Genomic DNA, 72,089 nt, shown 5'->3' on the forward strand with positions numbered 1-72,089 from the left:
AAGCAGTAATAAGAGCAAAGTGTGGCTATTTTGAAGAAACTAGAATATAAAACATGTTTTCAGTTATTTCCCCTTTTTTTGTTTAGTACATAACTCCAATCATAGTTGTGATGCCTTCAGTGACAATCTATGATGTAAATAGTCATGAAAATAAAGAAAACACATTGAATGAGAAGGTGTGTTTAAACTTTTGGCCTTTACTGAATATATATATATACATATATATATATATATATATATATATATATATATATATATATATATATATATATATATATATATATATATATATATATATATATATATATATATATATATACATGTATATTGTATATATATATATATATATATATATATATATATATATATATATATATATATATATATATATATATATATATATATATATGTATATATACATAGGTTGATTGGCAACACTAAACTGTTACCGAGTTTGCATTGGTGTACAAATAATGGGGGTATAATAATAATAAGTATAATATGCAAAGTAAAGTATGGAAAGTATAGTATGGAAAGTATTTTACATTAAGAACAGTATCAATCAATCAATCAATCAATGTTTATTTATATAGCCCTAAATCACAAGTGTCTCAAAGGGCTGCACAAGCCACAACGACATCCTCGGTACAGAGCCGACATAAGGGCAAGGAAAACTCACCCCAGTGGAACGTCGGTGTGAATGACTATGAGAAACCTTGTAGAGGACCACATATGTGTTTTTGTTGAAATTATCCGTAGTAGCAATATTAATAATGTTGCGTTTATTATGCGTAGTGCACTTTAAATAGTTTCGAACATATCTAGGAATTGATATCACGGGAATTTTCAGATTGTTTGCTTGGTGCTGCAATAAATTGAACGCATCATAATTTGCCACCTCAGTAGAATGCATGTCTACCTCTGACACAGTCACAACAGAAAACACATTATGTGAGTTGTGTATTATTCTAAGGGAATTGCTATGTGTGCATGGATTATCCAGCCTGGCGCTGGCTAGTTCTAGTTTAACTGACTCCTCACCCGGATTAGCAGACTCTGTAATTGCCTGTGACCGGGCTTGCTCTAGTGTAGTTAGTCAAGTGTGACTCAAACAGTAGTCTATGTTCCTAGTCAGGATGATGGCGCCTTCCTGGTTAGGGTGAAGGCCGTCTCTCATCAGCAAGCCTCTCGTTTTATTGAGAATATAAACACATTACAAATGGCGCTCAAAAATCTGTCAAAATGTTTTAGTATGACTTTGGTAAGCTACGAAGCCACACCGGTTGATGGAACGCGGAGCAATATGGCTACCGTAGTCAGACATAGTGTGCTTCAACATATGGGTATAATTGTGGTGTGTGTGTAAGGACCCTGAAATGGCACCTATTAGAAGACATATTATCTGGTGTTTTGTTTCAAAATATTATGTAAAACCGACTTTTCTTACCTATTGGTACCTGCTGTTATGTAAATGGGATGGGCACATGTTCCCAAAAATGTGCGCTAATCAACCATTGTAGTCCGCGCCAATGCCATTGACAATACGTATTCGTCCTCTGCTGCTGCCATTTTTAATATAAAGTAACGCACAGTTCTAACTTATATCAATCAATCAATCAATAGCCCTTAATCACAAATGTCTCAAAAGGCTGCACAAGTCACAACAACATCATTGGCTCAGATCCCACATCAGGGCAAGAAACAACCCAACACAATGGGAACAATTAGAAACCCTGTGTCACAAACCCGCATGGCTGCCGTAGTAGTGACCACAAGATGCAGGAACCGGGGGCACGAAGAGCAGGTAAGATGATTTTAGTATAATTCGAACAGAGGAGATGAAGCAGTCGTGCATAAAGGTCCAAACATAAATCAGTCCTCGAGCACTGAGGAGTGCGCGAGACAGGCATAAATAGGAACATGCTGATTGGCAGCAGGTGTGGACCGGCTGCCAATCAACAGCAGGTTAGGGGAAAAACACAGCGCTCAGCAGGAATAGCAGGAAATGAAAACAAAATAAGAGCACTGATGGGAAGTAAATACAAAACAAAGAAGCACAAACAGAAATGAAGTGACAGATCGTCACACCCTGGAAGGGACTGCAGATGTGGGGATCACCCCTGGGTGACCGGTGCAATGGATGCCGAGTGGATACGGTTAATAATGTGAGAGTCCAGTCCATAGTGTGGGGCCAGCAGGTGATCTTTTTGCATGTAGACACGTCGGGGCGCAGAGCCATCACCGACTAATGCATAAGGAGTGGTCACCCTGAGTCCCGACTTCATGTGAAAATCCAGTCCATTGGGAAACCAGTCAAGAAGTCAACAGCGCAGAGACGTCACCAACTGATGCAAAGAGGAGTGGTCCATCATGGATCCCGACTTGGAACATCGAGCGCCTCCTCTGTGGAGGCTTATCCGTGGTTACCTGTTAACTGGAAAGTGGGGTAGAGCAGAAAAGAGAGACGGCAGATCAACTGGTCTAAAAAGGGGTGTATTTAAAGCCTAGAGTATACAAATGAGTTTAAGATGGGACTTAAATGCTTCTACTGAGGTAGCATGTGTGAGAGCATTCCAGAGTACCGGAGCCGAATAAAAAACGCTCTATTCCCGCAGACTTTTTTTGGGCTCTGGGAATCACTAATAAGCCAGGGTTCTTATAACGCAGATTTCTGGCCGGGACATATGGTACAATACAATCAGCAAGATAGGATGGAGCTAGACCGTGTAGTATTTCATACGTAAGTAGTAAAACCTTAAAGTCGCATCTTAAGTGCACAGGAAGCCAGTACACGTGAGCCAGTATAGGCGTAATATGATCAAACTTTTTTGTTCTTGTCAAAAGTCCAGCAGCCCCATTTTGTACCAACTGTAATCTTTTAATGCTAGACATAAGGAGACCCGAAAATAATATGTTACAGTGATCGAGACGAGACGTAACGAACGCATGAATAATAATCTCAGCGTCGGCGGTGGATATCAACACATTTGCATTTTTGTATAATCATATATTGTGTCTAACTGGAGTTGTCGAGATTACCCCCTTCCCTCAGCGACAGCTTCAGTGATGTAACCAGGGACCTTCCAAATAAATAGAGGAAGCATGCGGGCTGGACTTTTAGAACGTAGTTTGGATCTGTAACTAGAATACAGCCCAAAACACGTGTCTCCTCATTGAGCCAAATTGAACTCTGTCTCTGCATGATTCCTTGCTTCTCATCTGTTTAATAGATGTCATCAGTGTATAAACCTGACACAGAGTTGGGTTGAAGACAATACCGAGATTCTTTATCTGTCAGTAGACTCGCTATGGAAGCGCTAAAAACCACTGGTCCAACAAAGATGACGTCCACATCAATAAGACAGCCCACAAAACGGCGCAACCTGAAGAGACAGTCAGAAAGCGACTTGAAAATGGCCTGTAAAACATAAACTATGCAACAATTTGACAAAATAAACACCATTACATGTTAGGTAGACCACAAGAAAAAGTGTTTAAAATGTAGAAAAGCCCTGTAATGCGCTTTATAATCCCTTGTGCTTTTTCTATGAAAATAAGCCTGAATAGACCCGCTCATCGGCAGGGCACTTTATAATCCTATGGTCCGAAAAATACAGTATATGTAATGCATAGTATGTATAATATGATATGTAAAGTATAAGACATAGTGTATAACATATATATATATAATATGTAATGTACAATTGATAATGTATAATATGTAAATCATAGTATTCAATGTGTAATATGTAAAGTATAATATGCTACATTAATGTATAATATATAAAGTATAATATGTTACATTAATGTATAATATATAACGTTTTATATGTAAAATACAATATGTAAATTATAATACTTAAATGATAAATAAAATAAATGATAAATGGGTTATACTTGTATAGCGCTTTTCTACCTTCAAGGTACTCAAAGCGCTTTGACACTATTTCCACATCCACCCATTCACACACACATTCACACACTGATGGCGGGAGCTGGCCATCAGGAGCAAGGGTGAAGTGTCTTGCTCAAGGACACAACGGACGTGACGAGGTTGGTAGAAGGTGGGGATTGAACCAGGAACCCTAAGGTTGCTGGCACGGCCACTCTCCCAACTAGCCTTAATATGTTAAGGCTATGTAATGTATAATATGTAAAATATCATACTTAAGATATAGTATGTGAAGTATTTGAAGTATGATATGTAAAGTATAATATAACATATGTATATCTAAAGTGTAATATGTAAATATATACTCAAAACATAATGTGTAAAGTAAAGTGTGTAAAGTATGTTAAGTATAGTATGTAAACCATATGTAATGTATAATATGTAATTTATTGAGTAAAACGAAAAGCACAGTATGTAATGCACAGTATGTAAAGTATAATACGTAAAGTATATTATGTAATGTATACAGTAATATGTAAAGTATAACATTTAAAGTATGGTATCACAATATGCAACGTCTAGTATGTTAAATAAAGTATACAGGTTATAATATATAACATGTAAAGTATGGTATGTAAGGTATGAACATGCTGTTAATGATATTTTATTCCAGCTTGTTTTTCTGGTCGGCCATCCTAAAGTAAACATGAAACTTTTCCGTTCTCTGTCATTGATGGAGCAGAACAATTTATGAGGCATTGTGACAGTTTCCTGTTCAGGGAAACGTACAAGTATGCAGATAACTACACGCTACACAATACCCATTGTGTGTACTTACATACTTTTACTGTGTTGTTCCACACACGTGTGGGTTTCCTCACCAATGACTAATCACTTCTTCAAAAATGCTCAATTGGTTGGAAAGAAAAGGAAAAAACATCAAATTCCAGAATGAAGTGGTAGAACTTCCAACAATGACTGGCCACTACATTAGTTACACTCCAATTGACAGAAGAAATATTCCAAGATTACAAGACAAATACTTTTCACACATACTGTAGATGTATGTACTGTAGTTGTAGTCCAAAAAGTATATACTGTCTCAATGAGTTACAGTATGAAATAAAGTGTACTACTCATAAAAAGTAATAGTTAGATGTGAAGGATAATCTACTGTGTGTACTGTAGTGCAGTGTTTTTCAACCACTGTGCCACGGCACACTAGTCTGGTGTGCCGTGTGAGATTATGTAATTTCACCTATTTGGGTTAAAAATATTTTTTTGCAAACCGCAGATGTGCCGTTGTTGAGGGTCTGTGCTGTCTAGAGCTCGGCAGAGTAACCATGTAATACTCTTCCATATCAGTAGGTGGCAGCAGGTAGCTAATTGCTTTGTAGATGTTTGTCGTGATCACAATATGCAGACGACAGTGGGAGGCAGTGTGCAGGTAAAACGGTGTCTAATGCTTAAACCAAAAATAACAAAAGATGAGTGCAGCTAAGAAAAGGCATTGAAGCTTAGGGAAGGCTATGGAAAACGAAACTAAAACTGAACTGGCTGCAAAGTAAACAAAAACAGTTACAGCATGTGGAGCAAAGACGCCGTCCACAAAGTACATCCGTACATGACATGACAATCAACAATGTCCCCACAAAGAAGGATAAAAACAACTTAGATAGGCTTGATTGCTAAAACAAATCAGGTGAAGGGAATAGCGTTCAAGGAAAACATGAAACCGCAACAGGAAAATACCAACAAAACAGGAAAAGCCACCAAAATAGGAGCGCAAGACCAGAACTAAAACACTACACACAGGAAAACACCAAAAACCTCAAAATAAGTCACGCCATGATGTGACAGGTCGTGACAGTACACCTACTTTGAGACAGGAGCTATATTGATGCATGCTTGGTTGTGGTTTGAATTCATATCCAACACTTGCGAGAACGACTTTTTACCGTCAATATCGGCTGCTGAGTTTAATTTTTTTTTTTACATTTTCTGCTCGTGGTGTGCCTCTGGATTTTTTCAATGAAAAAAATGTGCCTTGTCTCAGAAAAGGTTGAAAAACACTGCTGTAGTGTGTGTACCTTCACCAACACTTCTCTAAGTTACTGTATTACATGCTCAAGAAGATGCACATATCAATAATTCCATTTCAATAATTCCATTTTCAGTGATGTATCCTCACTAACGTGCAGTCATAATAACTTCTTACCTCTAACAAAGCCACAAAATGGCGTCAAGTTAGGACTGGTTGTCATGATTTGGCTGCTCTGCTGCCGCCTGTCTGCGTTTTCTTGCAGTGCCTGGTTTTTGGGTCACAGGGCAGAGCAGCCTTTGCGCACACCTGACACCCAGTCCATTCACTCGGCCCCAGTAGATGCGTTAAGGTTCACTCTTCCAGTCGTGTTCATCTCCTCTGCTTTGGCTCCACTCACGCTTCTCATTCCTGTGGGTTTGCCATGGCTGCACTGCAGTGTTAACTGTTTTTTCTCCACACCTTTTGTGTGCGATTTCTGTTTTTCCCACGCCTTATGTGTGCATCCTTAGTTACTTTTGATTGCCTGTTGGGGTCCTACTCTGGCAAAGCCGATTATGATACTGATATTGAAGGTCAATCAAACATATTCTATATGTTGATTTTTGTATATACAGTACTCGGCTAAGAGTGCCTCACCTTACAAAATTTGTGAAATATTAGTCGGCTCTCTTCTTTTTTTGTTGTTGTTTTTTGTTGTTGTTAAAAAGCCACATTCATATACTTTCACACCACGAGTTGGTGTAATAAATGTCGCGGTAATGTCCCTGTAAGTCCAACCAAAACATCCAATCTTACTCACTAACATTAGTTTGAGATGGACATAACTTTGTTTTTCCAAGCTTGGGAAGGAAGAAAATGAGAGCGAATGACAGTACTGAGAAGAAAAAGTGGATGATATTCATTGAATTAAAGAAAGAAATAATCAAAAACATGATTGAGTGTTTAGCTGGCTAACTTGATGAAGCAGTCGGGGCGTAACACTGCTAGTCTGCACCATACTGAAGCAGAATGAGTCGATATATATATATATATATATATATATATATATATATATATATATATATATATATATATATATATATATATATATATATATATATATATATATATATATATATATATATATATATATATATCTCCTCTCTGAGCTGCCACCTTACCGTGGTAGAGGAGTTTGCGTGTCCCAATGATCCTAGGAGCTATGTTGTCCAGGGGCTTTATGCCCCCGACTAGACATAGTCGGACTCACTTCGACGCACAGCAAGGGCTCTGGAACCAGTTCTCTCGAGAGGGGCTGGACTCTCTTCTACTCTGGCGTTGCCGGCAGTGAGAGGCGACGGGCTGGGGTGGCAATTCTTGTTGCCCCCCGGCTCAGAGCCTGCATGTTGGAGTTCAACCCGGTGGACGAGAGGGTAGCTTCCCTCCGCCTTCGGGTGGGGGAACGGGTCCTGACTGTGGTTTGCGCTTATGCGCCAAACTGCAGCTCAGAGTACCCACCCTTTTTGGATTCACTCGAGGGAGTACTTGAGAGTGCTCCCCCAGGTGATTCCCTCGTTCTACTGGGGGACTTCAATGCTCATGTTGGCAGCGACAGTGAAACCTGGAGAGGCGTGATTGGGAAGAATGGTTGCCCGGATCTGAACCCGAGCGGTGTTTTGTTATTGGACTTTTGTGCCCGTCACAGATTGTCCATAACGAACACCATGTTCAAACATAAGGGTGTCCATATGTGCACTTGGCACCAGGACACCCTAGGCCGCAGTTCCATGATCGACTTTGTAGTTGTGTCGTCGGATTTGCGGCCTCATGTTTTGGACACTCGGGTGAAGAGAGGGGCGGAGCTTTCTACCGATCAACACCCGGTGGTGAGTTGGCTGCGATGGTGGGGGAGGATGCCGGACAGACCTGGCAGGCCCAAACGCATTGTGAGGGTTTGCTGGGAACGTCTGGCAGAGTCTCCTGTCAGAGAGAGTTTCAATTCCCACCTCCGGAAGAACTTTGAACATGTCACGAGGGAGGTGCTGGACATTGAGTCCGAATGGACCATGTCCGCACCTCTATTGTCGAGGCGGCTGATTGGAGCTGTGGCCGCAAGGTAGTTGGTGCCTGTCGTGGTGGTAATCCTAGAACCCGTTGGTGGACACCGGCGGTGAGGGATGCCGTCAAGCTGAAGAAGGAGTCCTATCGGGTTCTTTTGGCTCATAGGACTCCTGAGGCAGCGGACAGGTACCGACAGGCCAAGCGGTGTGCGGCTTCGGCGGTCGCGGAGGCAAAAACTCGGACATGGGAGGAGTTCGGGGAAGCCATGGAAAACGACTTCCGGACGGCTTCGAAGCGATTCTGGACCACCATCCGCCGCCTCAGGAAGGGGAAGCAGTGCACTATCAACACCGTGTACGGTGAGGATGGTGTTCTGCTGACCTCGACTGCGGATGTTGTGGATCGGTGGAGGGAATACTTCGAAGACCTCCTCAATCCCACCAACACGTCTTCCTATGAGGAAGCAGTGCCTGGGGAATCTGTGGTGGGCTCTCCTATTTCTGGGGCTGAGGTTGCTGAGGTAGTTAAAAAGCTCCTCGGTGGCAAGGCCCCGGGGGTGGATGAGATCCGCCCGGAGTTCCTTAAGGCTCTGGATGCTGTGGGGCTGTCTTGGTTGACAAGACTCTGCAGCATCGTGTGGACATCGGGGGCGGTACCTCTGGATTGGCAGACCGGGGTGGTGGTTCCTCTCTTTAAGAAGGGGAACCGGAGGGTGTGTTCAAACTATCGTGGGATCACACTCCTCAGCCTTCCCGGTAAGGTCTATTCAGGTGTGCTGGAGAGGAGGCTACACCGGATAGTCGAACCTCGGATTCAGGAGGAACAGTGTGGTTTTCGTCCTGGTCGTGGAACTGTGGACCAGCTCTATACTCTCGGCAGGGTCCTTGAGGGTGCATGGGAGTTTTCCCAACCAGTCTACATGTGTTTTGTGGACTTGGAGAAGGCATTCGACCGTGTCCCTCGGGAAGTCCTGTGGGGAGTGCTCAGAGAGTATGGGGTATCGGACTGTCTGATTGTGGCGGTCCGCTCCCTGTATGATCAGTGCCAGAGTTTGGTCCGCATTGCGGGCAGTAAGTCGGACACGTTTCCAGTGAGAGTTGGACTCCGCCAAGGCTGCTCTCTGTCACCGATTCTGTTCATAACTTTTATGGACAGAATTTCTAGGCGCAGTCAAGGCGTTGAGGGGATCTGGTTTGGTGGCTGCAGGATTAGGTCTCTGCTTTTTGCAGATGATGTGGTCCTGATGGCTTCACCTGGCCAGGATCTTCAGCTCTCGCTGGATCGGTTCGCAGCTGAGTGTGAAGCGACTGGGATGAGAATCAGCACCTCCAAGTCCGAATCCATGGTTCTCGCCCGGAAAAGGGTGGAGTGCCATCTCCGGGTTGCGGAGGAGACCCTGCCCCAAGTGGAGGGGTTCAAGTACCTCGGAGTCTTGTTCACGAGTGAGGGAAGAGTGGATCGTGAGATCGACAGGCGGATCGGTGCGGCGTCTTCAGTAATGCGAACGCTGTATCGATCCGTTGTGGTGAAGAAGGAGCTGAGCCGGAAGGCAAAGCTCTCAATTTACCGGTCGATCTACGTTCCCATCCTCACCTATGGTCATGAGCTTTGGGTTATGACCGAAAGGACAAGATCACGGGTACAAGAGGCCGAAATGAGTTTCCTCCGCCGGGTGGCGGGGCTCTCCCTTAGAGATAGGGTGAGAAGCTCTGCCATCCGGGGGGAGCTCAAAGTAAAGTCGCTGCTCCTCCACATCGAGAGGAGCCAGATGAGGTGGTTCGGGCATCTGGTCAGGATGCCACCCGAACGCCTCCCTAGGGAGGTGTTTAGGGCACGTCCGACCGGTAGGAGGCCACGAGGAAGACCCAGGACACGTTGGGAAGACTATGTCTCCCGGCTGGTCTGGGAACGCCTCGGGATCCCCCGGGAGGTGCTGGACGAAGTGGCTGGGGAGAGGGAAGTCTGGGCTTCCCTGCTTAAGCTGCTGCCGCGACCCGACCTCAGATAAGCGGAAGAAGATGGATGGATGGATGGATATATATATATATATATATATATATATATATATATATATATATATATATATATATATATATATATATATATATATATATATATATATATATATATATATATATATATATATATATATATATATATATATATATATATATATGTATATACAGTATGCATATATGTATATGTATATATGTATATGTATTTGTATATATATATACGGAGAGGTTGGCTCTGCTAGAGGGCCGTGTCCGCCAGTTAGAGCAGAGTAATGTCGTAACTTTAGATGTTGCGGACACATCTGCTAGCGTTAGCTGTAGCGAGCTAACTAGCCCAGCTTGTAGCAGTCCTAAGCGGCCTACAAGCTACGGTGTACCGGTTGAGACGCATAATAGATTTAGCTCTTTAGCTAGTCCTACACCCCAGTCTACCGGGCACCACACCTTAGTCATAGGGGACTCCATCACCCGAAACATAAAGCTTAGCAAACCAGCCACAGTAAAGTGTATCCCCGGGGCCAGAGCACCTGACATTGAAGCTAATCTTAGGGAGCTAACTCGCAACAGGCCTAGTAAACACGTACGACAGGCTAATCGCACCACTAATTATGCGAATATAGTTGTACACGTTGGCTCCACTGACACTAGAATGAGACAGTCAGAGATTACAAAGAAAAACATAGCCAGGACTTGTGATCTCGCCAGAAAGATGTCCAGGCATCGAGTAATTGTCTCTGGCCCCCTGCCTGCGAGAGGCAATGATGAGAGATATAGCAGATTAGTCTCGCTTAACAAGTGGCTGGCTAGATACTGTAGGCAACAGGGGCTAACGTTTATTGATAACTGGCCCTCTTTCTGGGGCAAACCAGGCTTGCTGATGAGAGACGGCCTTCACCCTAACCAGGAAGGCGCCATCATCCTGTCTAGAAACATAGACTACTATTTAAGTCTCACTTGACTGACTACACTAGAGCAAGCCCAGTCACAGGCAATTACAATGTCTGTTAGTCTGGGTGAGGAGTCAGTTAAGCTAGAACTAGCCAGCGCCAGGCTGGATAATCCATGTACGCATAGCAATTCTCTTAGAATAATACACAATTCACATAATGTTTTTTCTGTTGTGTCTGTGTCAGAGGTGGACATGCATTCTACTGAGGTGGCAAATTATGATATGTCCAGTCTATTGCAGCACCAAGCAAACAATCAGAAAATTCCCGTCATATCAATTCCTAGATATGGTCGAAACTATTTAAAGTGCACTACGCATAATAAACGCAACATTGTTAATATTGCCACTACGGATAATCTTAACAAAAACTCGTCAAAACAGCCCAATACCTATAATATGGGCTTTTTAAACATAAGATCATTGTCTCCCAAAGGCGTTATTAGTTAATGAGGTCATTAGAGACAACAATCTTAACGTCATTGGTCTTAGCGAAACCTGGCTCAAACCAGACGAATTTTTTGCGCTCAATGAGGCATCTCCTCCTAACTATACGAATGCGCATGTTGCCCGTCCTCTTAAAAGGGGAGGGGGTGTCGCACTAATATACAATGAAAATTTCAACCTTACCCCTAACCTAAATAATAAATATAAATCGTTTGAGGTGCTTACTATGAGGTCTGTCACACCGCTACCTCTCGACCTGGCTGTTATCTACCGCCCCCCTGGGCCCTATTCGGACTTTATCAGTGAATTCTCAGAGTTCGTTGCTGATCTAGTGACGCACGCCGACAATATAATCATAATGGGGGACTTTAATATCCATATGAATACCCCATCGGACCCTCAGTGCGTGGCGCTCCAAACCATAATTGATAGCTGTGGTCTTACACAAATAATACATGAACCCACGCATCGCAACGGTAATACAATAGATCTAGTGCTTGTCAGGGGTGTCACCACCTCCAAAGTTATGATACTTCCATATACTAAAGTAATGTCCGATCATTACCTTATAAAATTTGAAGTTTTGACTCATTGTCAACAAGCTAATAATAATAATAACTGCTATAGCGGCCGCAACATTAATGCTACCACAACGATGACTCTTGCTGACCTACTGCCTTCGGTAATGGCACCATTCCCAAATTATGTGGGCTCTATTGATAACCTCACTAACAACTTTGACGATGCCTTGCGCGAAATTATTGATAGTATAGCACCGCTAAAGCAAAAAAGGGCCCCTAAAAGGCGCACCTCGTGGTTTACAGAAGAAATTAGAGCTCATAAATTATCATGTAGAAAACTGGAATGCAAATGGCGCGCGACTAAACTTGAGGTTTTCCATCAAGCATGGAGTGATAGTTTAATAACTTATAAACGCATGCTTACCTTAGCTAAAGCTAAATACTACTCAAATCTCATCCGCCTCAACAAAAACGATCCTAAATTTCTGTTAGTGCAGTAGCATCGCTAACCCAACAAGGGACTCCTCCCAGTAGCTCCACCCACTCGGCAGATGATTTTATGAATTTCTTTAATAAGAAAATTGAACTCATTAGAAAGGAGATTAAAGACAACGCATCCCAGCTACAACTGGGTTCTATTAACACAAATACGACTGTATATACGACGGACACTGCCCTCCAAAATAGTCTCTCTATTTTTGATGAAATAACATTAGAGGAATTATTACAGCGTGTAAGTGGGATAAAACAAACAACATGTTTACTTGACCCACTTCCTGGGAAACTTATCAAGGAACTGTTTGTATTATTAGGTCCATCAGTGTTAAATATTATAAACTTATCACTTTCTTCCGGCACTGTTCCCCTAGCATTCAAAAAAGCGGTTATTCATCCTCTGCTCAAAAGACCTAACCTCGATCCTGACCCCATGGTAAACTACCGACCGGTCTCCCACCTTCCGTTTATTTCCAAAATTCTCGAAAAAATTGTTGCGCAGCAGCTAAATGAACACTTAGTGACTAACAATCTCTGTGAACCTTTTCAATCCGGTTTCAGGGCAAATCACTCTACGGAGACAGCCCTCGCAAAAATGACTAATGATCTATTGCTAACGATGGATTCTGATGCGTCATCTATGTTGCTGCTTCTTGATCTTAGCGCCGCTTTCGATACCGTCGATCATAATATTTTATTAGAGCGTATCAAAACACGTATTGGTATGTCAGACTTAGCCTTGTCTTGGTTTAACTCTTATCTTACTGACAGGATGCAGTGCGTCTCCCATAACAATGTGACCTCGGACTATGTCAAGGTAACGTGCGGAGTTCCCCAGGGTTCGGTTCTTGGCCCTGCACTCTTTAGTATTTACATGCTGCCGCTGGGTGACATCATACGCAAGTACGGTGTTAGCTTTCACTGTTATGCAGATGACACTCAACTCTACATGCCCCTAAAGCTGACCAACACGCCGGATTGTAGTCAGCTGGAGGCGTGTCTTAATGAAATTAAACAATGGATGTCCGCTAACTTTTTGCAACTCAACGCTAAGAAAACGGAAATGCTGATTATCGGTCCTGCTAGACACCAACATCTATTTAATAATACCACCTTAACATTTGACAACCAAACAATTACACAAGGCGACTCGGTAAAGAATCTGGGTATTATCTTCGACCCAACTCTCTCGTTTGAGTCACACATTAAGAGTGTTACTAAAACGGCCTTCTTTCATCTCCGTAATATCGCTAAAATTCGTTCCATCTTGTCCACTAGCGACGCTGAGATCATTATTCATGCGTTCGTTAAGTCTCGTCTCGATTACTGTAACGTTTTATTTTCGGGTCTCCCTATGTTTAGCATTAAAAGATTACAGTTGGTACAAAATGCGGCTGCAAGGCTTTTGACAAAAACAAGAAAGTTTGATCATATTACGCCTATACTGGCTCACTTGCACTGGCTTCCTGTGCACTTAAGATGCGACTTTAAGGTTTTACTACTTACGTATAAAATACTACACGGTTTAGCTCCAGCCTATCTCGCCGATTGTATTGTACCATATGTCCCGACAAGAAATCTGCGTTCAAAGAACTCTGGCTTATTAGTGATTCCCAGAGCCAAAAAAAAGTCTGCGGGCTATAGAGCGTTTTCTATTCGGGCTCCAGTACTCTGGAATGCCCTCCCGGTAACAGTTAGAGATGCTACCTCAGTAGAAGCATTTAAGTCCCATCTTAAAACTCATTTGTATAATCTAGCCTTTAAATAGACCCCCCCTTTTTTTAGACCAGTTGATCTGCCGTTTCTTTTCTTCTCTCCTCTTCTCCCCTGTCCCTTGCGAGGGGGAGTTGCATAGGTCCGGTGGCCATGGATGAAGTGCTGGCTGTCCAGAGTCGGGACCCCGGGTGGACCACTAGCCTGTGCATCGGTTGGGGACATCTCTGCGCTGCTGACCCGTCCCCGCTCGGGATGGTTTCCTGTTGGCCCCGCTGTGGACTGGACTCCCGCTGATGTGTTGGATCCACTGTGGACTGGACTTTCACAATGTTATGTCAGACCCACTCGACATCCATTGCTTTCGGTCTCCCCTAGAGTGGGGGGGGGTTACCCACATATGCGGTCCTCTCCAAGGTTTCTCATAGTCATTCACCGACGTCCCACTGGGGTGAGTTTTTCCTTGCCTGTATGTGGGCTCCGTACCGAGGATGTCGTTGTGGCTTGTACAGCCCTTTGAGACACTTGTGATTTAGGGCTATATAAATAAACATTGATTGATTGATTGATATATATATATATATATATATATATATATATATATATATATATATATATATATATATATATATATATAAACATGTAGAATTTGGAGAAAGAGATATCGTAGAAGTCCACTCTCAAAAGTAAATTTTGTACACTATTATTGCATTACTTTATACAACTACTCTACTTGTTTGTACTACATTGTATTGTATTGTATTGTTGTTATCCAACCTTTATAATCTAAACGTTTGTTTTTATTTTTAAAAGCATGTGAAAAACGTATTCCTTTTCTTCTGGAACAAAACAACAGTGTACAAAGTGACACATTTTTTTTGTTAAGATTTGTGCACCACTGGAAATGATTGATACGCGGCAGTCATAATGCGGAATGTAAAAATGTTTGTGTCTTAAAATATTCTTATGCTTGAGTCTTATTTCAGTTAACTCAGCAGAGATCACATTCTTACACACAGTGTGGTTTAAACATCATGTGACGTAATATTTTCTAAAGTGTTAATGTTGTGTTATTGATTACCTGATATATTAAAGATATACTATTCTCTGAAATGTGTAAGTTTGTGCAGATTTTTTGATAGATCGAATACATGTTACAGATTAATAATGAGAAATATCCATTTCGCTCACTGGCCTTGTGGTTAGAGTGTCCGCCCTGAGACTGGAAGGTCGTGAGTTCAAAACCCAGCCGAGTCATACCAAAGACTATAAAAATGGGACCCATTGCCTCCCTGCTTGGCACTCAGCATCAAGGGTTGGAATTGGGGGTTAAATCACTAAATGATTCCCAATCCTGCCACCACTGCTGCTCACTGCTCCCCTCACCTCCCAAGGGGTGAACAAGGGGATGGGTCAAATACAGAGGATAATTTTACCACACCTAGTGTGTGTGTGACTATCAGTGGTACTTTAACTTTAACTTTTTAACTTTAAGTTATCCCTTAAAAACAAAAACATATAAACTGTTATATCCATCCATCCATTTTCTACCACTTAAAATGTGTTTTGTATTTAGTAAGCTACGAGAAAGTCTTGATCATCATGTTTTCATGAAGCTAATACAAACATGTATTGTGCATGAATACAAAAACATGAGCCAGCTGAGTTTAGCTGAACACGTTCAAATATTCACTTTCATTTTCAAAAACAATGCAGCAGCGCCGCCTGGTGGAATTTTGAAGATCAAGCCTTTATGTAGTTGTATGTGAATGACAGCACTTTTGAACACACATTTTAATCAACGAGTAGGGAAGAAAAACAACAATAACACACACAAAAAAATCTGGATCTGCCTCTTATTGACGCGTCTATGCTGCCTTTTATTACTTATTTCTTGACGCTCAGCATTTCATAGCAATAATTACAATCATCAAAAAAATGATCTGCAACATATGATCAAAGACAGCAGAAATGCAGGAAAATCATTAAGATAAAACAAAATGTGATTAGGAAGGAAGGAAGTGAGTGTGAAGGACAGTGCTGAAAAGAAGGAGTGGATGATATTCATTGAATTAAAGAAATAAATCATCAAAGTCCTGACTAGGTGAAGCAGTCGGAGCGTAGCACTGCTAGTCTGCTCCATATCTGAAGCACAATGAGTCCCCTCTCTCAGGGACAACCTCTGACAAGCCCGCACCTCGATGACGACATTATACAGGGCGCGAAGGGAGACGCAGCAGAGTCCAATTCTTAAGGATGTTTTTCTTGGAGATGCTTAATGCCTTAAGACAGTGGTTCTCAAATGGGGGTACGTGTACCCCTGGGGGTACTTGAAGGTATGCCAAGGGGTACGTGAGATTTTTTTTTAAATATTCTAAAAATAGCAACAATTCAAAAATCCTTTATAAATATATTTATTGAATAATACTTCAACAAAATATGAACGTAAGTTCATAAACTGAACATCAAATCAAGTAGGCTATTCCATTCATTACCATAAACCCAGAGTTTCCCCCATGCCATGATGGTTTGACCCTCACTAAAATGTCTGTCAAAAAGAACTGTGAAAAGAAATGCAACAATGCAATATTCAATGTTGTTTTTTTGGACATGTTCCATAAATATTGATGTTAAAGATGTATTTTTTTGTGAAGAAATGTTTAGAATTAAGTTCATGAATCCAGATGGATCTCTATTACAATCCCAAAAGAGGGCACTTTAAGTTGATGATTACTTCTATGTGTACAATTATTTATTTATAATTGAATCACTTGTTTATTTTTCAACAAGTTTTTAGTTATTTTTATATATTTTTTTCCAAATAGTTCAAGAAAGACCACTACAAATGAGCAATATTTTGCACTGTTATACAATTTAATTAATCAGAAACTGATGACATAATGCTGTATTTTACTTCTTTATCTCTTTTTTTCAACCAAAAATGCTTTGCTCTGATTAGGGGGTACTTGAATTAAAAAACATTTCACAGGGAGTACATCTCTGAAAAAAGGTTGAGAACCACTGCCTTAAGAGATATGTTTTGTTTGTTTAAAAGTCAGCTGTGGAGAGATCACCCAACAGCCAGAGTGAAGGGAGGGTGGGAATAGGAATCTTTAAGGCTAGTGATAGGTGCCTGCACACTTCGCACCAGAAATTATTAACAGGAGCACAGACTTAGAATAACTTAGATTTAGACAAACTTTATTGATCCGCAAGGGAAATTGTTCCACACAGTAGCTCAGTTTTAAAAGATGGAAAGGGTAAGGATGGAAAGGATAATGCCGGTATTAAGTACACTAAAATGTACCACAGTAGCAATATAAAATATAACATATATGTAATATACATATATCACATATAATCACACAGGACCACATTGAGTAAAAGTAGTTATCAATCTTATTTTCTGAGCAGTATACACAAATATTAGAGTCAGTTAAACCCATTTTAAACAGCCTTTGGCCTATGTAATGTATTCTATTAAGAGATTTGCACTGAATCAGTCGTAGATTAGGATTCTTTAAGTAAGCAAACATAGGCTCCTAATTTAGCTGCTGACGTATGCAGTAACATATTTTGTAATTTCTCATTCCGTTATTTTGTCAAAATTACGAGGGACAAGCGGTAGAAAATTTATTATAAATTTACTTGTTCATTTACTGTTAATATCTGGTTATTTGTTTTAATATTTTCCATCCACACTTCTATTAAAATGTAATAAGCACTTAGTCTTTTGTTGTTTGGATGCTTCACATCAGTTTTGGATGATACCAAAAATGTGGGTATTAATCTGATACCAAGTAGTTACATGGTCATCCATTGGTCGTATTTAAAGTCCTCATGTGTCCAGGGACATATATATATCCTGGTTTATAGATAGGCTCCAGCACCCCCCGCGACCCCGAGAGGGACAAGCGGTAAAAAATGGATGGATGGATAAACATAATAAACATTTCAAAACAGGAAAAAAAGATTTTGGGATGATAAAAAAAAATCTCGATGTAATCATTGTAGTATCGACTAGATACGGCTCTTGTACTTAGTTGTTGTGACCTGTTACGCCAGATCATTCCTTGTTTTGTTTTGTGGGTGTTTCTCAGTTTGTGGTTCACTTTCTGTCCTGTGTTTTTATTATGGTGGCTTATTCAATTTTCCTGGAACAGCTCCATGCCCATATACATCTTATAAGTAGACGCAGCATTGGCTGCTGTGACTCGAGTAATTCGGCCGCCATCTTGAAGTGGTGATCGATGAGGAGCCGGAGAGCAGCCTAAACTGACAGTTTACAGGTAGAAAACAAAGATGGTGTTCAGCGTTTTCCTGCTCAAATGAGCGGACTGTTGAAAATAGGAATCGGGGGATTACTTTTCACAAGTAAGATTTAACATTAACGTACTATTGGTTGTATTTTGTGAAAAGAATATTACCACAGAGTTGAGAAGATCTTCAATAGCACTGAAATCATAGCCGCTAGCAAACAAGAGTATGACCATAATAGAATTGCTTGTCAATTAAATTAATTAAATTTAATTCATTAATTCATTATTTTGTCAGAATGCACCAGAATGCTTCATTTGTATGTGAAAATCACAAAGAAATCTTCTGGAGGAGGATGACCTTTCAGCCCCACCTAAAACAAAATTTACCAGCCGCCACTGATTAAGATGCAGTCTCATTTTAGGCAAAGTATAAGACAATACTTTCTTAACAGTATAATTGTAACCAGGTATAAGTCTTCAAGTAACAATATTCAAATACTAACATTGTTGGGTAAAACAGAATTTGGTTTTATTCTGAATCCAGTGAAACAGATTGGTGGTTTTAGCTGATATAAAGACTTTCAGGTGTTTATGTTTAAGTATTTGGCAGATGCTTTTATCCAAAGTGACATACATAAAAAATAGATATAAAACAATCACTGTAAACATGATCATTTAGGGGAAGAATGTAATACAAAATATCAATACAAAGTGTCAAGACAGAATAAACTCTCTGCTGCTGCAGCAACAGAGATACAGTCTATAAGATATATAGATATCTAATGTATTCATACATTGTTTATGTAGGATATACACATGTATATATAACCTAATCATATTGTTTCTTCAATTTAAAAATAGCTGGCCGCTCAGGCAAATCATATTGTCTAAAAATGAATTTTCCCATCGATAACGTGAAAATGTTAAATGTTGATGAACATCAATGTTAATTGATGTTAAATGACAAAACGGATTATAAAGACAATGTATATATATATATATATATATATATATATATATATATATATATATATATATATATATATATATATATATATATATATATATATATATATATACAGCCTGGCCCCCGGCCACATTTTTTTAACCCAATGCGGCCCCCGAGTCAAAAAGTTTGGGGACCCCTGTGTTAGAGTATACAGATACACGGACACAACTTTGTTCTGCTTACGTCTGTAATGACTGCCAGTAATAAATCAAATACCAAACATGTACAAGTACACAGTATGGCAACAAATATTCATAAAATGCACTTCAGTATTATACAAATATACATTCAAACAACAATCAACAAAGTTTTCCTTTTCTTTGCACTAATAGACTTTAACTTTGTGTAACAGTAGTGGAAGATGTCTCAATAAGTAAATACAGAAATTCACCCAATACAGTAGGCCTATACTGCTTTAGTAACAAATGTCACTTATCCTTCCTTAAAGGTGCCATTTGTAATAATTTAATGTCAAGTCATTAAATAGCCCTGATATGTCAAAAGGCAGTAATGAACTGAGATCGGTAGGTTGTGAGTTCAAACCCCGGCCGGGTCATACCAAAGACTATAAAAATGGGACCCATTACCTCCCTGCTTGGCACTCAGCATCAAGGGTTGGAATTGGGGGCTAAATCACCAAAAATGATTCCCGGGCGCGGCTACGCTGCTGCCCACTGCTCCCCTCACCTCCCAGGGGGTGATCAAGGGGATGGGTCAAATGCAGAGGACAAATTTCACCACACCTAGTGTGTGTGTGACAATCATTGGTACTTTAACTTTAACTTTTAACTTAACTTTAAATAATGTTATTTTCGTTCACCTTTATTACTGATAACGGTAGTTAAGCCGTAATATGCTCATTACAAAATAGATTTACAGCCCCGAAATCTTGTTATTGTTTTAATTTCGATGTCCCGTCCTCCACCGTTTTACCAATTAGAAAGTCTGTGAGTCTGTCACATCCAGGTTGTCATTTACGCACCGCCAACTTCGTCTGGGTACTGCCACTGGTAAAGTTACTAAACATGTCAGACCTTAGTAAATCTAAAAGGCGTCGTTACGATTCTCAACTTATTCATGACAAAACAAGGATTTGTATCAGTGATGCCTTTGAAAGATGGAGACCATTGAAGGCGGAGAAGATTTTTTCATCTGATGCCAAACTTGCTAATTTTCTCCTTGATAAGTAAGTAAGGCATTTACGTTTTCTTATTACTTGTAATAAATGGAAATGGACATTTGGTATGTAAACTATATTGTCCAATACAGTCTATGATCTTGTCTAACAAAGCTAGTATATTCGTGCAACGAATGCTTAGCATGCTCGCCCGGTCAATGATTAAGATTAAAGATTAAAGTACCAATGATTGTCACACACACACCACATGACACATCGACATATAGGCTAACGGGGAAATATATGCCTGTTAGCATGTATGCCGATGTGTCATCCAACTGACAGGGCAAAATATATTTTCGAGAAATAAAACCTATGTGGATATGGGTAGTGTCAGTGCCTATTTCGTTCTCAATATGCTGATACGCTGAGGAAATGTGTTCCAACATTAGCACGGCTAATAGCGGTTTCTGGTACTGTATGTACATCAGGCAAATATGGGGTGGTATTTGCTTGGCACAATATAATGCATTACAAGTAATGATTTTCTACTTTGAGTATTGACATGGTAGTAGGCTATATGATTTAAGTGTAACGTAGTTTATGCATAATGTGGGTTGTCTCATAGAATTGCACTCTGCACTGAAAGAGAATGCAGTGCGTCAGGTTGGATGCAACATGGAGTTATGCTGAACGAAATGTGGCAGTAATTTTACTGTTGGCCTTGGCTTTCCATCAAAGCAGGAATATGCGATATATATTATATATTATTATATATAATTATTTCGATGGTGGTCCGTGTGGTCAAACTAGACATTTTAGCAGGGTAATGCCAACAATCTGTCCCGACTCCCGACGAAAATATTGCTTTGTAAATATACAAATACATGTGGCAAATCGACATTAGTAAAATGTGGCATAATTACTTAATAATAATAAACAAGAGAAACTGTCGTAGAATTTCTGACCTTTTGACCTATATTTCTTGTCTTTTAAGAATGTCAGCTCATTTTCAATTCTCTTCTATTTTGTGCCATTGAATGGACCAGTTGTGGGACAAAGGTGAATATGGAGTTATGCCAACCTGTCTACAGAATGTTTAGAATTTCCAAATATGACTAAGAGATACCAGGTTTTTTTGGAACAGACAAAACCAAAACAAAACAATCATGACGCACTAGATAAAAAACAGTGATGCACAAGAGACATATAAAAAATGGCAGAAGACCGGAACTCGACAGTGATTTTGGCTTGTGTGTGTCTTGTGTGCTCTGGAGTACATTGTGTCTGCTTGCACGGACAACTTAATTCAACCTGCACTTCTGATAATGGGTAAATAAATTTGTTGTACTAAACTACTTTTGTTGCCTTCTTAAGTTTCGGACAATCCACTACACAAATTGGCGTCACGAACAGGATGGTTTAGAAGCTACAGGTCGACAGCCGCTCCCGCTCTCTCTGTCAGGCAGACAGTGTGTTGCACGCGCGCATCACAAGGTAAGCAGTTTGCTTTAAAGTGTAAACATTTTCTGCCTGGAGAGAGCCGGATCGATAAGACTAATTACTGAATCTATTTTTGATAAAAGATAGGTTTAGGCAGGTTCTCCAAAAACAACCTGGAATGGGGTAAATTATGGTTGGATTGAGTTGTTTTATATGTGATCATTTGTCTGCGTGTTTGTTGAAAACTTGTGATTTCTTGTTTTTAACATAAGGGGATTGTTGATAGAATTTTGGTGATTTGGAATGTTTTTGAAGCATAGACGAAAATTTCTTTTAACCTCTTCATCCTCTGTCGTTGTTGGCAGAGGATGCTTCTTGCTGCAAGTGCATCAGATTAGTCAGAGTTGGATACAGCTAAATTATAGGCAAGATTTTCTAACTGGTGTGACATTTGGCCCATACAAATTGATGACATCTATGAAGGTGCGACATATCTGTTTATGTGGAAACTGCAGCGGTGGGAAAAGCCTCTTATAGGTGACCGCTCATTGACTCCGGTAAAGGAGATCAACTGAGCGGATAGCTGTCACGACGAATTTGGAAATTTGCTGCAAATAGACAGGTATTGATCGGGCTGCATATGGTAGAGCTTTGGTGAAACTTAGTGAAACTGTATGGACTGACCAGACACGAGTCTGTAGGATTGTTGGGTGATTCCCCGTGGTCCTACTGGGCGTTAGGCCAGGTTTTTCCGTGTTGGTCAGGGAGGAAACGCAGGTGCTGCTCCAATGAAACGGGTTAATCGCCGTTGTATGAGCAATGATGGAACCTGGTTTTTGTGATTTGAGACGGCCGATTCCACAAAAGCACGCGTGCATTAGTTTATATTTGTCCGGACATGGGGTGGTATTGTAATTTATAAATGTGTGTGTATAATGATGAATGCTGAAATGTGTGTGTATTGAGTGAGTCAGTTTATGTTGGTACATTTAGATATATGCGTAATTTAATAACTTTTGTGTAGCACCTGGTTTCTTATCTGGTTTATTTCCCCCCCTTACTTCCCCCCCCCCCTCCCCTCCCCTCCCTTCACGCTTTTTCTCACAGCCCCGCTATCTGTAAAAGTTGGGAAATTGTCTAAAATGTGTGTGCTTGTGAGAAAGTAGACAAAGTTTATGTACAGAAAACATATGAGTGAATGATCTATCCATTTAATTATCTTATTCCGCTCTCGGAGGTTGGATCGCGGGGGCAGCAGCCTAAGCAGGGAAGTCCAGAATACCCTCCTTAAACTTGACTATTTGTCCATCTAAGAGTGAATGATAAATGTTGTTCTTATTATTAAGGTTCTGATATGATACAGCTGTGCTTCTGGATGAGAAAAATAGTTGTCTGTTGCATTTATTTTTAACTGTGCTGGTGATTGTAACTGTGTGACACTGTGGTTTGCAAGAAGGCTCTCGCTTTTTTTGGGAAAGATGTGTGTGCATGTGACTCAGTAAAAAAAAAAAAAATAAGAAAAAAAAAGGAGGCCCTGCTGGAAGACATTTTAAGATAAGGGATGTGTGCGTGTGACGAGGCTGTGTGAGGCGTGGGCCGAAGAGGTGTGACACTGTTAGCATAGTATTGAGCTAGGTTAGCATTGAGTTAGCATATCATTGAGCTAGGTTAGCATTGAGTTAGCATAGCATTGGATTAGATTAGCATTGAGCTAGTTTTAAAAAAAAAAAAAAAATATATATATATATATATATATATATATATATATATATATATATATATATATATATATATATATATATATATATATATATATATATGTATATATATATATATATATATATATATATATATATATATGTATATATATATATATATATATATATATATATATATATATATATATATATATATATATATATATATATATATATATATATATATATATATATATATATATATATATATATATATATATATATAGTGGACAGCTGTACTCAATCTGAAGAGAAGGCTGACAGGTTGGTTTTGATAATAGGAAAAATAAAATATACTGTATATGAATAAATAAACATTTAAATATCAATACATACATTTGGACTGGGACATTTAAGCATTGTTAAATTCATTAGTCATTAATTATATGTGTAATATACTGTATTGAACAGCCTTGCTGCTTATCTGATCCATCCAGTTCCTGTGTGGAAATTGAGACAAACACACACGCACGCACATCATAGATTAGAACACATTGTAGCTTTGAATTAATAATGATATAGCAAACACATTAAATAAAATTTAATTAAATTTAATAAAGGTAAAATGATTATTTAATTATATTGACATTTTAATTATTTCAAGAATAATCACGATGAAGTAAAATTTAAATTTATATTCTAAAACATCTAAAAACATCTGTGAATCATAGAGTCTGAGGAAGTACAGATAAGAATCGCCAACACTCAGCGCCATAGTCAAAACAAAAGGTAGAGAAGCGTTAAACAAATTCTAATCAGAAGGAAGACAGACCAAAATATGAGAACTTAAGTAAACAGACAGCAAGTAAACCAGAAATAATAATGTAAATAAATAACAAAGAAAGCAAATTTCTATGTGACATTGGTGCATGTAGAATTACAAATAGTAATAATACATGTAAAGAATAAAACTAAATGGAAACAACTGTCTGCAAGATAAACATGACGTCATGAATTGTGCTCGGGTTAGTAATAGATAGATAGATAGACAGATAAAACGTTATTGATTCCTTCAGGAGAGTTCCCTCAGGAAGAAGAAGTAAAAAGTAAACAGTAACTAATAAGGGTATAAATGGACACAAAATAGAAAAATATTACAAGGAGAATAAAAATAGAACAGTAAAATAAGAGAAACTAGGCATTAACGACCATGATATAAAAAAGTATTGCACTGTTATTGTTTTGCATTCCCTGTCATCCTAGCCCCATATTGAGATCTATTACTCAAAACAACTACTTAACCACTATTGTGAAACACCTTTCTAATTTATGGGAGTATTGGGATAGGATTGAGGAAGATGTCTGCTGTGGTGGTGGTTAGTTTGGAAATCAATTTAATAAATGTACGTTTAAGTCAGGTAACTTTAAAGTGCAGTCTGACATTTTAATTTGGAGTAATTTATATTTTTAATTAGATATTGCATTCCACCATACATCTGGGAGGTGGCCTTGTGAGGTGTTTGTGCTGCGATATCAGGACAGCTAGCACAAAACAATAAGTGTGTGTGCATGTTGTGACTAGTGTGAAAGAAAAGATAAGGAGAAACGTGAATAAAAACATTCTTTTGTTTAGGAGAATATCACGCACAGCGGGAGGTCAGAGTGCAAGCATGACAGCTTGCTCGCGCCTACTGATAGACAAATGATAGTTTAAATTAATTTATAGATAATCTTTAAGTGAATTAAAAGGGTACTTAAATACACATGAAGTAGTACGTATAATCTTTGATTTAGGGTTAGTGATTAACATTTAATGGGATAGTTAAGACTGTGATTTTAAAACGTGATATGCAAAATTGAACTAACCGAGAGGATATGAAAACGATGGGTGTACATGTTTTGAGTTCCAAATTCTGGAGGAAAAAAAACCTCAACAAAACGTAAAACCATACAGACGGACTTGGGTGGTAGCCGCCGTTGCCCTAGGTCAAGCGAGGGTGGAAAGGATATGCAGTCGGGGGACTGCCAACTTCTCTGAACAAGACAAGCTCCAAAGTGTAGCCAGAACATGCTCACAAAAAATACAGGTGTGACAGAGGACGCCCACAGCAGGACGAACAGCAGGATACAAACAGAACCCTGCTGGACATAAGTGTCAACGGACAATGTTCAACACAATCTTTGAAGCATTCCTTTGGGGTCAACCTGCACACACTTTGTAATGACCGGCTTACGAACTGTGCCCTGACAATTTAATACCGCACAGAAGGAACTTCCTGATGTTGCCTGACAGCACGACATCAGCTGACAACTACTGGGGACGCCTCCCAGGAACGAATGGAGGATGGGGACTGCTCCAACTGTCCTAGCACTGGCTGACGGAGGTGCGTCCGTGTGTCCTGCCACCCAAAGTGTATGATCACCAATTAGACGACTCATAATAGGAGCCTTTTGACTCTTATATATGGTGGGACTCAAGGTATGGCCGCTCATGTGAACTATCCTTACAACAATTAGAATGGTGTAAGATGGACAACTAATGACCCACATTGTTCCCTCTGTCCTGCCTACGAAACCAAAAATTTAGGTCAAATGATAAAACAGGGCGTAGTTGCCGCTGATTGAACCGATACGCTAATACCACATTTTTAATTATTTCGGTTGTCTGTTAAAAACAAAGCTATTGGGTGCAATTTGGACACTCCTGCTGTAGGCTACAAGGAGCTATCAGCTACACAACAGCTGAGCTCAAATAAAATTTAAACATATCAAAAAATTGTAGTTGCTTATTACATACACAAAGTTGCTTAGAGACAGAAGTCTGTAGAAAGTATTCAGTAACAAACGTGTCCGCATTATTAAACTTTCTACCACAGGAAACATACTGAACAAATACAGCAGTTACTGTCAGACTCTAATCCGGATTACCTTGTCTATCAGAGACATGGTTAAAACCCACAACACCTTTCGTTGTAATTAATGTCCCGGGGGACAAGATTACAGAAAAGACAGATCGAGTGACAAAGGGGGGAGGAATTATGATTTATGAAAGGGAAAACATTAAAAGTAGATCAATTTGAGTATGTTGAAATTAAAATCACATTTTCCTCAGAAATGTATTTCAAGGTAATTGTAGTATACCGACCGACCACAGACATTTTTCTTGATTCATTTTCAGACATCCTCAAACAGCATAATATGAAAGAAGTAACGTCATGGGGGACGTTAATCTGGACTGGTTAAATAAGACGCGTAGAAAGAAACTTAAGGATATTATAAACGGTTCTACAATGATACAAAGGATAAGCAGCCCTACTAGAATTACAATTGGATGACAAAAATCAAAGAGATCATCTGTAAAGACACTAATAAAAAACCAGAAAGAAGAGTGCTAAAATAAAAATACCTTGGATTAATAAAACAATTTGGATTCTAATAAAGACATCGGGACTCAGCTCTCAAAAGACCAATTATAACAGGTCTAAATACAGATCGTATGATTTTAAAAGTTTGGAGGAACAAAGTTACAATGTTTATGCGGAAGTCTAAGGCTGACTTTCATTTAGAATTAATCAAAGCTGCAAAAGGGAACATTAGAACAGTTATGGAAAACCAGATACAAACTTACGGAAAGAGAGCAAACAAGAAACAACACTATAACATTAAATATCAATGGCGCTACTATCGCAGACAGTCTGGACATAAGTAATAATTTTAATGAACATTTCATCCAGTCTGTACAAACCCTGAATAAAAAATCCCTCAAAATCAGTGCAAATAATTGTCATTTATTCAGGATGGACTAATTTTAGAATTAACAAATGAAACAAAGTTAAACAAAATCTTCACTGCATTAGCAGACTCACGATCTAGAGATATATATATATGGGTTGGACACTATCTTCCTAAAAACATATAAGGATTGGATTATTGCTCGTATAACAACAATTGATAAATAAATCAATAACGGAAAACACTTTCCCTACCACGTCGAGAAACTGCTACTATAATTAAATCCATAAAGCAGGAAATAAAGAAGACCAGAACATGTACAGACCAATTAGCCTTCTCCACGTTATAACAAAAGGAATAGAAAATTTGAAGTTAAAAAGTGGCTTTGGAGCAATCAAGGCTGCTCAGATGGTCACTAAGAGGGGCATTATGTTGACACATCAATTTAAAGAGTATTATATTTATCTATGAGAGCATTTTTGTTGTAGATTGTGAGGTATGGCTGTTAAAATCTTGGTTGTTGTTACGAATGATGACAGATGTGAACAAGAGCATGTATTGTCTTTGTGTGATGATGTAAATAAGGTGTGGTTGTATTGTATATTAAGAATATGTCCATGAAGGGGCATTTTATGACTTTTCTTAATTTGATTACATGCTACAGTATGATTATTTTTTGATTAATTATGAATGTATATATTTATTATGATTAATTAGTGTCATAATTCTATTGCTTGATTTGTGGATCCTTTTAATTTAGGTAGCCAGGGACTGCAGATGGAAAGTAGCTATTTAGATATAATCTGATACAGAACATATCTGTTTCTGGACTTAATGTTTCTGTGCATTGTCCCATCATAGATAGACTAAATTAAATACAACTATTTAGTGAATTATTGAGGCCACAATAATTCACTAGGTGTTGTAAAATATCAAAGTACTATTGCAAAAGCGAACAGTGACCTCAAACATGACCTGTCCTCCGCCTCTGTTCTTGCTGCACTTGACTATCAGCTGTCTTTTCTTTTTCTTGGATGTTTCTGAAACTACTAATACTACTACTACTATTACTATTACTATTACTACGACTAACACTGTCCCTGTTTCAGGGACAGAGGGGGGAGGTGAGTTTGGATTGGGTCAAGTTTGAGCGTGTTGAGGTTTTATTTAATCGATATGATCAATCTGGTACAAGGATAAAGGAACGTAATGATTTAGATTGACAATTGCAGTGGTTGGCGGAAGCAACCCCAACCTCAAAGGAGGGTGCCAATTCAGTAATTAAATGTTTTGTGAATTATCTAATATCCCGACATGGTTTCCCGAAAAAGATTAGGTCAAACAACGGCACCCATTTTAAGAAAACAGGTTATCACCTTCAGTCACAAGATCAGCACTTCTCAGGACCAGCAGCTTCCTAGGAAGGTGGAAAGACCATGAGACCAAAATGGTAAGTTTGCAAAATGTAGAATTTGTGTGCCAGTTCCTCTGTGCAGATTTGAGGATGAAAGCAGCCACCCCAGATTCCCTTGCACTCGCTAAGAGGGGCACGGTCAAAGCCAATCCAGGACCAACACCCGATACCTGACTGGAAGGAACCGAGAGGAGAGACAACACCTTGCCAGCAATGACGAGAACGACTAAGGTTGCCAGCCAATATGTGTCCGTCGGGACTCCAGCAGCTGTGGAAGGAGGCCCTGAAGCAAGCCGAGGGCCTGGACCAAAGCCCCACGACCCATACTCAGCCCCAGCCTTCCCCAAAGCCCCGACAGCTCCAACTCTACCTGAGTTTTCCCCAAAGCGGCCAGCGTACACATGCCATTGCACAGTCTGCCCAATGGACTGAACCACACCCCAAGAAGAGACAGAGACAGACTGTTTGAGTGGATCTCTTTCTTCACCAAGGCAGCCAAAAGCCCAACGAGGTGTCGGCAGGCCACCAGCCTGAGGCACCACCGAGCCATCTATACGAGCACTAATCGAACATGGACTCATACGAAATTCAGTTGTGTGTTCAAAATCAATTGGTATTTAACAATATTGGTAACTACATTCATTGCAAATGCTGGAAAAAATATTTTTGCAAATGTCTTACAGTCATAAGTCTATATACATTCATCTATTTATGTTCAATGATGTTCATGATCAAAGTATTTGTTATTCCTTTACTAAATCAAAGGGTAGGCCACTAATTGTGTTCTGTGAGATGGTTTTACTGCAGGCTGGTAACAGCGATCGCTCTGAAGGAGGGTCATAGACGGAATTTTTGCCTCGTATAAAAACATTGAGGTTTTCGCCTCTATCTGTGGTAGAGATTTAACTTAGTGGTCTACATCAGAAATTGTTTTGGTCCAGGGTCTTAGGACCCTGGAAGGAGGGTATGTCGTAGAATTTCTGACCTTTTGACCTATATTACTTGTCTATTAAGAATGTCCGCTCATTTTCAATTCCCTTCTATTTTGTGCCATTAAATGGACCAGTTGTGGGACAAAGTTGAATATGGAGTTATGCCAACCTGTCTACAGAATGTTTAGATTTTCCAAATATGACTAAGAGATACAAGGTTGTTTTGGAACAGACAAACCAAAACAAAATAATCATGATGCACTAGATAAAAAAACAGTGACGCACAAGAGACATATAAAAAATGGCAGAAGACCGGAACTCGACAGTGATTTTGGCTTGTGTGTGTCTTGTGTGCTCTGGGGTACATTGTGTCTGCTTGCACGGACAACTTAATTCAACATGCACTTCTGATAATGGGTAAATAAATGTGTTGTACTAAACTACTTTTGTTGCCTGCTTAAGCTTCAGACAATCCACTACACTTCCCTTCAGTAGGATGCACGCATCGATGGTGTTATCAATATCAACATCCTTTGATTGATAAACATTGACCACTTGTTGCTCTGTTGAAGCAGCATCCATTTCATCTATTGCATTGATTCTCAAGCTGTGTTATGTGTACCACTATTGGTACACCAACAAATCACTTAATTAAATATTCAAACACAGTGTTACTGTTCAAACTCTGTATAATGTTAGTGACCAAAAATATTAAATATTCTTGTTAAATAAAACCTCTGCCTTGTTGTTATTGACTACTTAGGCCTACTTTGCTACTGTGCTAATTGTGGTCTATTTGGTGGTACACAGAGAGCCAAGTGTTTTCTGTGGTGGTACTTGGTGAAAAAAGTTTGAGAACCACTGATCTAATTCATTTTGGGGTTTTTTGTACAATATTTATTCTTTAAAAATGTGTTTTTATTTTTAAAAGGCATGTTACATATTGAAGTTGTGCTGTTTTGGGGCAAAGCACCAATTAAATACATGTTCATTCATTTCAATGGAGAATATTGATTTGAGATACAAATAATTTTAGGTACTGAGATATTCTACCAAACAATCAAATGACAGCAGCAAAACACATTAAAGAAAGTAAAGACAAAAAAAACGCATGAATGGATCTTACAACATCTATACTTTCATACAAGCTGTGTGTGTGTGTGTGTGTGTGTGTGTGTGTGTGTGTGTGTGTGTGTGTGTGTGTGTGTGTGTGTGTGTGTGTGTGTGTGTGTGTGTGTGTGTGTGTGTGTGTGTGTGTGTGTGTGTGTGTGTGTGTGTGTGTGTGTGTGTGTGTGTGTGTGTGTGTGTGTGCAAAACACTTCTTCTCATCAACCATAATCCATAACCAGACTAATAGTTTTGTTCTTTAAATGAACACATATTTCATACACACAGCGGCTTTGGTTCAGTGTTACATATTTGATAAATGCCTTATGTTAATACATATTTTATGTATGTGGTGTATTTCGTGCATTGTTGAGCTCCACAGAGTCATGCGGTGCAGGACCTTGCTGGGGAGGATCTCCTGGTAACAAGAAATACAAATAATTAAATCTGTGTCACACAATAAACAATCAATTTGATTGGAATGTTATCAATGCTGCTTTAATAAGCTGACAATGTTAACTCTATCAGCTTTAGACAATCCTCAATTGAACGTAAATGAACTTAATTGACAGTTGCTGCGTTCACGAGGAAGAAATGTTCTCTGCTGTCAGTTGAATAAAAGTTTGTGCTCAGCAACAACTGTCTTCAGAGTTTTTATCATTTTTATACATGCATCACAATGCATTTGTGTCTAGTTTCATTTAAGAGTATTTATAACAATATGGCATTTCAACTTTTTGTATTTGTTTATCTTTTAAACCTAAAAAAATGGTGGATTCAGAGTCATAAAACATTGTGTTTTGGAACAAAATGTAAGCTTTTGTGTTCTGTTCTTTCAATTGGGTTGATCTTCTCTCTCATTTTGGAGACTGAAGCATTGTTTTGTTTAGAAAATCTTTATGAATCTTTTTACACATATGCATCGCCTCACAGAGCTGTGGGGAAGCTACAGTCTGACGTATCGATACTTTGACCAACACGCAAAAATATAATGATACCTGCTTTTTTCAGTATCATCAGCACCAAATACTGCCGCTACTCTCCTCTGTGATATCGAAACTGAACATAAAGACGTTTCCCCTGTCTATCATGATCTCTGAAACGTGTTTGGTAAGGATCATAGAATATCCCTTCCGCCATACAGATTATATGATGAGTATTGACCTCCTCCAGTGTGCTGCATTGCCAGCTCCACACCTTTATAACATCTCCCTCCCTGAGCGTGAAGCACTCAAGCAATATATTTCCGCATCCCTCCTGTCAGGCTTCCTCTTCTCCGTGAGATGCAGGATTTTTTATAGAGCTGAAAGACGGGTTTCTTTGACCCTGTATCGACTACCGTCTACTGCAGAGCTGGGCAAATATTTTTACTCTGGAGGCCACATTGAGAGAAAAGATGTGTCTGGGGGGCCAATGTGTATGTGTGTATAAATGATATATACACATTTAGCTGTAAAAATCTGCTGTGCAGTTTGTGTGTTTGGGTCCCTTTTTTTTTTCAGGAACACTAATACCAAAAGTCACAATGTCCGATAGAATCCTAAAAAAGTTATGAAAGACCACATCAAAAAAACGGAATGGAATTTTGCGTTTTGTTTTTTTTACTGAATGGGACACCTAAAATGTACATTAAAATAAAGAAAGTGGGATTTACAATATTATGTATGAACAATAAAACACTGAATATTAACAACATTTGAACGTCGCTCCTCTTTTACTTCTCAGGCCAACTCGTCCATAGACATCTTTTACAATCAAGCAAAACACAACAAAAATGTAACAAACAGCAAAATATGAATGCAACGTGTAATAAACACCTACAATATGATATACTATCACTTTTATGCAGAAATTTGTTGTAAAAATTAGCTTCCGCATCTGTTCCTGACACATGCAATTGGGACTGGCTGCTCTGAAAACAAAACCCGCCCACTCTGCTTTGTTCCTCATCTGAGCTGCTGTGACGTAGATTACCGTAATAACTCCTATAACACCCAAAAGCGCAGATTTCGACCATTGAAATACTTTCTGTAGTTCAAGACTTACAGTAATTATTTAAAAACAGCACTGCACATCATAATGGCGGCTACAGTTTATATGTAAAAGGTCCAAAAAAAATTATGTAGAACGTCCGGCGGGCCGGATTGAAAATCTAAATGGGCCGCATGTGGCCCGCGGGCCGTATTTTGCACAGGTCTGGCCTACTGTAACAATATCAATATCAATATCGGTCAAAATAAGTATCTGCTACCCTTGCTAGACTCTGCTTTTAAATACCTTCAGTAAGCGAAGTATTTCACTAAATTAGACCTTCATAACACCTATCATCTTGTTCGCATCTGGGAGAGGGGTGAATGAAAGATGGCGTTTAACACTCTCATGAGGCATTTCGAATATTTGGTAATGTCTTTTGGATTAACTAATTCTACTGCCGTCTTCCAGGGCTTCATTAATGATGTACTTAAGGATATGCACAGCACCTCTTTTGCCATTGTTTTTTGTATTATCCAGAGTTCTGGACTAAACTAAACTGCTTCTCCTCTCTGCTCCTTGGGTTCCACTTGGACGAACCCTCACATTTATTTGATTACAAATGAAATGATGACATTACACTACCACCGTATTGAAAGAATGTTAATAACAATATTGTTTGTTTTATATATTCGAAGGCTCAACACCACTGCTGTTCTTTTTAGAACGTAAAATAGTAGAGTATTGTTGTCATTTATGATCATATTTCTAAGCACATTATTGATTGTTTTGATATACTGGGAGGTTATAGAACACAGCTGTTCTTTTTTTAATGTATAGTTACCTCTTGGCAGCTCATACTGATATTTAAATTATGTTATCGCACAGTGATCTTAAATACTTGGCACTTTGAAACACCTTTTCGTAAAGTAATTCATTTAAAAGTACATGGGTTAAATGTTGTAAAGTTTTATCATGGTATCAAATAAGTATGGTGAATCGTAGAAATTCATAGGTATCGATTACTGAAATTCTGATATGTTTGATACTAGGAGTGTCCCAGTCTGATATTTATATCATATATCGGTCCGATATCATAAAAAAAAATAAGTATGTGATTGTGATGATGTGTGCTTGCTTGTAAAATGTATGATATAATGTCCGATACAAGCAGTGTGTTTACTTTTGCAAAGCTGGATAGCCAATCAACATCGAAATGTCCTCCAATAAACAGAAGTTTGGTTGTTTCTTGTATTTTAGTCAAGTCATTTACAAAAGATAAACATGGTGGGCTGTAGGTTACTAGGAGCTAGCAGCTAAAAAGATCTAAGCACGCAATAGCACACAAGCTAGACATAGGTAATAATTGTCCATTGAACAATATTGCAGTCTAAATAGCAAATTTGTCAATATTAACAAGTACCAAATAATTATAGTTAGATATTACTCCAAGGCAGAAGTGTACTTGAAAGTATCCAGTAACAAACGTGTCCGCATGATTTCATCTTTCTGCGCATAAACTTTAAGGTAGAACCTTTATTTAACCAGATAAGAAAACCCATTGAGATCAAGATCTCTTTCACAAGGGTGACCTGGCCAAGAGGTCAACAGCACATGTCACAGAGCAGTTTAAAAAATAATACATTAAGACATACATTTTAAAATACATAAGAGAACCGTAAAACAACAGAGATTTACATCTTTAAAAACACAGGCACTGTGCAAACGTCTCTCGCTGTTTGTCCCTCAGGACAGAACGGAAGTCTCCAAATGGAAGTAGTTCTGTAAGTTTCAGTTTCGTCTGCAATTCATTCCATGCCATAGGGGCAGCAATGCCAAAAGCTCTTTTGCCAAATTCAGTCCGTACATGAGGAACAGTTAAAACATACAAATTGTTAGAACGTAATGCATAAGAGCTGCTTTTTCTTTGTAACAGAGTACACAAGTATGGAGGTATTAAACCTAAAAGAGCCTTATAAATTATAGTCAGCCAATGTGTGTATCTGCGTGCACTCAATGAAGATAAGTTTGACTTCATATACAGTTGACAATGGTGGGTGAGACTACGACAGCCAGTAACAAATCTTAGTGCTGAATGAAAAACAGTGTCCAAGGACTGGAGGCATTTACATGAAGTACTAAAATAAAGCACGTCTCCATAATCAATTACAGGCAAGATAGTTGCTGTCACCAATTTCTTTCTGACTTTAAGAGAGAAGCAGTTTTTATTTCTAAAAAAGAAACCAAGCTTTACCCTAAGCTTAGAGACCAAGTTGTTAATATGGGCTTTAAATGAAAGCTCCTGATCAAGAGTAAAACCCAAGTACTTGTAATTTAAGACCTGCTCTATAGGGTTTCCATTTGATGTTACAATATTTGGAATATTTTCCAGTAGCACCCTTGAATGAGAGAAAACCATTACCTTGCTTTTATCTGTATTTAAAACCAATTTAAGATCAAATAAGCGAGCCTGGATGACATCAAAAGCAGCTTGTAAAAACTCAAAAGCCTGAGTGATGGAGGTTGAACAGCAATAAATAATGGTGTCGTCTGCATAAAAATGGTACATTGCATTTGACAAATTATTACAAAGATTATTTATGTAGATAGAAAATAAAATGGGCCCCAGCACTGAGCCTTGTGGAACGCCTTTGGTAATGTCCAGTAATGAAGAGGTGGTCCCAGCCACCTGTACACGTTGTGTTCTGCTGGAGAGATAGTCTGTGAACCAAGCAGCTGCATTTTTAGATAATCCAACGTGATGAAGGGCTTGAATTAACAGACTGTGGTCTACTGTGTCAAATGCTTTTGACAAATCAATAAATAGGGCGACACAATATTTCTTGCCGTCTACAGCCTCGATTAAATCATTCAGGACCTTAAGAGCAGCTGTAATAGTGCTATGCTGTTTTCTAAAACCAGATTGAAATGGAGATAAAATATTGTTTGATTCTAAAAAATCCTCTAGCTGGTTACTGATGATCTTCTCAAACAATTTTGCTAAAATGCATAATTTAGAAATTGGTCTGTAATTATTTATATTTGTGGGTTCACCCCCTTTTAGCAGGGGAAGAACAAAGGCCGATTTCCAGATTTTTGGAATGCTTTTACTTGTTAGACTTAGGTTAAAAATATGCGAGAGAGGCTCAGCAACAAAATCAGCAGCCAATTTTAAGAAAAAGGGTTCCATTTGGTCAGGTCCTGCTGCTTTAGTTGTGTCCAGGCTCTTTAGTGCACTGTTTACCTCGGATATTGATACAGGTGTGAACTCAAAAGTGCAGGTGCTGCGTCTATTTACAGCCTGTGGTGTATTTGGTATATTAACATTAGTTAAACCAACATTTGACAATTGAGGATTCAACGACTCAAACAAGGATCCGGCAGAAACAAAATACTCATTAAAACAATTTGATATAGTTGTCTTATCAGACAAAGTACCAGATTGAGTAATTAAAGGACTTGGAAAGTCATTTGTTGTCACATGATTTAAAGAAGCTTTTATGGTTTGCCAAAACTTTTTGGGATCATTTATATGTTTTTTGCATTCATGCAGGTAAAAATCAGACTTGGCCCTCTTAACAAGCGAAGTACATTTATTTCTAAGCTGGCGAAAGCTAAGCCAGTCAGCCTCTGTCTTTGTTTTTCGAGCCCTGGCCCAAGCAACGTCTCTCTCTTTGAGAAGGTTTCCAATTGCAGAGGAAAACCAGGGATTATTTCGACCTTTAACTCTAAGTTTTCGAAAGGGAGCATGTTTATTGACTATACGTTGAAATTCATTATAAAAGTATTTCAACGCTATCTCAATATCATCAATTAAAGCAACTCTGTTCCACTGAAAGGCAGCTAAATCGTATATAAAAGCTGGGAGGCAAAGGTTTTTAATATTTCTTTTGCATGTAATAGTGGGTTTTGATTTTGGTAGCTTGCAGTTTCTTACAGCTGCAATTGTACAATGGTCACTCAAGTCATTGGCAAACACCCCAGTGCCAGTGTACTTATGGGGAGCGTTGGTTAGAATTAGATCAAGTAAAGATGATTTTGAGGACTTTTAGTATTGGGTCGAGTTGGGGAAGTGATTAATTGAGTTAAGTTTAGTGAGTTTCATACAGCTTTAATGTTATCAGAAGAGGAAGTCAACCAGTCAAAATTTAAATCACCAACCAAGAGAAGTTCACTAGCTTTTAACCCACTCATAAAGGATTCAAGCGAGGCAAGGGCTTCAGTGGAGGCAGAGGGAGGTCTATAACACCCTACAATTGCGAGAGGTTGGCCATGTGAGAATTCAAGCTGCAGGGCAAGGAGTTCAAATTGTTTAGTGATTGATAGTGATGATAATAAGGTAACATTAAATTTGTTTTTTATATACATAGCCACTCCTCCACCTTTTCGAGGACGATCGCATCGGAAGACATTATATCCATTTATAGCAATGTCCTTGTCAGAGACTGCTTTGGTTAGCCAGGTTTCTGATAAGATAAATATGTCTGCATTGGTTGTTTGAATCCAGATTTTGACTAAGTCTAATTTTGGCAGTAGACTTCTAATATTTGAATGAATTAAACCAAGACCTGACCTAGCTCTAAATTCATCAGGAGTACTGATGTTGTACAAAGCTGGGCCTGGATTTGGTTGCACATTAAGAATTATTGTGGCCACTAGGTGTCGCCAAAACACAAATCAACAACATAACTCTGTCATAAGGTTAATGTTTTTAATATCTACCATTGTTTTGTGACTAATTTCACTTCCTCAAACCTTTTCTAACATTCCACACTACAAATAATAAAGTTACGTTCTATGATTCCTGCTGATATCGTATCGGATTAATATCAGAAGACTGCAATCACATGTTGATGACATATTCTAAGTCTGCACAGAGCAAAGATCATTCCAACTAAAAATACCTTCAGGCATTTGCAGCGCTGCCCTTCTGTCATTATTGATGTAAAGAGCCGTCATCAGGAAGAACATTCCTCCAAGGATGCCAACAAAAGGGCACAGCAGGAAGCTGTACTGCAAACTGGGGAAGCTCCAGTCACTGGGTGACTGCTTGGATCTGCTAATGGCGTCAGAAATCTAAGGGGCAATTGTGAATAACCATTTGTTCCCATGAAACACATTTAGAGAAAAGGAAATGTTAGCCTCACCGTTCCGATGAGGTACGGACTCCCGGCATCGCCTAGAAGGTGGCAGAATGTAATCTGGAGAGCCTCTGCTGTGGCTCGTCTGGTCGGCACAACAACATACTGATGCCAATAAGAAAACAAGGTGAACATGTGACTTGTTGTTGTTGTTACTGGCAGTCTTACCAGGAGTATATCAGCCAGGAGAGACCAGTTGAGTGACAACAACACTTCCGCTGTGAAGGTGAAGACCTAAAAGACGTCAATGAAGATGAGGGAATAGAAGGAAACATAACATCAAATCAATGCTAAAATCCATCCATCCATTTTGTACTGCTTGTCCCCTTCAGGGTGATTGGAGCCTATCCCAGCTTCACTGGACATGTCGCCACCTCATCACAGGGCCAACATAGATAGACAACATTCACACTCACATTCGCACACTAGGGCCAATTTAGTGTTGCCAATCAACCTATCCCCAGGTGCATGTCCTTTGGCGGTGGACATGTACCTCCCACACAGTCATGGGGGCTCGGGAATCGATCCCAGGACCTTCTTGCTCTGAGGCACCAACTCTAACCGCTGTTTCACCGTGCTGCCAATCCTAAAATTATATTGTAAATATTATGAATATTGTATATTATTAAATTGACAACATATTTAAAGTACTTATTTGATCATTTTAGGGCCTAGTGTTGTGTATTTATAGCAGATGTAGAGTACAGAATTCTTCATGTACATTTTTATCTGGGGCACTTTAGACCAGAATCCATTGGCAAAATATTTGGTGGCCTCACAGCAAAAAGCCTTTAAATTTCAATGTGTGTCAATTAAAGTTAAAGTACCACTGATAGTCACACACACACACTAGGTGTGGTGAAATGACCCTCTGCATTTGACCCATCCCCTTGTTCCACCCCCTGGCAGGTGAAGGGAGCAGTGAGCAGCAGCAGTGAGCAGCAGCAGTGCCTGCGCTCGAGAATCATTTTGGGGATTTTAACCCCCAATTCTAACACTTGATGCTGAGTGCCAAGCAGGCAGGCAATGGGTCCCATTTTTATAGTCTTTGGTATGACTCTGACAGTGAAGATGTTAGAGTGTTTACAAGCAGCGTTTACTCCATTACATTTACTTAAGTAACTTTTGGGATCAATCGTACTGGTCCAACCAATAAAATTTTAAAAAATCAACAACAACAAAATCAGTAGATTTGACAGTAAAAATAACAATCGTACTGTTTTTCAATTTACAGTAAATCTTATTAAAAACCACCAGTTTTCCAGTACAATTCTGGCAGCTGAGATGTTTTTTATTTTTTACGGTAAAATCTGACTTTTTTTTCAGTATTTTTCTATATTATCATTATATTTATTTATAATCTATAGATTACTGATTGTAAAGATGTATTAATTTGGCTCATTGGTGAGACTTTTATCACATTGCTCTGTTAAACAAATCCAACGTAAGCACTAGTGATTATTGACTCAATTTCACCAATCAAACAGAGCCTGGCAGTCACATGATAGCACTCGAACTACATACTGTAAAAAGTGGCAAGACGTCATAACTCGTCAATATTTACTTAGAAACTACGAAAAATAACATTTATAACACAATCTGTGTCAGTGCAAATGTTTAAATTTCAGCCTACAGGAATTCTACTTCCAACGAGAGAAAACATGTTAAAACGTTAAAAGGGAAACTGCACTTTTGGGGGGGAATTTTGCCTATTGTTCACAATCATTATGAAAGACATTTTTTTTTTAACGCAATCTAAATATTAAACGTATATTCCGCCCATAAAATATGATAAATAACCATTCAAAAAGCGCCAACAATAGTCCATTTACATTTTGTGACTTGAATATTGACCAAGTATTAGTGGTATTGTTATTATAAGCGCTAATGCACACAAACTATTTGTAGCGACGACGTGATTATTATTGTGTGTCCCTATGCTTACATGATTGAGTGGTCTGCTGTTTCCTCGCTTCCCTGCTCCTTGGAAGTTTTATTGTAGGTCATAAATCATGCCTTTCACCTGGAAAGTAGATGGCTGAGGATATAATCCGACAAGTTGGGACACTTTGACAGCCATTTAGGACCTGGAACAGGCGAGAACGACACAAAAAGAGCTTGGTCCCCCCTCGTGCTCCCACCCCGTTTCTTGTAGTAGGTTCTCTACGTCTCACACACAAACACACACACACGCACACACGTTCACAAACTACGGTTGTAATGTAATTAGTATTAAACATTAACTACTAAATACATCAAAAGTTATTCACCAGTTACTCAGTATTTAAATAGTTCAATGGCTACAATGAGCACCTTTTGTAGTGCACAGCTTTTCAAAGTTGGGTTTGAAGCATGATACTGAAAAAGCATATTCCTTGGGGTCACTTGTCTCTTACTTCCCCCAACTATCGACAATGTCCACTGCCTAACCCCGGATTTCCACTGGATGCGGAAATGCTGCTGAACGAAAACGCTATGGAACAGCACCGCCATCCTCAATCCGGTAATACCCATAGCCAGTCTGTTGCGGCTCCGTCTTGCAGAAAAATTGTTTTACGAGATCTCACGAATCCGCGTGTAATCACGTGATAAGGGAAGGTATAATACAAGCGAACCACAAACATTTAAATTATGTCCTTCCAAAGGAGCAAAAGCAAATACACTCTGTCCTTCCATTAATAATAGGTGCTGAACGGCAACACTGACAACAATTTTGCCTTGATAACTTGACAACTTTATTTTTTGTAGCAAGCAACAATACAACAGGAACATCATCCCTGTCTAGCAGTTCCAACAACCACTCCCCTGCTTTCCTGTCCCCATATGAGCTTGTATTTGACACCCTCCCCCATATACTTGTATGTTATTCTTTAATTTTGGACCTCCGGAAACAGCATGTCCTCATCCATTTGTGTCAACGAGCTGAAATTACATCTGAACACCCATTAGGACATTTCAAATTGTAAAGTACAATCCACCTTTAAAACAGAGTATTTTATTTTGAAAGTACATGGGATCATTTATTTTGTGTTTGTGCATTACTTTCTGTCCAACACAAGCAGATTTTAGCTAATGTGAACAGATTTGTTGTGGCGTTTGGCAAAAATACAAACTCTGCGTATATTTAGCGCTAGAATGCGGAAACTTAAAGGCATGTCGTTGACGTTCTGCAGGCGGTGTAAACGGACACGTCGACATGGATAAAAACGGAAAGAGGATCCACGAGGGCCGTTCCGCTGCCGTTTTGTATCCAGTGGAAATCCAGCGTGTCTGCTGGGATCTCTACTAACCATTTTTGATTCATTAGTCCTCCCTATAAAATATTTATTGTGTCAGTGGAACTTGTTATCCACTTATCAGGACCATATGAGCTTATCCAGGCAACCCTGATTGATTTATTGATCTATTGTATTGATCCAAAGCATACAAGAGTACGAGAGCAGAGGTTGTTCTTACGTAAGTGGCTGGAATGTTTACCGCAGCGACAAAGATGCTGATAAAGAGGCAGGGGACAGATCCTAGCATGCCTCCTGCACAGATGAGTGGATCTGCATTGGGCACTTTGTCCTTCAAGCACCTGGACAGACCCGTGCCGAGACACACTCCGACAATGCCTGAGACCACTGTGACGGCGCCGAAGATGTAACTGTGCTGGGGTGGAGCCAAAGAGTCTTTAGTCTGCATGTGTAGGAACAAGAGAGTAGATGATAGAATGTGAAGCACACTGCACCTGTCTGTGGAGCTGCATGGCGCTTTAGAGCAAGGCTGGCTAAGTCCCTGAGACACCCGAGCTCTGAACAGAAAGGTGGGCATCCAGAAAGCCAGGGCTCCAGTTAGGAAGGCCATTGCCGTGACACCCAGAGTGGACCACACGTAACTTTTACTGGGATTAAAACAAATACAAGCCAATAATTAATCACGTCTAACTGTGTGTGTCACAGTTCATTCAAAACCATTTTTACTTGTTTAGAAGATACTTGACGTCCTCCAGGTAAGAGCTGCGCTCTTGAACTTCATGACCGTTGTTTTCTGCAGCACCTCTGGGAGGGTTTGGGCACAAGAGCACCAGTGCAATGAGCCCAGCAAGACCAAAAATGGGAGTGATCTGTCACACAAAAATCTGTCATTGTTTAGGACTGAAGATGTAACTATAAATAATGATTTGAGTGTTCTCACCCTGAGAGACCAGTGCCAGTCTCCAGTGAGGCTGGCTATCGATGACCCCGATATGTAGCCAAGACCACTGAAAACATTACAAATACTTTGTAGGTCTTAATGATACATAATGGACCTGATCTACTAAGATCCAGATACCAGATGCTAAACAATGTGTGCCAACTACAAAATTGAGTGTACTATTGGTGGGCGTGATGAGTGTGATCTACTAAGACTGGGTGTACAATTGAAAAGGGCTGTAGACGACCTTATTTAAATTACGTTTTGACATATACTACTGGCATTATGTGCCCTTTACGTTTTTGTCATTGAAGTGAGCCATGGCCATCCCTGTGTGCTACCTCTATAATCTGTATCACCTTTTCACCAAAAATTATTCCCAGGCGCGGCCACCGCTGCTGCTCACTGCTCCCCTCACCTCCCAGGGAGTGATCAAGGGTACTTTGGGGACGGCGTGGCGAAGTTGGGAGAGTGGCCGTGCCAGCAATCTGAGGGTTACTGGTTCAATCCCCACCTTCTACCATCCTAGTCACGTCCGTTGTGTCCTTGGGCAAGACACTTCACCCTTGCTCCTGATGGCTGCTGGTTAGCGCCTTGCATGGCAGCTCCCGCCATCAGTGTGTGAATGTGTGTGTGAATGGGTGAATGTGGAAATACTGTCAAAGCGCTTTGGGCTCCTTAAAAAGAGGTAGAAAAAGCGCTATACAAGTACAACCCATTTACTTTAACTTTAAATTTTGTGCAGCAAAGAATCGCAGTCTATAGACAACAAAAACTGTTTTCATAGTGCTGACGCGCTACAGGTAGGCGGTGTACCATCACAACTGCAGCGCATTCATCCATCTGGAATGCAAGAAAATGCATATTGTAAGTTATTTTTTGTATAGGAAATATATCATGATATAGGAAATATATCATGATATATTTCCTGAATGAAAAAACAAACGCCACTTTAAAAAAAACGCCAGCAGACACCAAAAAGCCATGTAGCATGAAATTATGAAATGATATTGCTGATGATATGTCTAATATTTTTAAATTTCTGACAGTCCAAATATTTTGACACACACACATAGCACAGAGGATTCTCTGTCCATCATCTGTCTTTGCACCACAACCACCTCTTTTCTTACAGCCGTGTGTGTAACTACTGTTTGCACGTCCTTTTCAGACATGCTAAATAGATGCAAAATACTGCCTGCAGAACAGTGATCAGCCCTGATAAATCACACACGCTTAATGGTGTGCGCTCCATATTCTGCTCACTGAAGAGAGGCACAACTGTGCACAACTTCTAAAGTATATCAGCTTTTCGTGTGCTGTTAAATTTGCACCTTTTTAGTACAGGGAAAGCTTTAGTAGATCAGGTCTTTAGATACAATTTTATATTATATTACATAGACATGAAATAACCTTCCAACAGGGATGAAGATGTAGAAAGCGGAGATCATGATGGTTCGTTGTACGCCAGTGAAAAGGTCCCCGATGATGGTGGGAGCAATAGTGGAGTAGCTCGCCTCACCGATCCCGACGAGGCCTCGTAAAAGCGCCAGCAGCCAAAAGTGCTTGATCAAATCATAAAATGTATCGTCACGCCTAAAATACAGTTAAACATGTTAAAGACAACTAACATCAAAATCAAATTATGTAATCATGTGGTGTTCTTTCATGTAACTTGTAGCGTAGTAGAAAGTTGTTTCACAGCACCAACACACATGAATATATATATACCGGTATATATGTATATATATATATATATATATATATATATATATATATATATATATATATATATATATATATATATATATATATATATATATATATATATATATATATATATATATATATATATATATATTATTTTTTTTTTTTTTTCATTCCAAGATGGTTGTGGCTGAGTGCAGGAGCTCTGCGCTCCTGTGTTTCCTCCTTTGTTTCCTCCTTTGTGTTCTTGATGTTTCCGTTTTGTTTTCATGTGTTTTATGCTGTTTGGATTACGCCCTATGGGACTGCGCAACGTGGGGGTGGGCACTTCTGCGCTGCTTTTTGGTGCTTCTTTTGTGAAGTTTTAGATCTGCCTCAGGGAGAGCCATGGCCATGCACCTGAGACCATCTGCTGGCTCTCTGCCATACTGCCATGGAGAGACTGGAGGAGATGCTATTGATGATGATTAACTTGTGCGATGACTGTATTATGCTGATAGTATATATTTATACCATGAATTGATTAACGTGTGTCCGGGTGTTACCATTTAGTGGTCAATTGGACGGAATATGTACTGTACTGTGCAATCTAATAATAAAAGTCTCAATCAATCAATCAATGCGGAGGAAGAGATGAGACTGCGAAGCTAGCGTTCAGCATCGGAATGGACAGGCTTCACGGGGCCCTGGCTGGATGTGCATGTGTCGGATAATTAGGTCCCCCTTTTTGTTTGTTTTGTTCTGTTGTTTGTCTTTACATGGTGAAATAGTATTTGTGCAATTTGTATCATAACTGCTAATTTGTTTTGTTTTTTCGTTGTTTTCTTTGTAGCTGTATTTAGAAATGCCGCCACTGAAGTGGCAGCCGGTTGCATCAGGTCTGTGCTGTTTTTAATGTCTTTTATGTCCTTTGTTTTCTTTAATGTTTCCCTCTCGTTTCTCATACAAAGTAGGCGCTGCAGATGGCCACCACGGTAGGATACTGCGCTCTCTCTCAGCTGTTGCATTTTTCTTTATGGTTTACATTGAGCACAGTCTACCTAGTCAGATTCCTTGTGTGTTAATCCTACTTGGCCACTAAGGCTGACTCTGAGTCTGATTCTGGTTCTGATAAATAAACATTGTGTATATATGAATAAACATTGTGTATATCAATCAATCAATCAATGTTTATTTATATAGCCCTAAATCACAAGTGTCTCAAAGGGCTGTATATATACATACTTGCCAACCCTCCCGTTTTTAGCGGGAGAATCCCGATATTCAGCGCCTCTCCCGACAACCTCCCGACAGAGATTTTCTCCCGACAAACTCCTGGTATTCAGCCGGAGCTGGAGGCCACGCCCCCAAAAAAAAAAGTCTGCCGCAGCTGCGATTGGACCTGACCAGCCTCCGGGTACAAGTACTGGAGTACCAAGTGCTTGGCGGGGAAGATCTTCCCCAGGAAGCAAGGATTGACCGGTTTTGGGCCATGCTAGGGAGAGATGGAAGATTCCACACTCTCGTGCATTTTGTGCGTGCCACACAGCAATGCATCATCAGAGAGGGTGTTCAGCATGCATGTTAGAAAAATAGTGACAGAGAATAGAAAGAGGATGGACAATTCAACCCTTAACAAAGCATTGTACTTTCAAGTACAACAATGAGTAGATGAGTGTTGTGTGTGTGTGTGTGTGTGTGTGTGTGTGTGTGTGTGTGTGTGTGTGTGTGTGTGTGTGTGTGTGTGTGTGTGTGTGTGTGTGTGTGTGTGTGTGTGTGTGTGTGTGTGTGTGTGTGTGTGTGTGTGTGTGTGTGTGTGTGTGTGTGTGAATGTGTAAATAAATGAACACTAAAATTCAAGTATTTATTTTATTTATTTATATATATAATAAAATAAATATATATATATATATATATATATATATATATATATATATAGCTAGAATTCACTGAAAGTCAAGTATTTATATATATATATATATATATATATATATATATATATATATATATATATATATATATATATATATATATATATATATATATATATATATATATATATATATATGAAATACTTGAGTTGGTGAATTCTAGCTGTAAATATACTCTCCTCTTAACCACGCCCCTAACCACGCCCCCCACCCCCCACCCCCGACCAAGGCCCCCCCACCTCCCGATATTGGAGGTCTCAAGGTTGGCAAGTATGATATATATGAATACACATCATAAACACAAGAATAAACAAAATGTACACATAAATAAACCATATGTAAATTAATAAATATCATACACTCATGAATAAACATGATGTATGATAGATGATTTCCATGAAGAAATGATAGAAGCAAGTGTTGGTGAAAGTGTTTCACATACTGACTCAGTCACGAAAGAACTGGCTGTTGCAGTTACAAGCCACACACTCAAACCGCCAGCCATGATGTATATCCGGTTGTAGCGGTCGCCGAGGTAACCGAAGAGTGGAGCCGTCACGAGAAAGCTGCAGATAAAAACTGTGAGTACTTTAGTATTGCTGGGTTGCATATGACGTCACATCCGTTTTTTATTCTTTACGGCTTAATTGACACAATGGTCAAGCAGTTAGTGAGAGTGAGTGTAGAGTTTGAGAAGAAAATACCGTATTGCTGTTCTGTTCTTAAGTGTTCCAACCGTTAAAATAGAGAGATACGAAAGAGCTTTCATAGAGTCCCGAAAGAAGTGACTCATAAAGGTGATAAAGTCAGGGGAAAAACAAAAGTGTGTCGAAGGAAATGGCTTTTAAAAATATAACTTTCATCAATTTGTGTAAAACAATCAGACCATGCTTGTGTCTGCAGAGATCACTTTGTAAATGTTTGTTTAATTTGTTTGAAAAAACTTGCTGTGATGCAATGAAGTTTATTCTCTACTATATAAGTAGTGTTAGAGAACATATTTTATTATTATTATATATATTATAATAATATTATTAATAATAATTATTATTATTAATATTTCTACTATCATTCTCTGAATGTTATGTTTTTATTAACTAATTAATGTAATAATTATATTATATTATTTATAATTATTTTTTTACATGTGTTTTATAAAATGTTTTATAATATATATAGTATAAACATATCACATGTTTATACTATATATGTGAATATATATATATATATATATATATATATATATATATATATATATATATATATATATATATATATATATATATATATATATATATATATATATATATATATAGACCCTGAAGAGTTGGTGCTGCAGGGAATTCTGGAAATTTGTTCTGTCATGTTTTTTTAAGTTATTTGCTGTGTTGCGGTGCAAATATTCTCCCGAAATGTGTTTGTCATTGTTGTTTAGAGTGGTTTCACTATATGGCACATGTTTATGACAGTGTTGGCGTTGTTTATACGGCCACCCTTAGTGTGATATTTATGCCTGTTCACTAAGACATGATGTGCCACCATGAACTGATTAACGTGGACCCCGACTTAAACAAGTTGAAAAACTTATTCGGGTGTTACCATCTAGTGGTCAATTGTACGGAATATGTAGTGTACTTTGCAATCTACTAATAAAAGTTTCAATCAATCAATCAAAAGCCTCCAATCTTTTCTTCTCTAAATCCGTGTAAGTGTCAAATGAAGTGAGGTCGTAGCAAGCAGTAAAGTCTTGATGAGGATGAACGGTTTAAATCTTTCCAAAAAAAAATTCTAAGTGTGTATAAATCCGCTCCATCCCATTTTAAATATTTTTATGCGCCAAAATCTGCACTGATGCAGCTAAATAAACAGTAGCCTAATGGCACTCTCAACCATCACCTGAAACCCGGAAGTGCCTCTTGGTCACGTGATTGCAACCCAGCAATAGTATGTCAAGAATAAAATCATCATTCTTTATGAGACAAAAGGGCCATTCTAACCCTGGAAATAAAAAGTTGCATTAGGAAATGTATGATTTTACAAAGCTGACTAATCTAATGTTCTCCTTTAAATGTCCACAAGTTTTTAAAAAGCTCCAAAACATTGTTGTTCTCTGAAATTGTTCAACAAGATCACAGAAAATAGGGAATATATTTCTAATAATATATCCAATACAACTTCTTGTAAATAAAGTTGTGCGAAATAAGGATGCAAAACAGCGGCTGCAGAATAGGTTTAGCATTGATAAATCAGTATTGTGTGTTCTGATAATCAGCATATATTCTGCATATTCATGAAAACAGACAAACTATAAGGACTGCGTTTTTATTTATATAATTTAAAGGGGACCTAATACGCAAAGCCCACTTTTCTTATCTGTTGGTACCTGTTTTTGTGTATTTGGGATCTGCATAAGTCCCAAATTATGTTAATTCAAACCATAGCGGAATAGCGGAGCTATTTCTAAAACAATCTTGCCTTCCTTCATACTTCCTCCAAACGAGCCGTTTTTCCAACATTTGACATCAGCGGATATCCCCAAATATGGTAGAGGTTTAGCCAAAGAGCTTTGATTGACTCGTACATGCACATGCATCCTCCACTGTTGCAATTTCCTATACAGAGTAACGTATACCTTATATCTGTCAGTAGACTCTATACAGCTACGCAAAAAATTACAACATGGTTAACTGGGAGAAGACGCAGTAGAAGTGGTGGCACGTAAATAAGACCGCCCACAAACCGGCACATCTTGAAGAGAAGGTCAGAAAGCGGTTTGAAGATGGTCTGTACAACATAATCTATACAAAATCTTGACCAAAAAAACACTATTACATGTTATGTAGACCACAAGGAAGTGTTTAAACGAAGAAGGCCTACTGAAAAGAATTTTTTTTAATTTAAACGGGGATAGCAGATCCATTCTATGTGTCATACTTGATCATTTCGCGATATTGCCATGTTTTTGCTGAAAGGATTTAGTAGAGAACATCAACGATAAAGTTCGCAACTTTTGGTCGCTGATAAAAAAAGCCTTGCCTGTACCGGAAGTAGTGTGACGTCACAGGTTGAAAGGCTCCTCACACATTGTTTACACCAGCAGCGAGAGCGATTCGGACCAAGAAAGCGACGATTACCCCATTAATTTGAGCCAGGATGAAAGATTGGTGTATGAGGAACGTGAGAGTGAAGGACTATAGAGTGCAGTGCAGGACGTATCTTTTTTCGCTCTGACCGTAACTTAGGTACAAGGGCTCATTGGAATCCACACTCTCTCCTTTTTCTATTGTGGATCACGGATTTGTATTTTAAACCACCTCGGATACTATATCCTCTTGAAAATGAGAGTCGAGAACGCGAAATGGACATTCACAGTGACTTTTATCTCCACGACAATACATCGGTGAAGCACTTTAGCTACGGAGCTAGCATCGTGCTTAAATGCAGATAGAAACAAAAGAAATAAGCCCCTGACTGGAAGGATAGACAGCAGATCAACAATACTACTATCAGGAGACACCGAACCAAACACTGGACCTGTAACTACACGGTTAATGCTGTGCCGCCTGTCGAAGCCTAGCAATGCTGTTGCTAACGATGCCATTGAAGCTAACTTAGCTATGGGACCTCGTCAGAGCTATGATAAAAACATTATCTCTCCACCTACGCCAGCCCTCATCTGCTCATCAACACCCGTGCTCACCTGCGTTCCAGCAATCGACGGCGCGACAAAGGACTTCACCCGATCATCGATGCGGTCGGCGGCTAGCGGCGGCTAGCGGCGGCTAGCGGCGGCTAGCGGCGGCTAGCGGCGGCTAGCGGCGGCTAGCGGCGGCTAGCGGCGGCTAGCGGCGGCTAGCGGCGGATAACGCGTCTGCTATCCTTAAAGTCCTCCTGGTTGTGTTTATGCAGCCGGCCGCTAATATCCCACCTACAGCTTTCTTCTTTGCAGTCTCCATTGATCATTAAACAAATTGCAAAAGATTCACCAACACAGATGTCCAGAATACTGTGGAATTTTGCGATGAAAACAGAGCTGTTTGTATTGAGATACAATGTGTCCGCATACTTCCGTTTCAACCATTGACGTCACGCACAAATGTCATCATACATAGACGTTTTCAACCGGAAGTTTAGCGGGAAATTTAAAATTGCACTTTATAAGTTAACCCGGCCGTATTGGCATGTGTTGCAATGTTAAGATTTCATCATTGATGTATAAACTATCAGACTGCGTGGTCGGTAGTAGTGGGTTTCAGTAGGCCTTTAAGATGAAGAATAAAGTTGACCAAATTGTCGGTTTGTGGTCACAATCTTCTACTATACCAGTTTGATGCATCATTTATAATTTAGCATTAACTTTTACCAAATCAGAGGTAATGCAGCAGCTCACCGGTTCAGTATGTCAATATAATTTCATAAGCTAGTTATCTCTCTGTAATCATGGTGCCACTAAAGGTAGTTTGTCTGTGTTAGCGCTTGCAATAACAATATCGCTAATACTTGTTTAATATTCAGGTCATGACATGTAAACCGAGTATTTTTGGTGGTTTTTGGATGTTTTTTAGAGGGCTTTGTGGGTGCAATAGATTACTCCCTATAGCTCTGTTGCTATCCACCTCATACTTGCAGTTTCATAAATTAAAATACATAAAATAAAGAAAGGCATATGTGTTCTTGTTTTACGTAGGGATTGTGAATGATAGGCAATTTTTTCAAAAGTCTTCAAGTTGCTTTCTCACCGCCTCTTCAGGATGCGCCCTTGTAGGGGCGGTCTTATGTACGTGCCTCCAAACATCCTATGGAGTCTACTGACATATATAAGTTTGAACTACTAACTTTGTGTTAGAAATGGCAACAGCGGACGATGCATGTGCATATACGAGCCAGTCTGCCCCTCAACAAGAGGATAGAGAAAAAGAAGGAGCTTATTGACTACAGCATTTAACTACAATGGCGGACTTGTGCAAAGCTCTTTGGGTAAATCTCTACCATAAATAGAGATTTCCGCTTACATCACACTTGGGAAAAACGGCTTGTTTGGAGGAAGAATAAAGAAAAGCAAGATTGTTTTATACTTTTGTAAATATCTCCGTCATGCCCAAAGACATGCACCTGGGGATAAGTTGATTGGCAACACTAAATTGGCCCTAGTGTGTGAATGTGAGTGTGAATGTTGTCTGTCTATCTGTGTTGGCCCTGCGATGAGGTAGCGACTTGTCCAGAGTGTACCCCGCCTTCCGCCCGATTGTAGCTGAGATAGGCTCCAGCGCCCCCCGCGACCCTGAAGGTAATAAGCGGTAGAAAATGGATGGATGGATGCCTCAATGGTTTGACTCCACATTTGCGGGACAAATACACAAAAACAGGTACCAATGGTTAGGAAAAGTTGGTTTTGCATAGTAGGTCTCCTTTAAAAGAGACACAATCCTCTGGGCATTAGATTTAGTAGATCAGCTTTGCGTGTTATCAAGTTTGCACATGTATTAATACACATAAACCTTTATTATAGAGAGCCTGCTGACCAACAGCATCTCTGTCTGGACTGGAGCCTGCAATGCCTCAGACTGAAAGTCTCTCCAGAGAGTGGTGAGGACGGCGGAAAAGATAATCAGGACTCCTCTTCCTCCTATCCAGGAGTTCGCAAAAAGCCGCTGCATGACCGGGGCTCAGAAAATCTGCAAAGACTCCTCCCACCCCCACCAAGGACTGTTTTCACTGCTGGACTCTAGAAAGAGGTTCCGCAGCCTCCGAAGCAGAACCTCCAGGTTCTGTAACAGCTTCTTCCCTCAAGCCGTAAGACTCTTGAACGCATCATAATTAAATTATCCCCTCAACTCCCCCCAAAATGGATTAACTCGCTGTAATAAAAAAGACAATATAACATACATCCATAAATGTGGACGCATGTGGAAAAGTGCAATATATTTATATGTACAGTAATCTATTTATTTATTTATATATATTTATATATATTTATTTAGTTTATATATACAGTATATTTATATATTATTTATATATATTTATTTATTTATTTATATATGCACCTTATTGCTTTTTTATCCTGCACTACCATGAGTTTATGTAACGAAATTCCGTTCTTATCTGTGCTGTAAAGTTCAAATTTGAATGACAATAAAAAGGAAGTCTAAGTCTAAGTCTAAGTCTAATTAGATCATCATCAGACCTTAAAAGTACAAGAGTAAAATATATTGTTTGCACACATGAGGGTTTGCAACTTGGTTTCTAATCGTAATATGTGTGTGAATCCAAGTAAAACACAATCCATTTAGGTGTTAATGTTTGTTTTTTGAAGCTGGTTTCAACTGAATTGATGCAATGATTGCTTTTGAAGTGACTGTAGAAACAACTGGTGCAACAGCAAACTGTGCTGCAACTGAATTGCAGCACTTGTTGCATAATTCCATGTGAGGCAATGAGGATGGGCTTGAAAACCTAAGAAGACTGCTCAAGTGAGAGAATGTATCATCTTACCTGTCTGCAGAAGTCCAGCTGTACTGTCATTGATGTTGAAGAAGCTCTGAATGTTTAGCAGGACACCTACGACCATAGAAGTTGTTTACTGGCCTTGCCATACCATGCGATAAAGTAAAAAGCTAGCATTGTGTGTCATGTGCACAAACCTGCTATTGTGTATCGTTCCATGTAGTTGAGTAAATTGATGTAGCAGAGCACAACCACCGCCACGTAGGCCCGTCGATGCGATATGGAAGACTTCTCATCTGGTTTGAGAGTGAGTGAAGAAAGACTGTTGACAAACGAACCGTAGCGCAGCCCAGAGCTGGAACCCAGACTCCGTCGAGGGAGCGCTCCATCCAGCTCCATTGCGAGCAGGCCACTCTTCACCAGGACTCAAGGTGACCTAGTTACTTGAAAATAAAAATTCCCCACATCTCTTAGCAATGATGTTGGACCTATTATGGTAGAACATATGACTAGACAGGATTGACATGGTAGCACATTTCAGGTCCTACTTGTTTGGATTTGACTTGAGGGGAATTGAACGTCCGCCAATATCTATTCAACATGATTGTATCTGCTACTCTTTGACACGTCTGCAACACAACACATGATGTCCTCATGACACCAACCACCATTACACAAGAGAAAGTAGAATGTTTGAAAAATAAGGTAAATGTGCTGTAAAAGCATGTCTTCGCTCTAATCATTTTAGTGCTTATTGCACTGTAGCACACAAACAAGCATGACTTATGACATTAGGCTCACTTATGTGGCTCAATAATCATCTTGTAACATAATGTAGCATTAATTAACATTATGTAACAATGCAACATCCTATTAATATAATTAGATATTATGTAACAGTGCAACATCCTATTATTATAATAAAATATTATGTAACAATGCAACATCCTATTAATATAATTACATATTATGTAACAACGTGGATCATAATTTAACATCATTTGACATCATGTAACATAAATTAACATAATGTAATATCATGTAACAGTATGTAACAATTTACCATCATGTAAGATTATTAAACATTATTTGACATAATGTAAAACATTATCCATCAGCATGTAACATTATTCAATTCAACATTATTTAACATTGTGTAACATCATTTAACGTCATGTAACATAACGTGACATCATTTAACATTATGTAACATCATGTAACATTATTTAATGTTATTTAACATCATGTAACACATTATTTATCATCATTTAACGTCATGTAACAATTTTCAATTTAACATTATCTAACATCATGTAACATCATTAAACATGTAACATAAGTTAACATCATGTAACATTATTTAACATCATGTAACATTATTTAACATCATGTAACATCATGTAATATCATGTGAGACCATTTAACATAATGTAACATAATTTAGCATCATGTAACATCATTTAAGATCATTTAACATCATGTGACATTATTTAATATCACAAAACATTATTTAACATCATATAAAATGTAACAGCATTTTACATTATGTAACAGCATTTAGCATTATTTCATTTAATGTCAGATGATTTTGTTCCAGTACATAGAAAGTACTGAAAGTAATGACTTACTTGCTGGTGTTCATTCCATGCTGCTCTTAGTCAGACAGTCAAGTTTCTGTGACAGGAGGAAGAAAATCAAGCTTGAGCTGTAAAATGGAGTTAGTGAGGGAAGTACAGCCCATGATGACTTTCACACATTTCTTCACTGTCTTGCGACGCCGTAAAAAGTCACTTTGATTCTGGAGATACGTACACAACTTACCAATTGAAGTGAAACTAGACATCACCATACACTAAACTCTTTTAATCTGCTGTCCACAAACTGTCACTGTTGTATTAAAACTAAGCAGTAGTTTCATTGTAACATGAATATCAAATATTAATGTCTTTGTTCCATTTGTTTACACACAATTTTACTAAGTGAAGTGAAGTCAATTACATTTATATAGCGCTTTTTCTCAAGTGACTCAAAGCGCTTTACATTGTGAAACCCAATATCTAAGTTACATTTAAACCAGTGTGGGTGGCACTGGGAGCAGGTGGCTAAAGTGTCTTGCCCAAGGACACAACGGCAGTGACTAGGATGGCGGAAGCGGGAATCAAACCTGCAACCCTTAAGTTGCTGGCACGGCTGCTCTACCAACCGAGCTATACCGCCCCACAACTGTGTGTCTTTTTTCAAAAGATATACACACGTTTCCAAACACCACATTCCATGTTCTTAATTCCTAAATTATTTGCAAAATGACCCACTTCGGTCAAAACATATACCCATTCATCAAAACAAAGCAAGCATTTGTAAAAATGCAGTTTTATTTTCATCTCACTCACACAGACTTAAAATGATAAGACACTATTGGAGTGAGTTACCCAGAACAGTGATGAATACAAAACACATTTGTTAAAAAAAACTATTTTACTATAAGAAATCACATGTTTGGGGCTTTTTGCCCGATCTTTTTAGCGCATGTGATGAATGATTACTGTAACTCATACTTGCCAACCCTCCCATTTTAACGGGAGAATCCCGGTATTCAGCGCCTCTCCCGACAACCTCCCGGCAGAGATTTTCTCCCGACAAACTCCCGGTATTCAGCCGGAGCTGGAGGGGGCTCAATGCGGACCTGAGACTGAGTGGGGACAGCCTGTTCTCACGTCCGCTTTCCCACAATATAAACAGCTTGCCTGCCCGATGACGTCATAACATCTAGGGCTTTTAGAGAGTAGAGTGCACAACTGCGCACACAACAAGGAGACGAAGCAGAAGAACGAGGAAATTACAGACATGGCGACGCCGTCGACGAGCAAGATGAAGAAATACGCTTGCAAGTTCCAAAACGAATGGAAACAAGAATTTCAGTTCATCCAGGACAGTTCGAAGGGGAAGGTTTATGTTGCCTGTAAATATGTAGAACAGACTTCTCCATTGAACACGGTGGCCGAAATGATATACTCATCATGAACGGAGAAGTTAAACAGGACAATACTGCCATCTAATGGATAGCCACCGGAACACTGAAATTCAAGTATTTCTTTTATGTAAATAAAATAAATAAATATGTATATATATATTTAGCTAGAATTCACTGAAAGTCAAGTATTTCATATATATATACATATATATATATATATATATATATATATATATATATATATATATATATATATATATATATATATATATATATATATATATATATATATATATATATATATATATATGTATATATATATATATATATATATATATATATATATATATATATATATATATATATATATATATATATATATATATATATATATATATATATATATATATATATATATATGAAATATATATGAAATACTCGAGTTGGTGAATTCTAGCTGTAAATAACCACGCCCCCAACCACGCCCCCCTCCCCCAACCACCCCCACCCCCACCCCCCACCCCCACCTCCCGATATTGGAGGTCTCAAGGTTGGCAAGCATGCTGTAACTTGACAAAATATATTGGCAAATCCATAGCAATTGTCATTGTTTACTTTGAAGTGGGCCTATACGTAAGGACCTAATCTTTTCAAGAACTGCTCATTGATGATGCTGCAAACTAATAAAAAAATAGTTTTAAATTCCACAGCCAGGTAAAGTAACATAACACAGTAGTCAACAATGACATGAAGTACAAATTAAAATCTGAGACAAATAAAAAGGTTTGAAAACAAATCTGGAGATAAATACAAATTACAGCATAGAGTATAGGCTACTGTGCAGACTTAGGCAACAACAACAACTCTATGAAAGAACATATTCAAAAGCCTCAGTTACTGATTCTAGTCATCACCTGCCTGTCTAGCTGGATCAGGCTATAGTATCTCATCCACATCACATGTGTAAGATGGGAAGGTGTGTGTAAAGCATTGTGTGGAATATTTCGCAAAAACTGTGAAGCAGAGTCTATGCCTAATATTAGGCAAATCTGCACAGTGGTTTTGCTTACTGTGTGTTGACTTTGTTAACTGTGTGAAAAATTAAAATGTTGTGTGTAAGCCATTGGAAAAAACTGTAACTAAGACACCATTTATTATCTTATTAAAACTAAATGCTTTCAATGTAACATGAATCGCACTTATTATTTTCTGAACTACGACACTGTTAACATCTTATTAAAACAATGTGGTAGTTTCATTATATCATTCATGAATATTGATTATTATTACCTAATATGAAAACCAATACATGACATATTCAATTTACATTTTACATTTACATTTGGCCAAAGTCAACATTAATATATTCCAAATCAGTATCCAAATCCATCAGAGCGCAGGTACAGAACCATCAAATTCAGGAGGGCCCGCCTCAGGAAAAGCCTTATCCCTGCAGCTATAGCCGCTCTAAACAGCAGGCCCGGCCGACCTGTCTGACAAGCCTGTAAATGTGTTGGTGCTGTCACTGTCATGTAATATGTCTTTTTGCTATTCTTGTCCGTGATGTGTAATGTTTATTGTTTAAATGTACGGTCAGTGAAAATGAATTTCCCCACGGGGACCAATAAATCTAAATAAAAAATAAATAATAAAAATAAAATACATTTCTAATCTAAGCTTGGGTGTTAAATACACAAGTGTATGGCTTCTATCAGTAGATAAAAGGTTGACTCACACCAAAAGAAAATACTGACAAGAGCAAATTAATATAAGAAGCTGAATGTAAAAGTTCAGTCACACTTTTCTAGGAGATATATTTCAGACATTTAGCTCACTTTTCTCACATTTAACTCACTTTTCTCACGTTTAACTCACTTTTCTGACATTTAACTCACTTTTCTCACATTTGAAAAAATGTTCCCACTCATTTTCATTACATCTAAGTTTAAATTAAATGTTGACGCTAAATTTCATATCTAAATGTTAAATCTAAATGTAAATGTAAATCTAAATATTAAATCTAAATCTAAATGTCAAACTTAAGTCTAAATCTAAACCTAATGTCAAATATACGGTAATTTAAATATTTGAATGTAAACTTAAATGTTAAACTTAGATTACAGTAATAATGTAAATGTAAATCTAAATGTTGAATCTAAATCCACATGTTAAATCAAAATCTAAATGTAAGTGCTAAATGTTGAATTTAGACCTAAATGTTAAATATAAATATAAATGTTAAATGTAAATCTAAATGATAAATCTAAACTAAATGTTAAATCTTAATCTCAATCTTAAATACAAATTTGAGCGCGAAATCTCTCGCCAAGTGTAAAGATGAATATTTATAGAAATGTCAACTTTTCTCATCCACAAAGCCGTTCCCACATCTCTGCCTCTCAGTGCACGGCACACCAACATATTTTTTACTGCAGAAGAAGGAAACATTACAGATAATTAATGACAAATGAATGCCGATAAAAATCCATATTGTTAAAAATGATAACTCCAAACGTTTGAGTGTGCATGGTGTGTTGCATAAAGAAATATTTGAAATCAAGACACTCAAACAGCTGACCGCTTCACTTCCGAATTTGACAATGAATAGAATTAATTTCTACACCGAGACAGTATGCATGAATACACCGACAGTATTTCTATTTTTATGTGTTGTTCATCATTTCGCTGCGTTGTTACGTCATGATTGTGTCACATATGAACATTCCATTGCTGTAAACAACGCAGTGGCGGGCCGTGCGTTTCCCACCTAGTCCTTCAGTGATGTCCGACTTCAATGATTACCTCTCAAAATACCATAATTTATGTCCCCACATGACCATTGCTGGAGAAATACTATACAGAAACACATTTACACACTACAATAGTGTACAAAACGGGTTATTTTCTGGCGCATTTAAAAATCAATAAACCCGCTTCAGCAATTACAACATATCTTATGTGGTACTGTCAAAATTAAAATTGCAAAATACATTTTAAACGTGAAAAAATAAAGAAATACAATATTTGAACTCACAATTTGTAGGACCCATTCAACCCTGTATAGTCCCTTGTAGTCGGTTGATTCGAGTGGAAATGGCGGGCTTTTCCTCATTTCATCGCCGACCTCGTCTCACAAGATATAGTTTCTCTTAAGTATCCTTCCTGAAAATGGCCTTGCAAATATATATATGCCATCTAATCAACATGTTGCTCTCCTTCTTTGTGAGTACCGGCGAGTTTTCTGTGGCTTTCTATGGCTCATATGGCTCCTGTGCCACTTCCTATTTTCGGCCTATTCCTATTCAGATCACAACTAGTGATCTGATTGGCTATCGCAACTGTCTATCAACTCTATGTGTCCGTTCACTTACAGTGCACAGATGCCTGCATTGTTGATTGTGAAGGCCCCGGGCAGATTTCATACAGCATGGCAACATAAGCAAGCTGAATTATGATTGGATACAAACTCTAACATAAAAACAACAGCACTGGAAGGAGCATAATATGACATGAAGAGAATATGAATAATTTTAGATATTTAGGGAAAGTAAATAAAAAATAACTTTTATCTTTAATTATGATCATGATTTCTGGTTATGTTAGGCCAGCAGAGAAGGCCTTGCTGGCCCTGACGGCACAACACTGAAACAACGCGATCAATATCATGTTCAGTCGCTGCAGCAGCCAGTTCACACGCTCATTTTGGATAGGTTCTAAAGAATATGTCTTAACTGTGAGCTAAATCAGGCTTCTCCTGTCAGCAAGCCAAGACACGGCCACAACACAGACGGCGGGGCTGTCTGCCGTGTCGTGCTGCGAGGAGCAGGACCAAGATGGAAAAAGAACGTACTAATAGGTGCATATCGACATGCGCCGGATCCGGACCTCTGACCAAATGATGACTTCACAGTCAATATGATCTTGTTTTTACCATGTAGCTCATAATTAGCATATATCTTTAGAACCGATCTAAAGCGAGCGTGCGGACTAGCTGCTGCAGCAACTTACATGACAGTGATCACGTTTACAGCAATGGAATGTTCATATGTGACACAATCATGAAGTAACAGCGCAGCGAAATGATGAAAGACACATAGAAAGAGAAATAGGTGTATTCATGCAGACTGCTTTGGTGTAAGAATCAATTCCATTCATTGTTAAACAAGGAAGTAAACTGATCAGCTATTTCCGCATCTTGTTTTCAAATATCTCTTTATCAATACACCATGCATACTCACACGTTTGAACCTAACATTTTTAACAATAAGCAACTTTATTGCCATTAATCATTTGCCGGGTTTCCTTCTTCTGCAGCAAGAAAGATGTAGGCGTGTTGTACACTGAGAGGCAGAGCTGTGGGCGCGGCTTTGTGGCTGAAAGGCATTGTATTGGTGGAAAATTAGCATTCTATATACAGGTAAAAGCCAGTAAATTAGAATATTTTGAAAAACTTGATTTATTTCAGTAATTGCATTCAAAAGGTGTAACTTGTACATTATATGTATTCATTGCACACAGACTGATGCATTCAAATGTTTATTTCATTTAATTTTGATGATTTGAAGTGGCAACAAATGAAAATCCAAAATTCCGTGTGTCACAAAATTAGAATATTGTGTAAGGGTTAAATTTTGAAGACACCTGGTGCCACAAACTAATCAGCTGATTAACTCAAAACACCTGCAAAGGGCTTTAAATGGTCTCTCAGTCCAGTTCTGAAGCCTACACAAACATGAGGAAGACTTCAGATTTGGCAGCTGTCCAAAAGGCAACCATCGACACATTGCACAAGGAGGGAAAGACACAAAAGGTTATTGCTGAAGAGGCTGGCTGTTCTCAGAGCTCTGTGTCCAAACACATTAATGGAGAGGCAAAGGGAAGGAAAAACTGTGGTCAGAAAAAGTGTACAAGCGATAGGGATCACCGCGCCCTGGTCAAGATTGTGAAAAAAAAACCATTCAAAAATGTGGGGGAGATTCAGAAGGAGTGGACAGCTGCTGGAGTCAGTGCTTCAAGATCCACCACCAAGAGACGCTTGAAAGACATGGGTTTCAACTGCCGCATACCTCGTGTCAAGCCACTGTTGACCAAGAAACAGCGCGAAAAGCGTCTCACATGGGCTAAGGAAAAAAAGAGCTGGACAGCTGCTGAGTGGTCCAAAGTCATGTTTTCTGACGAAAGCAAATTTTGCATTTCCTTTGGAAATCGAGGTCCCAGAGTCTGGAGGAAGACAGGAGAGGCACAGGATCCACGTTGCCTGAAGTCTGGTGTAAAGTTTCCACCATCAGTGATGGTTTGGGGTGCCATGTCATCTGCTGGTGTCGGTCCACTCTGTTTCCTGAGATCCAGGGTCAACGCAGCCGTCTACCAGCAAGTTTTAGAGCACTTCATGCTTCCTGCTGCTGACCTGCTCTATGGAGATGGAGATTTCAAGTTCCAACAGGACTTGGCGCCTGCACACAGCGCAAAATCTACCCGTGCCTGGTTTACGGACCATGGTATTTCTGTTCTAAATTGGCCCGCCAACTCCCCTGACCTTAGCCCCATAGAAAATCTGTGGGGTATTGTGAAAAGGAAGATGCAGAATGCCAGACCCAAAAACGCAGAAGAGTTGAAGGCCACTATCAGAGCAACCTGGGCTCTCATAACACCTGAGCAGTGCCAGAAACTCATCGACTCCATGCCACGCCGCATTAACGCAGTAATTGAGGCAAAAGGAGCTCCAACCAAGTATTGAGTATTGTACATGCTCATATTTTTCATTTTCATACTTTTCAGTTGGCCAACATTTCTAAAAATCCCTTTTTTGTATTAGCCTTAAGTAATATTCTAATTTTGTGACACACGGAATTTTGGATTTTCATTTGTTGCCACTTCAAATCATCAAAATTAAATTAAATAAACATTTGAATGCATCAGTCTGTGTGCAATGAATAAATATAATGTACAAGTTACACCTTTTGAATGCAATTACTGAAATAAATCAAGTTTTTCAAAATATTCTAATTTACTGGCTTTTACCTGTATATTCATCTTTGCACTTGGCGAGAGATTTAGCACTCACATTTTTTTTAGAATTTAGATTTAAGATTTAACATTTAGTACTCACATTTAGTTGTAAGATTTACGTTTAAGATGTAGATTTAGATTTAACATTTAGGTTTAGACTTAATATTTAGATTTAGATTTAACATTCAGATTTAGATTTAACATTTAGCGCTCACATTTAGATTTAAGATATAGATTTAACATCTAGTTTTAACATTTAAGTCTCGATTTAACATTTACATATAGATACACAATTAAGATGTAACATTTTGATATAACATTTAGAGTCAACATCTAATTTAAACTTAAATGTAATGCAAATTAGCTAAATATGAGGAAAGCATGTTAAATGGGAGAAAAGTGAGGTAAATGTGAGAAATACATATACTACAAAAGTGTAACTGAGCTTTTACATTTGGCAGACCATGCAATGAGACATGATTATTTCAAATGGAAGCCTTCATCAGAAGGTGGCAGCAGCATAAACTAGCTATCCATGAAAGTACCAGAAAACCAATGAGGATAGAAGAGAGTCGTCCACAGCATAGACATCTTCTATGTAGACCAGAGGTGTCAAAGTCAAGGCCCGCAAGCCAGATCCGGCCCGCAAATGAATGATATATGGCCCCCGGGATGATATTTGATTAGTATTAGAACCGGCCCGCAAGCCACAGCCACCTGCTGCCGTTTTGCGTGCACCAATACTCCATCAGTGTTGGCGCTAGGAATTTTCAAAATGGGGCCCCAGGGACCCCATCAAGTCATAAAAATGGGGTCCCACAGTAAATTTTTGGGGTCCCACTTTTTTGTAACCGTTTTGAAAACCAATGAGAAATGTATGCATTATCCTGTTATATCTCACATTCTATATTGTGTTTTGGAAAAATGTTGTCGTAAACTTTCTCTTTTCCTTCGAAGATCTAAACTTTTTACCGCTGCCTGTATTTTTTCTATATTTTTATTGTAATATTTTCAGAATGTGTTTGTTCTATTTTTGGCCAAAGTAAGACAAAGAAAACAATCTGAAGTTGTCTTTATTTTTTGTTTTAATGCCATGATTTTAATAGTCTGGCCCTCGTGTGCACAGATTTTCCTCCATGCGGCCCCTGAGCGAAAATGAGTTTGACACCCCTGTTCTATGTAGAGTAGACGCTGTATAGACTGCTACTGCCTATTGGCGCAGACAGCAGCATCTTAAACCTGTCAACATCTCCATCTAGTGACAGGGTCAATGAAGTGCCAGCACATTTAATCCATCAGAACTTTCTCAATACCAAACTGATGTTCACACATTCTTTGATGGAAACTTCACACATGTAGCTATGATACAGAGCAAATGAATTGTCATATATTAATATTCACAGTGGGATTATCAATAACACACTATTCGGACGAGACATAGAGACGTAGACAGCAGGGTTTTCGCGGGGCATTAAAAAGCATTAAAAGTCATTAAATAGATTTTGGGAAATTAAGGCCTGAAATGGCGTTTAAAAGCATTAAATGCGATGTCTAGAGGCATTAAAAATGTAATACAATTGTAGAACTTGGCCGATAGTCAATAAATCAATCTGACAAATAATGAATGAAAATTAACTAAAGAAGTCATTGATAGGGATGATGTTTGATAAGAAATTATCGAGTTTGAGCCTATTATTGAATCCTCTTATCGAACCGATTCCTTATCGATTCTCTTATCGAGTCCAGATAGGTTGTTGTATATGGAAAAAAACACACAATATTTGGTTTAACAAAAGCTCACTTCTATTATATAAGAAAAAAATAAAATCTAATAAATAAATAAATATTAACTGTTGCCCCCCTAAAAAAATAAAATAAATATTGACTGTTGTTACCCAAAGTATATTAAGTGGGATTTTTAAGTAAAACAAATATATACAGTAACACAAAAACAACCTGTCTCTGTGATCACTATAGGTGTATAAATAAATAAATAATACTATAATATATACTAAAAAATAATACTATAGTGTTAAATAAAATCAGTCTTTTGGGCACACAACTGAAAATAATACAGCTCTCCAAAAAGTGCACTTCTGCTGCTATTTGACATAACTGTTTGTTATGATGCTTTGACATTTTTGCACTTTATTTCTTTATTGAAAGAAAATTCTATGAAGACAAAAGTTGTTTGCAAATGTGGTTACAATGCTAAAAAATGAAAAGTTAAAGCTAAAAAAAGAAATACACTTTATTGAGTTAACATTATTTCTTTATGGGGGAAAGATGTGATGTTATGAGCTAGGAATATAACAACTACACTACCCAGCATGCAACGGGAGTGACGAGCATGCGCGGTAGCCCCGAAAAGTGTTGTTGCATGTCACCACCCGGCAGCTAAGAATGAGGTTATGAGCACGCTGTGAAAGTAAACGTCAAGAACTCAGCCAACACGCCTTGTCTGCATTATTTATAATTAGACAGACAACACATATACAGTGTGATTTTGTTTTGTTTACAAGGAAAGAAAAACAAAAGTTAAAAAAGGGAGATGCCATATATGTATGTGCTGCTGTTGCTTTAAGAACGTTGCGACAGCTGCCGTAAAGGAGGTGCGTTGCTAGCCTGGTTGCTATGTTTCCGGTTGGTCGTAAAAGTGTTCGTCATGTGTTTGTACCCTGCTCAAATCTCTCAGTAAAGTTATTCATTGGATTATACCTTTTGTTTTGAACTTTATTACACCTCGGAGCGCTTTTTCCGGTCCATTGTTTTCCTGCTTTCCCTATCTGCGCCTAATGACTGAGCTACATGACGTCATTTCTTGTGATGTCTCACAGGGCATTTCTGGTCGGGACGGGATTCCAGGGATTCGAATAAAGAAGCAACTCTTTTGCTTTACTATAGTGGTCTCGATAACGGGTACCAGTTCTCAAAAAGGTATTTGAGTCCGAGGACTCGGTTCTTTTCTTATCGAACAACCGGGAAAGCCGGTTTCGAGTATCATCCCTAGTCATTGATAAATGTATATGTCGATGTGTGTTTCTTTTTTCTGTATGTGGCTTTGAAATTGAATACAAGAGGTCATGTAAGGTCAGAAAGGGAAAAAAGCGCTACTCCGCTGGACGACAAAATCAAAAACAGCTGTGGGGGCCCAAACTTTGTCAATCTTTGGTTCGTGTCCTTAACTGTGACCCCATGTCATGTTATTGACGAAGCTGAGCTTATTTCATACACGCCTCCTTTATTTCAGTCAATCGCGCATGAGCTAACTTGGCTAACATTAGCAAGTGTATCCTGATTAAAAAAACGTATCCTCCAATAGAGGGGCGTGGCCAGAGGTGGGTAGTAACGCGCTACATTTACTCCGTTACATCTACTTGAGTAACTTTTGGGATAAATTGTACTTCTAAGAGTAGTTTTAATGCAACATACTTTTACTTTTACTTGAGTATATTTATAAAAAAGAAACGCTACTTTTACTCCGCTCCATTTATCTACATTCAGCTCGCTACTCGCTACTGATTTTTATTGATCTGTTAATGCACGCTTTGTTTGTTTTGGTTTGTCACAGACAGACCTTCAAAGTAGGTACTATCGCATGCCTGCCTTTCACCAATAAAATGCAGTCACTGGTGACGTTTGACTACGTTTCACCAATCAAACAGAGCCAGGCGGTCACATGATTAACAAGCTTAAGCTTTTTTTTTTTTTTTTAAACCTTTATTTATACATTTCAATTACAAACAGACGATAAACAAAAACAGTACAGAACAGTACAAAAACAGTACAAAACAGCGCCAGGGGGTTGTAAATTCAAAGTACCGTATTTTCCGCACCATAAGGCGCCCCGTGTTATTAGCCGCACGTTTAATGAACGGCATATTTCAAAACTTTGTTTACCTATTAGCCGCCCCGTGCTATTAGCCGCACCTACGCTACGCTAAAGAGAATGTCAACAAAACAGTCAGATAGGTCAGTCAAACTTTAATAATATATTACAAACCAGCGTTCTAACAACTCTGTTCACTCCCAAAATGTAATGTGCAAATGTGCAATCACAAAAATAGTAACACTCAAAATAGTGCAGAGCAATAGCAACATCAATAACTCAACGTTGCTCATACGTTAGTGTCACGCAACACACAAAATAAACATTTAAAGCTCACTTTCTGAAGTTATTACTCATCTACAAATTCCTTCGAATTCTTCTTCTTCTTCGGTGTGCTTCACTTGTTTTTTGACATCATCGATGATGTGGACGCGCATGCAGTCGTAGATCAACAGGAACGGCGCTGCGTGAAAAAAGTCACCCGGTGTCTTCGCGTAAACGTCTATCAACCACTCGCTCATCTTTTCTTCATCCATCCATCCCTTCCAGTTAGCTTTTATGATGACGCCGGCTGGAAAGTTCTCTTTTGGCAAGGTCTTCCTTTTGAATATCACCGTGGGTGGAAGTTTCTGGCCGTTAGCATGGCAAGCTAGAACCACAGTAGGACGACTTCTCATTCCCTGTGGTGCGAATATTCACCGTACGTGTTCCCGTTGTATCCACAGTGCGGTTCACATGAATATCAAAAGTCAGTGGAACCTTGTACACGTGTCTCTTAGTAGGAGACATTTTGTTGTCTTTACGGAAACACACAAATGAAATTAAATATCCGCGAGCTTCTTCTTCTACGGGGGCGGGTGCTCACCTTGGCGGTTGCTTACAGTAGAAGAAGAAGCGCTTCCTCTTCTATGGGGGCGGTTGCTTACCGTAGAAGAAGAAGCGCTTCCTCTTTTACGGGGAAAAAAGATGTCGACTGTTTACCGTAGTTGCGAGACCTAAACCTTATGAAAATAAATATGAATATTAATCCATATATAAGGCGCACCGGGTTATTAGCCGCACTGTCAGCTTTTGACAAAAATTGTGGTTTTTAGGTGCGGCTTATGGTGCGGAAAATACGGTAACTAAAATAGAATACAAAAAAGTATATATATAATGAACAATAAACAAAGTGCAAAGTCATAGGCTCACTCAATTTCAGTAAATAACTTAAATTTGGAACACAGCATCATCGTTTTCATAGCTTTTTGGTTGTTAGAGGTAGAGAGTGTTTTAATGTAGAGTTCTAAATATTTTTTAAAAGCACAAAAGATAGGTCGGGTATTGAGAAACTTACATTTATGAATATAAAACTTAGCCAATAGTATAATGAGGTTGCAAAGGTAAAATTCCTTTTAAAATTTTTGTTCATATAGTGTAAAACCAAATATCACATCTTTAAAACAAAGCACAAATTTGTCATGAATATTGTCCAGGATGAAGTGACAGATGCCCTGCCATAGGGATCGAGTGCTTTCACAAGTCCAAAACAGGTGGTAAACAGTCTCTGGATGCATGGTACTTAAGGTGCAGGTAACATCAATGTCCTTCTTGTATCTAACATCACAGTCTTTACAGGGTAATAACGATGAATGATTTTAAAAGATATCTCTTTGACTTTGTTGGTAAGTAAATATCTGTTAAGGGACCACGTTTTGACCCAGCAGATGTCATTCACAACATTATTCCAAAGCGCAATTACATAGGAGACAGACACACAATCATTTTTGGAATAAGCTGTGGATTTTTCTGTTATTTTTCTGATCAAAGCAAAGTTTCCCCACAGGAGTGTCAAGTGGATCATTCACAATTTTTACAGCAGAAAGAGGAGATGAGTAAGCCCTGTATAACAACGCCTGTTGGAATGGCATTCATTACAATGGCAAATTGTTTGGGAGTCACAGGAACCTTTAAATGGTTCAGAAATTCTTGGTAATTAAAAAGTTCCTTCCTTATTGAAAAGCTGACTCACTAAAATAATATTATTGTTGAACCAATTGTTGAGGAAAAGAGATTTCCTTTTGTAATATATAACAAGCTTAAGCTTACATGAACTCAACGTCAAATTTGAGGAAGCATATCGCGGTAAGTAACGTTAGTAGATATTTTGGCTGTCACCGTAGGCTGATGTTAGCTTCCCTGCGATGAATCACTGTCAAATCACTGTCAAATGTACAATAGACAAATTGAAAGGGCGTTCAAGACGTAATAACATACCGTAAAAATAGTCGAGATACCAGAGCAAGAAGAAAAGGGATGACCTACGGATTTCGTTGCGGACCTGATGCCAAAGTTGTTTGGCGCGAGTAACTTCTCCAAGCCAGTGGTGGTGGACCGCGCGCACCGTGTCCCGCTCGCTCGCTATGGTGACGGCAAGCGCCCCAGGAGCATCATCGCAAGAATACACTTCTACCAGGAAAAGGAGCTACTTCTTCGACTGAGCCGCGGCCATGAGCTGATCTACAACGACCTGCGTGTGTTCCTGTTTCCAGACTACACTGCCGAGGTGACAGCGCATAGACGGGCCTTTCGAGAGGTAATGAACATGCTGCGGGAGAAGGAAATCAAGTTTATGCTACGTTTTCCAGCTCGCCTGCATGTGGAGTACAACGACCAGGTGGTATTTTTTTTTTTTTTTCATAAAGAAATACAATCATGTGTGTTTACGGACTGTATCCCATCAGACTGTATTGATCTATATTGATATATAATGTATATATTGTGTTTTTTATGTTGATTTAATTTTAAAAAATAATAATTAAAAAAAATATATATATTTATTTATTTTTATTAATTTCTTGTGCGGCCCGGTACCAATCGGTAGTTGGGGACCACTGCCCTATAATACGTAGAATGTTAAATGACTTTCTTAAACAACAAACTCCCAAGCTCCTTGTATTAAGCCCATATATGTATAATACCAAAAAAGGGAAAAAATCCACTCGATCCAGCCAATTGTAGGCCTATCTCCCTGCTCAATCTAGACCATAAGATTCTAACTAAGGTACTTGCAACAAGGTTAAGCAACCACATGACAGAAATTATTTATCCGGACCAGGTCGGTTTCATCCCAGACAGACCTTAATGTACGGAGGTTATTGAACTTGTTGTACTCGGACTGCACAGGAAACAAAAAGGCAGCCATCCTGATTCTGAATGCGCCCCAGGAGCATCATTGCAAGAATACACTTCTACCAGGAAAAGGAGCTACTTCTTCGACTGAGCCGCGGCCATGAGCTGATCTACTACGACCTGCGTGTGTTCCTGTTTCCAGACTACACTGCCGAGGTGACAGCGCATAGACGGGCCTTTCGAGAGGTAATGAACATGCTGCGGGAGAAGGAAATCAAGTTTATGCTACGTTTTCCAGCTCGCCTGCATGTGGAGTACAACGACCAGGTGGTATTTTTTTTTTTTTTTCATAAAGAAATACAATCATGTGTGCTTACGGACTGTATCCCAGCAGACTGTATTGATCTATATTGATATATAATGTATATATTGTGTTTTTATGTTGATTTAATTTTAAAAAATAATGATAAAAAAAATATATATATTTATTTATTTTTATTAATTTCTTGTGCGGCCCGGTACCAATCGGTGGTTGGGGACCACTGCCCTATAATACGTAGAATGTTAAATGACTTTCTTAAACAACAAACTCCCAAGCTCCTTGTATTAAGCCCATATATGTATAATACCAAAAAAGGGAAAAAATCCACTCGATCCAGCCAATTGTAGGCCTATCTCCCTGCTCAATCTAGACCCTATGTGTCAAAGTCAAGGCCCGTGGGCCAGATCCGGCCCGGAATGAATTATCTATGGCCCCCGGGATGGTATTTAATTAGTATTAGAACCGGCCCGCAGGCCACAGCCGCCGGCTGCTGTTTTGCACGCACCAATACTCCATCAGTGTTGGCGCTAGGAATTTCCAAAATGGGGTCCCAGGGACCCCGTCAAGTCATAAAAATTGGGTCCCACAGTACATTTTTTGGGTCCCACTTTTTTGTAACTCTTTTGAAAACAAATGATAAATGTATGCATTATCCTGTTATATCTCACATTCTATTTTGTGTTTTGGAAAAAGGTTGTCATAAACGTTACTTCATTCATTAAAAAAATATATAACAAAAGAAAACACATTTTTATGCATATGTATTTATTCACTTATAAACATTAATTCACTTTCTTCTTTCATTCATGAATCTAAACTTTACCACAGCCGGTATTTTTTTCTATAGTTTTATTTATATTTTCAGAATATGTTTGTTCTATTTTTGGCCAAAGTAAGACAAAGAAAACAATCTGAAGTTGTCTTTATTATTTAGTTTTAATGCCATGATTTGAATAGTCCGGCCCGCATGTGTAGTGAAGTGAAGTGAATTATATTTATATAGCGCTTTTCTCTAGTGACTCAAAGTGATTTTACATAGTGAAACCCAATATCTAAATTACATTTAAACCAGTGTGGGTGGCACTGGGAGCAGGTGGGTAAAGTGTCTTGCCCAAGGACACAACGACAGTTGTGATTGAACCTGGAACCCTCAAGTTGCTGGCACGGCCACTCTACCAACCGAGCTATACCGTACAGATTTTCTTTTTAATATTTTCAGAATGTGTTTGTACTATTTTTGGCCAAAGTAAGACAAACAAAACAATCTGAAGTTGTCTTTATTTTTTAGTTTTAATGCAATGATTTGAATAGTCCGGCCCGCGTGTGTACAGATTTTCCTCCATGTGGCCCCAGAGCTAAAATGAGTTTGACACCCCTGATCTAGACCATAAGATTCTAACTAAGGTACTTGCAACAAGGTTAAGCAACCACATGACAGAAATTATTTATCCGGACCAGGTCGGTTTCATCCCAGACAGACCTTAATGTACGGAGGTTATTGAACTTGTTGTACTCGGACTGCACAGGAAACAAAAAGGCAGCCATCCTGACTCTGAATGCTCACAAAGCTTTTGATTCAATTGAGTGGTTTTATCTATTTCATGTTCTCAAATTATTTGGGTTTGGAGAAAATTTTTATAAAATGGGTTCAAATAATTTATTTTGCACCAAAATCATATGTCATAACCAAAGATGTAATATCGGATAGTTTTGAATTGCATCGCGGCGTGAAACAGGACGACTGCCTTTCGCCCTTACTTTTTAATTTGGCCCTAGACCACTGGCTATTGGTTTAAGAATTAACTCTAATATTAAAGGATTTCCAGTGGGCACATCAGAGAGTCTCATCTCACTTTATGCAGATGATGTACTTGTTACACTTACTGAGCCAGAAATTGCATTACCACTTATTTTAGAATATGTAGACTCTTTTGGTAGAATATCTGGTTATAAAATAAACTGGTCCAAAAGCGAGCTTATGTTCCTAGGAGATAATGTTAAAATCTGTCAAAACCCAGTTAAAGTTGCAGAAAACTATATATCCTATTTTTGCTTAAAATATCAAAAAAATGATGAAACATTACTAAAATGTAACTTTGAGAAACTGAAAGGGTGTATTGATTATTGGAAGACCCTACCCCTCTCTATGTTAGGTAGAGCGAATGCTATCAAAATGATCACCCTGCCAAAATGTATCTATCTTTTTCAAAAATCACTAATTCTAATTCCTGCAGATTTATTTCAAAAACTTGAATCTTTAGTTCTAGATTTTGTGTGGGGATATAAAAATTGCAGAATATCCAAAAAGCACTTATTCAGATCTACAAAGGAAGGGGGACTGAGTCTTCCAATGTTCAAAAATTATTACTGGGCATCAAATCTGAAAGCATTGACCTATTGGAAGATGGGGTTCCCAAACAATGAATCACTCAATTCTGCTTCTCTGTGGCAAAAATTGGAACTGCAGTCATTAGTTAAACCTTACACATCATTGCTATCTCAACTTTTTACTAAAACAGTCTGTAAACATTGAGTTGTTAAAGCCCACGTGCACCTCTTTCCTCAAGTGTGCATGTGAGCAGGGGCGCCGAAAAGGGGGGGTAAAGGAGACGGATTCTAGGGGCCCATGATGAAGGGGGGCCTAGAGAGGCCCCTAATGATGATGAAATTATAATACAGGGGGCCCTGTAAAGATTCTTTTCATGGGGCCCAAAATCCCTAGCGGCGCCCCTGCATGTGAGTGTGTATGAGTGGATGTGTGCCTGTATGAAGGGTCTGCGTGAGCAAAGTATGACTGTCAAACGTGTTTTTAACTGTAAAATTCAATAAAATATATTTCCAAAAAAAAACTAAAAATGTATCCTCCAGTTTGTGGCTATCACAAATTGTATTTCATCAAAGTCAATCAAAGTTTACCGGATGACCGGTGCAAGGCTTTCAGAGAATACGCATTTTTACAGCATGTTTTAAGGAGATCAAATTTTAAAAAATGGATGGATGACTATTTAAAGGGCTTAAGTGCAGGTCTCCTTTGCTAATTTTGATTAAAGGTAGAGTGTGATGATTGACATGCGGAACTTTTTAATTGGCTATTTTCTATGGCCATGCCTTATGTTAGAACGCTGTTAGGATGCAATGTTAGGATGCTAGTACAGAAAATTAATAAATATAAATTCTAAGATGAAACAGTCTTGCGAGCCAATTCTAATTCACTAAATAGTAACTGTTAACTATTCAAGATTATTATTGTCAAATACTTACAATAATGTGTATACACACAAGCTTTTGACTATATATAATAACCATATGGGGTCAGACATGGGCATTCAATTTTTTTAAGAGCATTAAATATATATATATATATATATATATATATATATATATATATATATATATATATATATATATATATATATATATATATATATATATATATATATATATATATATTTGATCATAATTTTATGACATCTCATGTGTGCTGGTCATCATCATCATCTTAAGTATAATAAATTATACTTAAATAGCACTCTACACAGTGCTAAAATATGTCAGGGCTCAGAAGAGAACACAAACATTACATGATGAAAGATGGTACACGGTGTGTGGTATGAAATATAGAAAAAGCTGAACTTTTATCAAAAACATTTGTTGAGGGGCACAGTAATGACAATT

General features: G+C 38.6%; 1 protein-coding gene across 1 annotated transcript; it reads right to left on the reverse strand.

Moving 5' to 3' along the window:
* Window positions 1-30,603: 30,603 nt before the first annotated feature.
* spns3 (SPNS lysolipid transporter 3, sphingosine-1-phosphate (putative)) lies at window positions 30,604-52,582 on the reverse strand. The gene is made up of 12 exons (XM_062046455.1): window positions 52,370-52,582; window positions 52,221-52,286; window positions 46,171-46,307; window positions 43,525-43,676; window positions 42,112-42,178; window positions 41,898-42,040; window positions 41,666-41,818; window positions 41,392-41,581; window positions 38,104-38,169; window positions 37,942-38,040; window positions 37,699-37,870; window positions 30,604-31,241 (listed from the first exon to the last, which is right to left on the reverse strand). The coding sequence occupies exons 1-12, from the start codon at window positions 52,569-52,571 to the stop codon at window positions 31,165-31,167; spliced, it is 1,524 nt and encodes a 507-aa protein (XP_061902439.1). The 5' UTR covers window positions 52,572-52,582; the 3' UTR covers window positions 30,604-31,164.
* Window positions 52,583-72,089: the final 19,507 nt, after the last annotated feature.

The sequence above is a fragment of the Entelurus aequoreus genome, linkage group LG05 (assembly GCF_033978785.1).
Source record: "Entelurus aequoreus isolate RoL-2023_Sb linkage group LG05, RoL_Eaeq_v1.1, whole genome shotgun sequence".
NCBI lineage: Eukaryota > Metazoa > Chordata > Actinopteri > Syngnathiformes > Syngnathidae > Entelurus > Entelurus aequoreus.

What these genes read in the sequence shown, in the direction of transcription:
- spns3 (XM_062046455.1), bottom strand. Translation starts at nt 52,571, where the DNA reads ATGGAGCTGGATGGAGCGCTCCCTCGACGGAGTCTGGGTTCCAGCTCT. An exon ending in GTTCTTTCGTGACTGAGTCA is followed by an intron (nt 43,677 to 46,170) that starts GTATGTGAAACA and finishes GATTTGATCAAG; the next exon opens with CACTTTTGGCTGCTGGCGCT. An exon ending in AGCGCTGCAAATGCCTGAAG is followed by an intron (nt 31,242 to 37,698) that starts GTATTTTTAGTT and finishes TCTTGTTACCAG; the next exon opens with GAGATCCTCCCCAGCAAGGT.